This window comes from Hylobates moloch, unplaced genomic scaffold (genome assembly GCF_009828535.3).
Source record: "Hylobates moloch isolate HMO894 unplaced genomic scaffold, HMol_V3 SCAFFOLD_15, whole genome shotgun sequence".
NCBI lineage: Eukaryota > Metazoa > Chordata > Mammalia > Primates > Hylobatidae > Hylobates > Hylobates moloch.
In genome coordinates, this window is record NW_026652290.1 from 14,465,828 (window position 1) to 14,529,813 (window position 63,986).

Below are 63,986 nucleotides of genomic sequence, written 5' to 3' on the forward strand. Positions count from 1 at the left end.
AGGAACTGGAGGAACAAACCAGTGTCAATGGTTAACCCAGGTTCTTGGTGTCTGGAGCTTTTCTTTCCTTTATTATTAACTAAAGAGCATTCTCTACCATTGCCCAGCTGAGAGCACCTAGCTCATAGATTCTGTGTGGGGAGAGTGAATAAAGGTAAGTGCTGTTATTGCTGTGGATACGATGTCATTCAGCCTATGTTTTGCTCTTGCTGGCATCTGTGTTTGGGGAGTAGCAACACTCTGTTTCCAGCAAATGTAAATATTAATGATCAATGAAATGCAATTAAGATAATTTAATTTTTTATCCAAGTGCTTTAAGTAGGAATACAACAGTGTGTCATATTCCTTAAGTTATTTTGAAGCTTTGGTCAAAAGTAGTCTCACATTGGTGTTTACAGAGTCTGTTAAACAGCCGTTGCCTGCTATTATATTTGTAAATGTCTAAAAGTGGCTTTATTATATTCATACCATATGGAGTATTCTGTAAGGTCTTTCAAAACCAGATTTTTGCATCCTGTATGCACTTACGAACATATAATTGCAAATATTGAAAAATATGTATTTTATACCCCCTCCCTTAAAAAGCTCAGAGAAAATACACGTTAACTTTTTTTAGAGTTGTGCATAATCATTGAAAGGAAATAAAATATCTATTTTTTCTAGATTTATTTTAACATAAATTGAAAGTGAAGAATTTTCTCCTTTTGTTTTCACCTTAATCCCTCTAAAGCTCTTTTTTTCTTATCATTTAAAATCTTAAAATTTTGCTTTGAATATTTATTCAGAAAAGTGTGAGCTTGTAAAACTTTGCTCTCTGGATGCCATGAATTCTCTAACATATATAATTGAACAGTTTTCCTTGTTGATATATTTAGGTAGTAAATAATAACATTTCTATAAGCCAGATGAATTATGATCACGCGTATTACATGGACTGAATGGTCTTTAGAAAAAGAGTACTGGAGTATTTCTGCTAAATATTACTCTTACGGCTAGTAAGAGCCAGATCCTTAAGAAGAAAAAAATGTATGAATGCACCTTTGTTACTTTAGGATGGGAAATGTAGACTAGCCACTCTTTATGTCAGATTTTAACCCATAAAGGAACATGAAGTACCCAAACCACAGCTGTTTTGCAGAATACATTTAAGGAATTCCTGAAATTCAGCCAAAAAGAATTTAAAAGTGAACAAGGTCCAGAGTTCAATTCAAATCAAAAGAGAAAGAGAGCCTGAGTAACTAAGAGAGGTAATCCTGCTTGTTTATTTTTAGAACATGATAATTGTGATAAATCTAAGATTATTAGTCTCATACACAACAAGACTGACAACCTTTGAAACTGGAAGAAAAGACTGCATTGGGAGGGGAATTCAATATTCTATTTTAATGCATTTTTCTCAACAAGAATTTCAACATGGGAGAGAACAAGGGTCTTCAAGGATATTGAAAAATACATGTTTCTTCTACTACACAGGTTAGTGGTGAGTACAAGTTTAAGACCTGGATATAAATTAATTGAAAATTAGAAATGGAAAAAAAGTATAGTTTGAGGCAAAATATATAAAGGGCATTGAAAGTAAATACTTGGCACCGAAACAATACAGGTATTTTCTTTGTTAAATTAGTAAAACCTACCACTTGTCCTTATGCAAGAACTTGAGTTCCAGCAGAAGATCACTGGGAGCCATCTTCAAAGCTACCTCCCACCATTTTCCATTTATAAATGGAACTGTCAAAGAAGTCTTCACTAAGGGGGTGATATTTAGCCAAAGACCTGGAGGTGGCAAGGAAGTGAGCAATGTAGAATCCTTGGAGAAGAGCAGTTCAGGCAGATGGAACAGCCCTAAGGCTGAGTTGTGCCTGGTGAGTTAACAAAACAGCAAAGAGGCCAGTGTGGCTGAGGCAAAATTGCAGGAGTGAGACTGGCAAGGAATACATGAGGTCCTGTAGATGTGCCATAATGTTTACCAAGACAGATACGGTTCTGCAAGCTACAAGTGTCAGAGAAGGTTTTTGAGATGTCAGAAAAGACCATGGGAAGTGTAGATTTAGGTAAGTGGAGAGATAGTGAGGAGTATTGTGGATGACAAGCTGATGATACAAGTGAACAAAATGTAGATGTGAGAATGAGCAGAATTAGCATAAGCATGAGAGCAAATGAACTTAGGCTCCTCCAGTGTACCCAGTGGAGTAAATAAAAAGGTTTCTGAACATCAAGGCTGTGCTGAGGTTAAGAGCATGCTCACCAACATGAAACTTGTAAGGGAAACACAAATCTCAACACAGAAGCCAGGCCCTCTGTAGCTCAAACCAGACGTTGTCAAGAGACAGGCAACTAAGAAATCTAAGTAAAAGTAGATTTCATGGACAGTAAACAGAATTAGAAGTCTTTCTCCAAATGCCTCTTTCCTGATTAGGTTGTTTTTTTTCTTGTTTTGGTTTTTTTTTTTTTCCTTGCATTTTAGTGAGTCCATCCTTCAGCTTTGGCATCTCCAAATAGTCCCTTTGCAGGAAACCATGGTAATAAGGGCTCATCTTCTGAGATGTCTATGGGAAATGAAAGTAAACTCAAATAGCTGGTTCTTGGTTAAATTTTTTAGGCCCAAAGGCCCAGATTCAGAAAAAAATAAAAAATGATGGCTTATCTGAAATGCATTGCATGAACAATGCTTTCCTATACAAAGACCGTTACATTTTGCTTTCTTAGCTGGTTAGCCTCTGCAGACTGGGAGGAGAATTCTTTTTATCATCATGCTTTAGGCCCTATGGACCCTAGGCTTTGTAGTTATTTCACTCTTAAACATGAGGGGTGGATGACATTTTTTTTTGTATAGCTGCTTTTAAATGAAAAAGATAGGATCAGATTTTTTTCCTCACCTTGCTCCAGAAAGTTCTACTCTGAAATCAAGGATTTGGATGCAAAACCTAACATTCTAATAGAGGCTTCTCACTATTAAATGCAACTTTTCCCAGTTGCCATGGCTCCACATTCTCCCCCTCCTAAAACTAGATCTGAAACTGCTGACAAGTGTATAAGAAAATTTTAAAAAGTCAATCATCTGGGGAAGAAACAGTCCCAAATTAGATTTATCCAACAACTCCGCATAAAAAAGGTGATTTTTACCTTAACATGTTCCAGAAAGATCACCTCCATTCCTAATTTTATTTTCCTTATATGAAAATAGATTTAAAGACTCCAAATGGTTACATGGCTTCAGATTGCATTTTGTAAGATTTGCTCTCCTTTTAACTGAGAAACAAATATTCAGTTATCTTTTTTTTTTTGAAGAAAAATGTGTGTTCTAGCAAACATGACCAAAAACACTCTTATTTTGGTAAATTTTAATTTTTTGTTGTATCCCATTTTAAATCAGAGCCATGTTCTCATGTAATCAATAAACATTTATTAAGTACCACTGTACTGGACAGTCTGGGGACTAAGATAACAAAGACCTGGTCCCTGCCCCCAGCCTGGCAGAAAAAGGCACGTCTGTAAATAATTAAGAGCCATGCAATGGTCCAGCACCATCATAACATAAGGTACAATTAGCACACCAACCTATTGAACTTTTTTCCAGGAAGGCAAGAGGGATGACAGCCAAGTTTGAGGCAGGTTAATACTGTCCTGGGTGTGCTTGTGGAATTCAGAACTTTTAGACACTGAAATATCATTTTCACTATGAACTCTATTACAAGATTTTCCACTGTCAGAAACTCACTCTTAAGAGGACTCAGACAGTTCTCTTAAAATGGTCTTTTTTTCTACTAACGTTTGGTTATTAGTCAAGGATCTCTAGAGAAGCAGAAGAAACAGGATATAGCAGAGTGAGAGGGAGAAAAACACAGACAGATCTTAAGCAACTGGCTCAAGCGATTATGGTGGCTGGCAAGTATGAAATCTGTAGGGCAGGCTGGTAGAAATTCTAGTAAGAGTTGACATTGTAGTATTGAGTTCAAATCTGCAGAGTATGCCAGAATAGGAAACTTGGACAGAATTTGTATGTTACACTTTTGAAGCAGAACTCCTTTCCCAGGAAATCTTGGTTTTTGCTCTTAAGGGTTGCAACTGATTAGATAAGGCCCATCTACATTATGGAGGACAATAATCTGCTTTTCTCAAAGTCTACAGATGAGAAATGTTCCTCACATCTAATGTGTATCTTCCTAGCAATATCCAGACAGGTGTTTGATCAAACAACTGGGTACCATAGCCTAGCCAAGTTGACATATAAAATTAGACATCACAATAACAGAATCCAACTTCATCTTGATTGTCTTTTGCCATCCAGTTATTAGACATTATATGTTTCAAGCTTCCATGTCTATAAAAGAAATTAAGAATCATACTTTAGTAATCACATAAATATTAACTTTCATAAAATGGATCTGCCTACAAATACCATCATTTGCATATAGAAGCATCCATTAATTTAGTACAGCATTTTTATTTTATTATTTATTTTTATTTTTTTAGATGGAGTCTCACTCTATTGCCTAGGCTAGAGGGCAGTGGCATGATCTCGGCTTACTGCAACCTCCGCCTCCCAGGTTCAAGCAATTGTCTTGCCTCAGCTTCCCAAGTAGCTGGGATTACAGGCACCCACCACCACGCCTGGCTATTTTTGGTATTTTTAGTAGAGATGGGGTTTCACCATGTTGGCCAGGCTGGTCTCAAACTCCTAGCCTCAAGTAATCCACCCACTTCGGCCTCCCAAAGTGCTGGGATTACAGGCATGAGCGACCACATCTGGCAATACAGCATTTTTAATGCTATAGCTTTTTTGTAATGCAACTTGGTTGAAGAGAAAATGATTTTTTTAAATCGAGGTAAAGAGTAAGTTATTTTTGAGACACTGACGGTGACAGTCCAACCTTCTAATGACATTGCTTCCTCTTTCATTAAAATCACTATCCATATCATATATTTTGGCTGTTATATAATTTCCTCCATGTTTTCATGTAGTTCATATGTATGAGTCCTACCTCTGAATAACTGTGTTTACAGCAACATACCAAGATCTCAGAGAAACCATGAAATTAACATCATATACCTTTTAGAAGTGTTAATTTCACCCAACAATTTGGATGGGGAGTAAAAGAACTGAGTAATTTTACTGATAAACACTTTAAAATTATTTTCATAAGGCAGGTATGAATAGATACCCAACAATAAATATATATATTTATATTTAAGACCAAAAGAAAAACTATCATAAGACTGTGGAATATTTTGAGCTCGGGCCCAGTCCTTTGTCTTATATCCTCAAATACCCCCGGATTTGGGGTAGTAATAGGGGTAACGTACTCATTTCTCTTCTGCTTTGTAAGGCTTATTTTTTTTTAATGGAAAATTTTGAGAAGTACTATTAAAGGATGAATTTTGTGAGGGAAAATTCCTGGGTTTGGTTACTACTTGATTAGTTAGTTGGCTCTGCCCCAGAAAAATATCTACTAACCCACAAACTTGGCCAGTCTTTTCACAACTATGTGCTCTCCTCATCTCATGTGAGGCTGAGCCAAACAATGGGTAATTCAGGACATTCTGTCTCTACTTTGGGAAAATAATCTAAAGTAAGCTCACAAAAGGTGAGCTTAAATAAAAGGTACCTACCTGGCCTAATGGCTGGACCTCAAAATTGTTTGCTAGATCTCTGATTCAAAGTTTTCCTGTACTGAAGACAGCACAGGGGGTCTGCTAAACTAGGGCTTAATAGCTCTCACCAGTCAGCAAGTGCGAGACACACTTAGCCATATCTGATGAATGAATTCGGTTCTTAGCTGACCTGTTAGTGTTCTTGTAATATGTTATTGAGTTCTATTTATTTATTTTATTGAGAAAATGAAATCCTTCCCAGACTTGCAACCAAAATTTGGGAAGTTTCCAGAATATTAGAGATGATGAGTTATGCACCAGGATTGTCATATCAAGAACCCTCTTTATTTTGTAACTTGCCTTTCATTTGGGTCACGATTGAGCCAATTTGTGGGTGGTTCAATCTCACGCCCAAGGAGAACATGGTGTGGCTAATTTGAACAAAGTGTCTAAGACTTATGATTTACAAGCATTTAAATTTAGGCTTTATGGGAATAGGAGGTGGTTTCATTTCCTCATGACTAAAATTTTATTTAACCGTATTAGATAACAATATTGAGCTGAAGATAAGATTAGGCCATTTGCACTTGGAGGTTAAAAGCTAAAGAAACATTCAGAGAGAAAAAAACTGAACAAAGCAAATCACAAACAGACCCAAACAAAACCAAACAGAAGCAAAATGCACTTTCCACATGCAGGAATTAAGTACAATAAAAATCAGGGCAATGTTTTTACGCATTATATTTCTGTAGGCAGAATATTGTTTGTATGTCTCTGCACGATTGTGTTAGCTCATCCCTGTTTTTGCTGTTGTAAACAATGGGCACTGTTTCTCGAGTTGTGTATGGAATTTGGTTGTGCTCTTTCAGGGCAGCTTGTGCAACAGAAGCACAGGGGTACAGAGTGAGCAGAGTTAACAGGTGAGAAGGAGAAGTCCAAAATTGTGTCCTTCAGACGTTAGTTGTTCCGAGTCACCATGCTCTGTGTGTGTGTGTGTGTGTGTGTGTGTGTGTGTGTGTGTAAAATAAGTGTCTGTATTAATTATTCACAAAGTAATACCATGATAATTGCTATGCCATTAATACAACATTGTGGACCTGGTTATTTTAGACATCAAAATAATAGCATTCAGTGACCATGCTGCCACTCAGTAAACAGAAGGTTGTTGTCTTTTACACTTTGGCTTCATGAATTGAACAAATGTTCTTTCCTTTCTTCTAGGTAGGTGTGCAGTGACTCGTTCTATTGGTCACTAGGCATGTAAAGATTAGTCCATCAGCTCCCAGATATTGGGAAAGTCAAAGTCTAGCAAAGGAGGACACTGACAGAAAAAAACAACTGTGCCTGGGAAATCAAGGGAAGTTTTATTGTGGAAGTAATACAGTACTTAGGTTTTAACCAGAAGGAAGAAAAGTTGTCTGCCTAATTATAAAGAGCCTAACAGATTTGGGGAAATGTGAGAAGTTCAGTGTTCAGAGTGTAGGGTTTTTGGTGTGAAGATAAAAGCAGAGTGGCGGGGGGGGGGGGGGAATGGAATACAGAAGTGAATATGACCTAGAGAGTAACTTAGATGGGAGAATGTTTTTAGTGTCCATTTCTAGACCCCCAAATCACTTGAAACTATAGTTCTAATACTGAACTCTTTCCCAGTTACCTGGGACTGGTTCTAGAGAGAGGAGAATTTAATTGAACATGTGGAGAGCAGAGGAGATAGAAGAAGCTAATTAGTGTTTTCCTACTTATCAAAGACCCTTGGTTCAGAGGTAAGGTAGGTATTTCCAAGAAATGGAACTACAACTAACACCAAAAACATGATAATTGCTTGTCGAGGCGCTCCCCTCTTTTGAATTGCCCATTCCCTGTGCTTTATACATTGGTATTAACTTGCTGCCACTATCTTTATGGAGTAGGTGGCCAGAACATCTTTTCATGCCTGGATGGAGTGCTTAAGATTGTAGTAGAAATTCACCTACAAAGATTCAGTTCTTCTACATACTAGGAGATAAGTAAGGTAGACTAAAAGAGGCATTTGTGGATCAGTAGAAAGAACACTGGGCCCAAAGTCAGGAGCTGCTATCTTCCTATTATTATACATTTATTATTATTTGAAAGTGAGTAATTCTCCACCATCAGTTTCTTCATCTACAAAATAAAAATATTTCCCTCATTCATTTACACGTTCCCTCAACAAACAGTTAATAGGTTTGAACAGTCAAGGTTTGATCAGAGAAGCAGAACTACTTGGAGAATATATTTATCTATTATTGAGATGGAATCTTGCTCTGTTGTCCAGGCTAGAGTGCAGTGGCATGATCTCATCTCACTGCAACCTCCACCTCCCAGGTTCAAGCAATTCTCTTGCTTCAGCTTCTCGAGTAGCTGGTATTATATATATTATATATATAAAATATTTAAAGAGATATATATTATAATATATGTAGCAGGTGAGAAGGAGAAGTCCAAACTTGTGTGTATATATAATACATATCTATATGATAGATATGTATTAGATCTATACTATATAGACAGAGAGTTATGATCAACCTGTATTGTGTGTATGTGTGTATATACGTACATATACACATATGGATGTGTATAGTCATGTGCGGCACAATGACAATTTGTTCAACAATGGGGTGCATATATGATGGTGGTCTCAAGAGATTTTAAAGCCATATTTTTACTGTACCTTTTCTATGTTTAGATAACACAAATAGTTACCATTGTGTTACAACTGTGTACAGCATTCAGTACAGTCACATGCTCTACAGGCTTGTAGCTTAGGAGTAATAGGCTATACCATGCAGCCTAGGTGGGCAGTAGATTATACCATCTAGGTTTGTGTATATACACTCTATGATGTTCAAACAACATCAGAATTGCCTAATGATGCATTTGACAGAATATATCCTCATTGCTAAGTGACACGTGACTGTATATAGATCATAAAAATTTGACTTTACACAGTTGGTCACATAGTCTACGTGAAGCTGTCATCCCTGTATCTGGCACTGGAGTCTAAAGTTGTAGGGCAGGCAACTGGAAGGACATAGTGATGTGAAGTGGAGGAAGACAGAATATTGAAACCAGTCAGGATTAGCTAGAAGCCACCAGGATGAAATGAAGCCCACGTTGGTGTCCCATGGCTTTTGAGCCTCCAACTTGATAATGGGGGTGGCCAACAGCACAGTACCCTCCCTCTGTAACACAGGAGCCATAGAAACTGAAAGAGGAGACCAGCAGGATGTGTAAGCACAGTGGGCTCACCTGCCAATCCATAATGTGTGCCAGTATATCAGTGACAATCTGCGTGGGTCGCCTGAGCACCTCGTGCCCTACAGTGACTTGCTGTGAAAAGAATATGGCTACTGGTTCACTTCCACCTTACATAAGTCATGCAAAATGACTCCCATGGCCTGAAACTATGAAAGGGATGGAATTCTGAGACATGTCGTCTCAGTTAGTTAAATTGGTACAATACAAATATACCACATCTGACACATTCATTTAGAACAAAAAACAAGTGATAGAGACATAGTCCCTGCCATCGAAGAGTCCACTAAGTGGTAGGAGACAGTCATAATCCACCTGATGCGTGTTAGGATAGAATGGCTTGCGTCTTTAACACACATAAAATGAGATTAATACACATAAACGAGCTTTGGAAGTGTTAAACTTTTAATAATTTTTCAGAGTCCCGTGTTGACTATCTGATGTTTGATTACCTCTATTTTTAAAAGCAAAACACAAAGGAATCCATTCACGGTAGACATTTTAATAAGTTTGGATTCTGTAAGATTCCCTGGTCTTTGCTTCATTTCCTCCGGTAGAGTGGTGGTGCTGAATGGATAGCAACCACATCCCCTACACTAACCCCAGTCCTTTTGCTCATGGAATTATGCTGATTTTGTTAATCCACCAACCACTTGCCACAGGTATTTGCCCCGCTTTCATATAGCTTATCTCTCCTTTAAGCTGAGGAAAATGACAAGAGATACGTTAAGAAACACTAGTAAAATTCCTTGATCACTAATAATAATAATAAAATTAGACCCTCAAATGTTTGTACCAAACCTGTATTGTGAAAACTACTTGCTTATCAGCACCATCTTCTATAAATTTTTGTTCTATTTCATTCTTAGATTGTGTTTGGCCAACGCTTTCATCTTAATTTTCTGCCTCAGTTTATCTTCCTTCAAGGCTACTTAGTTGGGTAGATTTTGTATATTTCAAAGACTCCATGTTTTCTCTGTATCATGAAGAGAGTGTCACAAAGACAGGTGAGCTCATCATCTTGTTAAAGTGTTTATTTCCACATCTCAATTGTTCTGTCATCAAAGTCACAAAAAGAAAGTATTTCTGAATCTTTCGTGGACCCTATGCAACTACATGGAGACACACAATTTTCACCTGCCAATAACAAAGGAACATGTGTCATTTTACAGCAGACATTACATTTTCCATTTATTTTTCTATTTCACAACACAGGGTTCTAAACCTGTGCCATGCACCATTCTAAATACTTTAAAAATATTGATTCAGTCTTCATAAGAGACTTTATTTTTATGATAAGGAAACAGAGGCACTGAAAGGTCGTGATGTTCTGAAGTCACACAGCCCGTAAATGACATAGCTAGATATGAACTAGGTGGTCATTACAGTAAAGGCATGGGCTTTTAACCAGTAGTGTATGTCCTCTGAAGAGCCTCAATTCCCCATAAATTCATATCTGTGTTATTACTGGGGATGCTGAGTTATATTAAGACATTCTTTGGATTACATACCCACTAGTCAAGACACCTTTGTATATAACTCCAAGTGAAATCCTGAGAAATGCTCAGGCATTGAAATAATAAAGGAGAATGAAACCCTACCACCTCGATTCTGCTCTATGCCTCTGAAGATTGATTTTATTGAAGTATTCTATTTCATACATCAACCACTAGCTTATTCTTTCTCTATCAAAGCATTTAAGGAATAAAAAAAGCAAACCACAGAGAAGATCTTCACTTTACTCAATGGGCAGAACACTAGATGTTCCAGCATAAGAATTTGTTATTTCCCTCAAAATCAATAAACACAAACAGAATTTTATCAACAAAAATCAATAAAGATTTCACTCCATTGAGCAAGGATGATACCAAATCTAAGGAAAGTCATGTTTTATTGATGGGGAAAAATGCAACCATTCTTTATGGTCCTAATGACAGATGAGAGTTTTGTTGCCTTTTATACCAAATATTGAACTGTGAACTGTGACATCATTTATTTGATGGGGAAAATGTCAATAAAATTAGAGCCCAATAGGCCTTGACAGGTTTCTTTAGCTTAAAAAGTCTTTACTTAATTAATTCAAGATAATATAAATATTATACAAATATTGATTTGTTAGAAATACTGCTCTTGATATGGAAATACTTACAATGAGAATTTTTGTGAGAAAGTGAAGCAATCTTAACTTTTATTTTTTATTACAATTAGTTAATGAAGAGTAACAATGATCTGAAGTCATCCACTAAAATATTTTGTTTGCCATTTATTGCATAGTAAATTCTGTATTTCCTTGGTTCAGAACACATATTACTAATGAAGTCAAATGTATATTTTCAGAAAGAGTATCAAACAAAACCAGAGGTGAGCACAAGAAGATTGTATTTTTAAAGGTAAAATATTTTCAGTGTTCTGTGACTAAAAGAAAACTGCACTGCTTAAGTCAAAAAGCTGTTAAGATTGTTTACAGATCAAGAAATTATTTTATAAAAATGGTTATTTATTCATCATTTTTTTCAACATCCATGGAAGAATGCCTCTTGAAGAAATAGGATGTTTACTATTTAAGTTGGGAAAAAAATTTGGCAGTTTTCCTATCCTAGAAACGATTAGTGCATTCACATTGAGGATGACTGGGCTTCTGAAGGTCCTTATAAACTTCGTTTTAGGGTTTGGCATTTCCTTTTACGTAATTGTAGCCTTTAAAGATCAGATCATACACTGACATATTTTTGTTATTCTTGTTTTGTGCATTGTTGGTACAATTTCTGATTTGATTCCTGATGAAAATAACAAACAACATTTGTGGTAGCACTTTGGAAGTTAAACGAGCCTTTTACATCAATTGTCACATTTTATTATTTGTTTATTTATTTCGAGACAGAGTCTCACTCTGTCACCCAGGCTGGAGTGCAGTGGTGCAATCTCGGCTCAATGCAAGCTCTGCCTCCCGGGTTCGAGCTATTCTCCTGCCTCAGCCTCCCGAGTAGCTGGGATTACAGGCACCCTCCACCACACCTGGCTACTTTTTTTTATTTTTATTTTTTTATTTTTAGTAGAGACAGGGTTTCTCCAAGTTGGTCAGGCTGGTCTTGAACTCCCAACCTCAGGTGATCCACCTGCCTCGGCCTCCCAAAGAGCTGGGATTACAGATATTATCTTTAAAACAACTCTCTGAGAGTAGTGAGAGGAAGTAGTAGTAGAATTCTTATTATGGCAATAGAAATACTAAGTCTCAGGTAAATTAAGTGATATGTTAGTATATGACAGATAGGGAAGCTCAAATTCCAGGCTTTCAATTCCAGCATCTGTTTTTCTTTCATTTACCATCCAACCACTACGGTGTCCTCTTTCCTCTTTTACTTCTGTCATAGAAAAATCTTAAGGAGGCCAGGCGCGGTAGCTCACAGCTATAATCCCAGCACTTTGGGAGGCCAGGGTGGGCGGATCATTTGAGGTCAAGAATTCGAGGTCAGCCTGGCCAACATGGTGAAACCCGTTCTCTACTAAAAATACAAAAATAAAATTAGCCGGTTGTGGTGGCAGGCGCCTGTAATCCCAGGTACTCGGGAGGTTGAGACAGGAGAATCGCTTGAACCCGGGAGGCAGAGGGTGTGGTGAGCCGAGATGGCACCACTGCACTCCAGCCTGGATGACAGACTGAGACTCTGTCTCAAAATAAATAAATAAATAAATAAATAAATAATAAAATGTGACAATTGATGTAAAAGGCTTAAGTTCCAAAGTGCTACCACAAATGTTAGTTATTTTCATGAGGAATCAAATCAGAAAAGTACCAACAATGAACAAAACAAGAATAAGAAAAATATGCCAGTGTATGATCTGATCTTTAGTTTAAAAGTCACGGTTACGTAAAAGGAAATGTCAAAACACTAGAACAGGTGAATCGCTTGAACCCGGGAGGTGGAGGTTGCAGTGAAGCTGAGATCACTCCACGCCACTGCACTCCAGCCTGGGCGACAGAGCAAGACTCTGTCTCAAAAAAAAAAAAAAAAAAAAGTAAAAGAAAAAGAAAAAAGTTTGAAAACCAGTGGTCTAGGCCAAGGCACCTTACCATTATAAAACTTCTGTTTTCTTTTCAAATTGAATCAATGATAGCTGTGATATAGAGCTTTTAGGGCAGCGGTTTCCCATCTTTTTGGCACCAGGGACTGGTTTTGTAGAAGACAATTTTTTCATGGATGGAGGAGACAGAGGGGATGAAACTGTTCCATCTCAGATCATCAGGCATTAGTTAGATTCTCTTAAGGAGCGCACAACCTAGATCCCTCGGATGTGCAGTTCACAATAGGGTTCGTGCTTCTATGAGAATCTAATGCTGCCGCTGATCTGACAGGAGGAGGAGCTCAGATGTTAATGCTGATGCCTGCTGCGCTGTTCACCTCCTGCTGTGTGGCCCAGTTCCTAACAGGCCATGGACTGGTACCGGTCCCTGGCCTGGGGGTTGAGGACCCCTGTCTTAGGGATATTGGGGCAATGAAATTGAAACAACCAACTCATAACAGGCACTTTAGAAATGGTAACATTCCCAGGGGATTAAAGCTTGTCACCAGGGTTAATTCCAAATTATTCATTAAATTTTGTCCTCTATGGAAAGAAAAGTTACCTCTTTTGGGTAACTTATGGTACCCTTTGGCTATATTCAAAATGGCTAGTGGCTGCCATTGAAAAGAAATCAAATAAGGCCAAGTGATTTTTTTTTTTTCCTAACTAGGAAACTTAGGGAAAAAATTAAGGAGGTGGCATGACCTGTTTATTTATGTGATTCTGACCATTGTACCACAATAGCTTTACCCAGTGGCCAATTTTAGTCCTATGGCTTGAATGACTTAAAACATGTAGATCTAATATGCCTTGGTAATATAAAAGTCCTCAGTTTAAAAAGTCAATTCAGTTTTAAAATTGAACTGAATTTAAAGTTGACTTTTAAAAAGTCAAATTCGATTTTAAAACTTGAAAAGGTTTTTAGTCTCGTTTCCACCAGAATGTATGAAAGTTTTCTTTCCTCATTTTGTAACCGGCTACTTCAGTCCTATGTTGCTATATGGAACACAGGAATACGAACAGGCAAATCAAGCCAATTTCTTCTTCTGATCCCTATATGTCCTCTTCCTGAACCTACAAATGGTTTCAATTCATACAGTAGTTGTTACATATCAACTCTGTGCCAGGTAACATGCCACATGCTTGGGGCCACGCTATCCTCATTTATTTCACTCTTTTTCTCGGGACTGTTCTACAGCAGGCATTTTGGGGTCTAAGCCACTTCAGTTGGCCCTGTAAGTTTTTATTTTTAAATTAAGAGTCTTGAGTAATTTGCATATGAGTTTTAACTACTAGAAAATAGGGAAGCAGTATGTTTACTTTTATTTAACTCAGCATTTCCAGATTCCTGAAGTCGAAAAATATCACCCAAAGCCATTTAAAATTTTTGTTTGTTTGTATGTTTTAATACTTCCCAAAGGTGGAATTTGTGACTTGAGGGAGGCAGTGAAAAAAACATAATGCCTGCAGTTACTGAAGCATAAAACTACAGGGTTTCCATAGTTGCTGTAGTCTATAACCCGAGGGCACTCTATTAAATAATCTTAACTTTCTGGGAAGGAGGGAAAATATTTAGCTATAAACTAGACTTACAACCACATGTGACATTTTTTCAAAAGGTTACCACATCTCTGTTTATCAAATTTATATGTACATAAAAAGATTAAAAGTTAGTTACTCCAGTATTTACAGAGAACACACAGCTCTGACTAACTCTGTTTAGAATCTCTAATTATATCACACTCAAGATAAAGGCCGATCCTGCTAACACTTTGTAACTGTGGTAATAACTGCTTCCACCACTGCAGGTCTAAGCTTAAATTATGCACTGCTGCTTTAAAAGAGGGGATCTTGACGGGGAAACTGGTGTAGCCCAATTCCATCCAGCCTCAGCTGTCTCACTGCACCTCAAGGACACTGTTAAATCATTTGCCCGAGCATTAGTTTTTTTAGCCTCCGCCCCAGATTTAATCACTTACTTATCTTCCTGCCAAAGTAATTGTGCTGGTAAAACAGGGCAACTGGGATCTAGGCAGAACCGGCTGTTTCTGCTTCTGTCCAAACGGACAGGGATGGAAAGGCTGATGGCGGTGATTTTGTAATTGAATGGGGGTAATTGTTCTGGGTTTTTTGTTTTTCCCTTTAAAGAAAATTCTACAGGCTTGAAAACTCTAAGATAAGGAGAAAAGCTGACCTAAAAACACTGTCATCTCACAAACCTTTAGCTAGTAGAAAACAGGTCACCTTTGTTACATTTTGGCTGGATAACATTGCACACATTATTTGGGTAATTGAGGTCAATGGAAACACTTGGACTTTATTTTCCCAGGTAATTTTCTTTTCTAGCCTGAATTATGAGCCTCATTCTGGCACAGAGTCCTACTTACAGAATGTGTTGCCAATTCATTGGGTGCATTGAGTAAGTTCATATGATAGACATTTAAAAACCCAAGAGTATCATTTTGAATGATCAGGCTCTATAGTTTCTCTTCAGTAATTTTTGATTTATCTACCCCAGGTTAGCAGAGATGTATGAAATAGTGCACAATACCGTTAAACCACTTAGATCACCTGAAAAATTAAAGTGTCAACCATTTTGCTTAGCTCAGTCGCCAGAAATGCAACAAAAACGTTGTTCAGAAGTATTCTTTAGGACATGTGTGGCTATGAAACAAAGATTCAAAATCCTTAGCCTAACTGGTGAGTGTTTTCCCAGTTTTGATCCAACTTGATACTTCGGCCTTCTCTGCCTCTTCTTCTCTTATATGACTCCAGCCTTCCCACTTCACAAAAATGCCTTGTTTCTTTCTCCCATCTGGAGAACGTAAGTTCTCCCCTACCTGACTTTTATCCATCTAAGCATAGCTTTCAAAGTGATAGCCCAATCTACCCTTTAACACATCACCTTTTCAGGAGAATTACACCAATCATGAGTAGGTCCTCCTCAGAACTCACTCATGCTGTCTACTTCGTCTCCTACTCATTTGACCATCATCTGTCACCATTTCCCACTCATTTGACTCTTAACTAAAATAAAATTGAAGTCAAAACACAATTTAAGTGATAAGATAATTTCCTGTTTGTTATATCTTGCCTTCTAAATAGCTTACTAACTTCCTGTGGACTACAATCATGTCTTATACATTATAAATTTGCTAACAACCAGCTACCCTCCTCCAACACAGTGCAGGAGAGGCCTATGGAATCATACGCATTTACAGGGGTCAAAGAATCAAAATGTAGGCTTAGGAATGATAAATAATGGGATTTTCTCCTTGATAGGATTTGCTGCAAACAAGTAAACATGCAGTATTTGGGGTGCTCCTTCCACTCAGCACCCCACCTTGTCCTCTAGTACACATACACACACACACACACACACACACACCACTACTCTGATGTTTCCATGGCATCTATTCTACTGGTTGCAGAATATAGTTTTCTGCTGTTGTCCCAGATAAGCCTTTAATTTCTTGCTATTACCTAGGTAGGGCTTCATTAGACACTTAGGGGCTGCTTTGCTTGAACTGAACACATATCCTTGAATCATCCTGGTGTACTTTATCAAAAGTCACCTCTCCTTTGCTTATTTCCAGGGCAATATTTACATTTAATTGGGGAGCTTGGAGTTCATCAGTCTATGCAAGTGACTGTTAACATTCCATGTCCTGTGACAGCTTGGATGAGAGCTGTAATTTTTTGGGTTGGAGGGGGGTTGTGGTTATTTGCATTGTATAAGCTAAGCCTCATTCTTAAGGCAGAAAAACGAATGCTACACAACACCAAAAAGGCTAAAATTTGTTTTGCATTATAAATAACAGAATCCTAAAACATCTACCTAAAAGCACATTGGAATGAACCATAGCAAGTTCCTAATTTTGTTTTTCATTTTGTTTTTATTGTTTTATGAGTCTTAGTTTCCATATAGGATCAAAATGACTCAAATCACATCTTTTACATAAGTGTTTTCTACTTTTAGCCTGTATATTTACAATTATGGAATAAACCATATATGCAAGTTTAACTGCCTCCAAGAAAATATGCATGCAGTGGATCTGTAGATACCACGTGAAGTCAAAGAACAACATCTTAAGATTTTTATCACTTCCTGACCATGGGATGTTTTACAACCTAAGAATGGCATTTCTGAAAAACAAACTCAAAGCTATGAGTTATGTAAGAGGCAGTTGGTTTTACAGTTCGAAATAACTGAAATATGTACTAGTCCATTGTATTAGTCAAGGTTCTCTAGAGAAACAAAACCAATAGATGATAGATGGATGGATAGATAGATAGATCGATGGATGGATAGATAGATGATAGATAGATGAGATTCATAATGAAAATTGACTTATTCAATTATGCAGGCTAAGAAGTCCCAAAACATGCCATCTGCAGCTGGAGAACTAGAAAAACTGTGCTGAAATTCAGTCTGATTAAGCAGGTCTGAGAATTATGGGAGCCAATGGTATAAATTTTATTTAAAGTCCAAAGGTCCAAAAACCTGAAGCTCTGATGGCTGAGGGCAGAAGATGGATGCCCTATCTCCAGAAAAAGAAAAAGGCGTTTGTCCCTCCTCCACCATTTTGTTCCATCCAGACCCTCAACAGATTGCATGATGCCCCCCACATTAGCGAGGGCATTCTTCTTTACCCAGTCTACTGACTCAAATGCCAATCTCAAATGCCAGACATCCTCACAGACACACCCAGAAGTAATGTTTTACCAGCTATCTGGCCAACCCTTCGCCAGTCAAGCTGACACATAAAATTAACCAACACATCCATCAATTTGCAAAGGTTGAAAGTTAGTAAAAGATTCCTCACAAAGGAAGAAATGGAAGAAAATCTAAAAAAGGTGAAATAACCTTTTGGACGCAAGTGTCGATGCTCTATAGTATTATTTGTCTAAGGCTGCTGTGACAAAGCATTGCAAACTGGGTGGCATAAAACAACAGAAATGTATTTTCTCACAGTTCAAGAGGCTAGAGGTCTGAGCCAAGGTGTAGTGTTGGGAGGGCCTTGCTCCCTCTGAAGCCTCTAAGGGAGAATGTCCCCTTTCCACTTCTAGCTTCTGCTAGCCCCAGGTGTTCCTTCCTTGTAGCAGTGCAATTCATCTTCACATGAATTCTTCTCTGTGTATGTGTCTGTGTCCAGATCTCCTATAAGGACACCAGTCATACTGGATTCAGGCCCACTCTAATGACTTCACCATAACTTGATTACATCTGCAAAGACCCTATTTCCAAATCAGGTCTCATTTGCAGGTACTAAGAGTTAGAACTTCAAAATTTCTTTTTCTGGGACACAATTTAACCCATAATAGATAGTGATGATAAGAAAATGAGAGACTCCAGGAGATTCCATGCTTTCCTTATAAAAGGGTAAAGAAACATAGTGAAATGAAGGATGGCTTTGTTTTCATTTCCTTACTAATAATTCTTTCTTTTACTGTGCTTTTAGTTTTTTATGGCCATTATGGGGAGGTAAGATAATACCACATGGAAGCACTTATTTTTCTACTTATTATTTAAATCTTTCGTTCTTTTCAAGAGGCTTGGCCAATTGTTCTGTAATTTGCCATAACTATTGGAATATGCTTAGGTGTCAGCAAGCAGGCAATCTTAGTACAGATAACAAAAAACAGAACATGTTTCACAAGGAGTAAGGGAAAAAAACAAATAAAAAGGGCAAATAAGGGGAAGAATTAACCATGGATTAGGGAAAGGTGAAAGACATGAAGCATTGTCAAAAATATTTATCCTACAAACTTGGTTTAAATTGCAATTTGGTATTGACTCAATGGCTCATGACTCAGGATTCCTTCCATAATATCTCTTGCACCCCAGACAGCCCTGTGTTCTGAAGCTACCTTTATATTTTCCAGAATTCACAGCCTAAAGAGAAATAACAATTGTGACATTTGCATTTACTTAAGGCTTTGGAAAAACTCAAAGTGAAAATAAAAGTAACCTTCAAGAATTGTCTCCATGGAATAACGGTCTCAACTATTTTGGCCAAGACTGTCTTTAGGTCTTTATTTTCATTGGCAGGAACAGCGATAGTTTCAAGCTTTGGAGGGTAAGGGAAGTTGGAAAGGTGGGAATATCAATTGAATCTTTCTACAAGAGAAAACATCTACATGAAGAAATCAGTAGTTAGTGTTGCAATTAGAAATTTGAGAAATTGTAAAAGTTGAAAGAACTTGAACTGCTAACAATTAGTAAAAGTATGTATTTTATCTACAGATATCATCTAGAATGAAAGGATGGGAAGGTGAGGTATTTAAATTATTATAACCATCCATTGCAATTATTTATTAGTCAATGAGGTGAAAGGTGGGGGGAATGATAAAATATATTTTCTTAATTTTTTTGTGATTAAACAAATTTGAGGTGGTAGATTTGATAGGGCTGAAATTTATTATACCACTATCCCCCACAGGTTTAAAACAATTTAGGACACTACATAGAATTACACTTGAAAGTAAATGCACTGTAGGCAAACCATGTTTCCAAGAACATGACACAAGTTACTGGCTAGAGTTAACCAGTCCTGAGAAATGGCAGGAACTCTTGCTCTCCAAATCCTATATTGCAAGGCCGTAGAATTTGTCCACAGAAAATCATCACCAGTCATCACTGAGCATTTGTCACAGTAGGTTTTATTAAGATCAGACAGATTCAATTATAATTAAATCAATCAACCTGTAATATATTGACTAATAGACTTCTAAGAAAACCAAGCTTCTCTAAAAAAAAAAGCAATTAGATATTACTTTCTTGATTCAACTTATGTGAGCATCTGAGTAATTTACTTTTGTTTGTTTAATTCACAAATAGCTCAATTTATAAGTATTGGTGTGGGCTATAGGCTTAAGAAATGTATTTGTGTAAAGCTGCTATCCCACATAGCATTTACCACCATACTATGTTTTTTATCTAGAGAGGCTGAATATACAAATAAATACTGGCCAGACCATATAAGACAAAACAACTCTGACCATAATCTCTGCAGGAACCAGCCCAGGAAGCCCAATCATAACCTTTGTAGCCATTTGGCCCAAAATGGTCAGAACTTGGTCAATGACTCCCAGCTTTTCTTATGCTTGCCTTCACTTCTGACCTAGAACCAACCAGAGAAAGAAAATGTGCTCCCCAAACCATTCATAGCAGAAGCCTGGCTTCCACATAGCCTACCTCCAGCTTCCCCAGGCCAACAGCTTTTGATCAGGGCAAACTTGAAGCTTTTCTATTTCTTCTACTATAAAGATTTTCCACTCCTCCGCCTGCCTGTGAGTCTCTGGCAAACAAAAGTGATAGTACCTGACTTCCTTGCAAGCGCTGGATAAATAACTTCTGCTTGTTCTGGTTCAGATGATCATTGTTTATTTCCACAATCTTTATTAGGATCTCTATACAGAATCTTTTAAATGGCAAGATTAGCCCTGCCCAGATTTAGGAAATCATTTAGGGCCACTGGATATCAAATGTGGTACCAAAAAAAGTGTTGAAACTGATTCAAACTTGGGTCGAGATCCCTTTGATCTAGCTCAAATCTGTGATAATTTGGCATTTTATATTACTCAATCCTCTTTTTCTTTTTTTTTAGACGGAGTCTTGCTCTGTTGCCCAGGCTGGAGTGCAGTGGCGCGATCCCGGCTCACTGCAAGCTCTGTCTCCCGGGTTCACGCCATTCTCCTGCCTCAGCCTCCTGAGTAGCTGGGACTACAGGTGCCCACCACCACGCCTGGCTAATTTTTTGTATTTTTTAGTAGAGACAGGGTTTCACCATGTTAGCCAGGATGGTCTCGATCTCCTGACCTCATGATCTGCCCTCCTGGGCTTCCCAAAGTGCTGGGATTACAGGCATGAGCCACTGCGCCCGGCCTACTCAATCCTTTTTCCAGTTCATTTCAGCAAAAGCCTCACTGCTTGTGAGTGTCCTGCATACAGTCTGATTTGGGTGGTTGTTTTCTTTGTGGAACTACTTAGAGGTCATATGACATTTACCTGTGGATAGTTCAAATTGGCTCTATTTTCTTAGGTCCATTTTGCCCTTATTCACTGAGAAATGTGTGGTCTCTGATATAAGATTGTTTCCATTGAAATTCTGCCAATACCTTTTATTCATCTTGTAAGCATGGAAAAGTATTATGAACTTATTCCAATTTATTTAAAAATTTTTATAGTGACATTAGCACCTACCTTCTAAAGTTGTTTGAGAATTAAAGCATAATTTCTGTAAGACAATTACCAAAGTTCCAATATGTAATGCTTATTCAATAAATAATAACTATCATCATTATTATTACATCATAATAGGTGCCTATATTTCTAAATTAACAATCTTTTGTACTATTGATGTGACAATATGTACATTAAGTGGGGTGAAGAATTAAGGCATTGTCTTTATAATCAGGTGATAGCAACCTTCTCCTTTATTGGGAATCAAGCATCTCAGAACGAGCATGAATGGATATTAGAGTTTTTGCCTCAGTGTTCTCAACAGCTTCTACCGGTAGAGCAAGTTACAGCTAGTAACTTGGTCAGGGTTTTTGGATATAAACTTTATTGTTTAGAGTGTAGACCAAACTACATTTAAAATGTGATACTTCAGAAGTGCAGAAAGGTATGTGACACAGCCAACTGAAGAGGTAACATGTCCTAACATATTACATTTTCTCTATTCTCTTTTGAACCCTATTACAATCAAAGAAATCTCCATGGTGAAATGCTCATTTTGTAGACATGATATTGTGTAAGTTTAATTTCATAATCACACAAAGGAAAAATTCCTGGGCATTTTATGTGCACTTTTGTTAATGTGATCACAGATACAGAGTTAGCCCTTCAACCCCAAATGAGACATGACCTCACTGGGAAGTTTGTTCGTTGACTACATTAAGGGGATCCACACAAAGGACATGTCAATGGCACGACCCATGCGCTCCTGTCTCCCCACTCATGTCAGGATTTGTCCTGGGAAGTTTCTAGCAAACATTTTTGGAGCAAATATTTTGTGAGAATGTCACTGTTTTTGTTAGAAAGGCCATTTAGGGGTCTAACTAGGAGCCAAGAATGGAAAGAGTTACCTTATTAAAAATTTTAAATCAAAAAGTGTTTATATTGTTTGGTGGGTTTCAGTAGAAATTACAGGAGCAGGAGGATGGAGAAATAGGAGCTCTATCAGGAGCACCAGGAATGCTTTTTAAAAACATACATATTCTATTAGATTCTCAAGGAAATGTGACTAAGACCAGGCCCTCATCACAGCCCCACATAGCATAGTTTTCAATTTTTTTACAGTGACTATTTCAAATATTTTCCATTCTCTTCAAATCTCTACTCCTGTCTCCTTTACCCACTACCCCTATTTAACAGGGAAAATAAAATCACAAACTTCTTGTCTACCATCCATAGACCTGATTGCATCTGTATCCATTCTTTCCTTGGAAAGAACCTTGACTCTTTCCCATCCTTCTACTCTGCTCCTTCACCTCCGTTTTCTTCTCTTTCCTTCATTATGGATTTCTAATTATTGTTGATTCTGACTTCCAAGTCCCTCTTGAATCTGTTCCCTAGGTTATGACCTCCTCATCACTTGTCTGGCCAATCTGTTCTCCACACTAGAGCCAGAATCTTAAATACAGACCTTCAGTGTTTTATCTTTATGCTAATCAGATTGTGTTAGTCTCCTGATCAAAGCTCTTTAACGCTTTCCTAGAATAATACAAATTCTTTAACATGAATTACCAGATGCTGCTTACCACTCCAGCTCTATCTCATACTTCTCCCCATTTTAGATCCCAGGATCCAGCCAAGTAATAATTTAAGAAAATCTTTCCTGCTAACTCTCATTCAGTGTGAACACAGTTTGTCTCAACGAGTTTGGTTCAGTATGAATAGAGTAAGGGTGTAAATTGCACCCTTCGGGAAATGTGACTCAACAAGTAACTACTGCAGAATGGATTCACTGGAGAATAAAAGCAAACATATTCATGCTTTGAAGAATTTAGGAGTCAATCAACTGTGGAAAAGGCTAAACATAAAAGTAATTTTATTCATGAGTACAGTTCTAACTTGAATATTCATAACATTTTGTTAATTTATCATAAAGACTTAAATGCTTACTGAGTTATAGGAAAACAATTTAAAAATTTAAGACAAATCATTTTTGCCATATGCCTCTTAACAAGACAGCAGTTGAAATCTTCTTTCTTTTCCCTTTGATTAAAAAAAAAACCTTTATGGCCTAGTGGTATATAATAATGGTATTACTTGTGTGTGTGTGTGTGTGTGTGTGTGTGTGTGTGTGTATAGATATTATTAAGTTATAATGTACACTGATATACAGGCTTTCCCCAATTTTATTTCTAGCACTGTCATCAAAGATTATTTTTTTTCTGACTCAAATATTAGAAGCCAGAGGCTTTTTCTATGACTTTATGTATTTCCTCCACTCATAGTAGCTTTGAAGTTGAATTATGGAACCTTTGAAGTGGAATTTTGAACAGAATCTGGACTGATATGGGGCTGGTCAAACAGCACCTCAATAATTATGAATTAAAATATATAACATTTTTTAAAGACATTCAAAGAATAACCAGGTGTTGAGCAAATTCTAAGTGCCTGAGCCAGCTACTACTAGCTCACAAGAGCTAACTGTTTACACCTCTTATGAAATCCACATTCTGAAGCCTCATATCAGTGACTTGACATCAGCCATGCGTGGAGTGTTTACACCACAGAAATGGGAAACTCTACAAATCAATCCTTTTATTTCCTCCAGAGAGGCAGTTAAAATGCACCAGCACTCCACTTCTTACGTTTAAGCTGACCGTATATCACAGCAGTATTGATTGATGCCAGTTGTAGTTCTGATCCATGATTTTCACTTTTGTCCCCACCCTTTTCTCTGTCAAAAGTGACAGATTCAATAATCACTATAGATATCAAGGAAAATAATATAATTGGAGATTTTACACTGCAAGAAATGAAGCCTGGGTTAGAAGGTAAAGAAGCAACTACAAAATGTTTATCTTTATGTGAATGAAGAACAGGCTCCTGGAAGTAGTACAAGACTTGTTTTGCAGAGCTTCAGGGGACAGCATGAGGACAGGAAGATCTTGCGAAAGCTATAGGGAGACACATTTTTATCTGAGTTTAAGGAAGGACTTCCTCATGGGTAATGTCGAGTCATCATAAAATAGGAACAGAATGCGTTTGGGGGTGAATGAGGTCTTAGTCTATGAAAACAGTCAAGTAGAGACGGACAGCCCTCTTGAGGGTGTTGTGGAGGAGCTGGGGCAATAAATGCTTGGGTGTTAATGCCTTTCTCAGGATTCGTATTGTGGATTGAATCTTTCTCACGGCATTTCTTCACTCAGTCATTTTGGCAGTCCTCAGAGGGTCTTTGCCTGGTGCTATGTGTGTTTGGAAGTAGATACAAGGAGAAGAAAAAAATAATTCACTCAAATTCACATAAAAAAGTGACCCAAACCAAAATCCTTATTAAGCCTCACTGTTAAGTTTTAAAATTACATGATAATCACTAATTTGAGAGGAACTACATGTTAGCCAACCCATCACTGATTTATTTGTGATTTCAGATTTTGAAATCTATTAGGATAATCAATTCCACTTCAGCACGGTTTGGTCAAAGAAAGGAAAATACATCAGAGGGATTCAAATAACTTTAGAATCATAAGTAGTGTGAGAGATCTACAGGAGGAAAGTCCGTTTAGCAGTGAGAACTTCAGACACTTCCTCTATATCCTATGGTAGCCAGGCAGTTAGAATAACAGGAAGCCCTCGGGCCGGCAAAAATGGCACCTGTGAAGTTTGTTTGGGTCTATCTGAAGGCAGGATTTCAGCAGGGGCTGAGGCTGTACGGAACAACTTAAAAATTTCAGTTGGATAAGAAAACTCGGTAAAAATTAAAAATTGTATTCATTTCCTAGGGCCTATGTGGTATTACATATAAGTCAGACAATTGTTTTCTCTATTTCAAATTACTGAATTAGTTTGATTATTACATGGACTATCAGAAGAATAGTGGTACAGTTTTTCTCCAAGATCAATGCCTTTCATTTGCAGATCTTTCATCTTACCTGATACTTCTCTGCCCATGTCTTCAATACTGGAATTTACTCCAGTACTTTTTATTTGCTGTTTGTCTTTTCACCACCCGGAAAACATTACTCTCACTCACCAAACTATGTACATCTCTCTTTATATTCTCCCAATCAGACTTAACAAACACTTAGATGACATTTATTTTTGCCTGGTACTATTTTAAGTGCTTTACAAATATGAATTCATTTACTTCTGCTAAGAGCTAATATATTTTTATTATCTTCCTTTTACAGAATAGGGGATTGAGGCACAGAGTGTTAAAGAAATGAGACACAGGATTGTAATTGGCAGACTGGCACTTTATCTCAATTCTTAACCACTGTGTTGCCTCTCACTTTAAAGATAAGAAATTAAACCAATTTTAACATGATTCTCTGAAAAACCAATACTTGCACTCCTTCCTCCATGAAAATGTGGTTTATCCCTACGCATTTTTCCAGAAGTCCAGCTTTCTACTTATACGTTTATATTTTCATAAACTTTGCTACAGAGCAAATTCGGTGTTACAAACATTGCTTCCTTTTGTTCACTTTTTACATGTTTACTGCCTCCTTAAATAATTCACGTTTACTGTATTTTAGGAAAGAAATGCTATTTATATATTTTGTGAATCCATAGTCTATAATACATTCTGCTAACTAAGAATAAAACTTGTCTACTTGGTTATTTGAGTCTAGACAATGATTTTCAACCTGGGGTGATTTTGCTCACCAAGGGACATCTGGCAATGTCTGGTCACATTTTTGGATGTCTCTACTGGGGTTTGGGGTCATACTGGCATCTAGTGGGAAGAGTTTAGGGATGCTCTTAAACTAAATGCCATAACCACAGGTCATCTTCCCACAACAAAGAATTTTCTGGCCCTAAATTTTGAGGTTCAGAAACCCAGGTCTAGGATATTCTGTGCATTTAAAATGATTCCGTTGAGAAGAATTTAGGTACTTTCTCAATAGTACTGCAAAAGCTATATAAAAACTATATGTATATAAAAACTATATCTATCTATCTCTAGCTATCATTAATATATCAATCTGCTAGGTTAAGTAGACTCAATTTAACCATCTGGTGTTTCATGTTTGCTTTTGATTTGTAAAAGACTCAGACCTATAACAAAGCCTTAATGCTAATATCATTCTTGAGATAAATGATTATAATTGCAGATTTCTTTTTTTTGAGACAGAGTCTCACTCTGTTACCCAGGCTGGAGTGCAGTGGCACCATCTTGGCTCACTGCAAACTCCGCCTCCCAGGTTCAAACAATTCTCCTGCCTCAGCTTCCCGAGTAGCTGGGATTACAGGTGCCCACTACCAATACTTGAAGATTTCTTTAGTGCTATGTTATTCAGCCACTCATTCATTTTTTTAAAGAATTAAGTATTAAGCATTCACTGTACACCAAGCAATGTTCTTAGTGAACAACTAATTTAGAATTAGATTACAATTAAATTGTAGATTTTAGGACATTTTAGTTAATGTTTACTGAAAAGTATTATCACAGAATTTATATTTTCTATAGTTTATGTTGCTTTATATGATTATAAAAGCAATGTTTTACTTAAGAATAAATTAAGTGAAGTATTTTACATGATGTGGAAAAAATAAGAGAGAAAAAGATGGAAAAGAGTTGATTGAATTATTCATTTTCACCCGATTAGTTGAAGCCAGTGGTTAGTAACATCACATGCACAAAGGACCCAGTGGCTGATTCAAAATAGCAATCCATTCTCTCCCTATGATTTTACAATGAAACTACGAAACCAATCAGGACACCTTCTTTTCATGTTCACCAAAAGTAATTTTGTTTTTTTTTGTTTGTTTTTGTTTGTTTGTTTGTTTTTGAGATGGAGTCTCTCTCTGTTGCCCAGGCTGGAGTGTAGTGGCACAATCTCAGTTCACTGCAACCTCTGCCTCCCTGGTTCAAGCAATTCTTCTGCCTCAGCCTCCCGAGTAGCTGGGACTACAGGCATGGGCCACCAGGCCCGGCTAATTTTTGTATTTTTAGTAGAGACAGGGTTTCACCATATTGGCCAGGCTGGTCTCAAACTCCTGACCTCGTGATCTGCCCGCCTCAGCCTCCCAAAGCGCTAGGATTACAGGCATGAGCCACCGCTACCTGCAAAAGTAGTTATTTTTAATAGCAATGACACACAAGAGTAATTGCAGGACATTTACTTAACTAAAAAAATTAATCAGTTGGCAAAATCTTAAGTGAAAAATTAAAACAAAACAAATAACCATTTCCCTGAAAAATTAACCCCTCTTGGACCTCCACATCCCTTCCCATCCATCACCACATTTTTCTACTCCTTCTGACAGCGGAACTCTCTGTAGGCTTTCTGCATGCTTTCAACACTTCCTGTCACCTTGTTTTTACTCGTCCCTAGTCAAATCAGGCATTTATCTCCAAAACTCTGTTGTGACATCTTTCATCAAGGTCACCAGTGACACCACACTGCTAAATCCAATGGTCAATTCTTGTCCTTATCTTGACTTATTGTTATTATCTAACACAGATCATCACTGACTTTTTCTTTTTCCTTTCCTTTTTTTTTTTTTTTTTTGAGACAGGGTCTCAGTCTGCCGCTCTGGCTGGAGGGCAGTGCCACGATCAGGGCTCACTGCAGCCTTGACCTCCTGGGCTCAAGTGATCCTGCCGCCTCAGCTACTCAAGTAGCTGGGACTACGTGTGTGCCACCATCCAGCTTATATATATTATATATATGTATTTAATATATATATTTATATGTGTATATATTATATATATTATATATGTATATATTTATATGTGTATATATTATATATATTATATATGTATATATTTAATTATATATGTATATATTATATGTATATATTATATATATTATATATGTATATATTTATATGTGTATATATTATATATTATATATATTTTAATATATGTATATATTATATGTGTATATAATATATATGTGTATATAATATATGTGTATATATTATGTGTATATATTATATGCGTATATAATATATATGTGTATATATTATATGCGTATATTATATATGTGTATATATTATATGCGTATATGTGTGTATATATATGCGTATATAATATGTGTGTATATATTATATGCGTATATATGTGTGTATATATTGTATGCGTATATAATGTGTGTATATATTATATGCGTATATATGTGTATATATTATATGCATATATAACATATATGTGTATATATTATATGCATATATAACATATATGTGTATATATTATATGCGTATATATGTGTATATATTATATATTTAATATATATTTATGTGTATATATTTTATATATATATATATATATATATATTTTTTTTTTTTGTCAAGACAGCATCTCACTATTTTGTCCGGGCTGGTCGCGAACTCCTGGGCTCAAGCAATCCTCTCACCTCAGTCTCCCAAAGTGCTGGGATTACAGGGGTGAGACACCATGCCCGACCACACTGCCTTTTGCTTGTAACACTTTCTTTACTTCATATCACATGTCACAATTTTTCCTCCTACTTCAAGCAATTCTTTTTCTCAGTCTTCTTAGTTAGAGCCTCCTCATTTTCGCAGACTTGAATTAGGCTGTCCCAGGCCTTCGTCATTGGAATCCTTCTCCTTTCTAACTACTCTGACTCTTGTATTGTTTCATCCATGTTCATGGTTGCAATTACTCTATGTACATTGATAACTTCCAATCTTATATTTCCATTCTGAAATTCTCCCCTGAGCTCCAGATTAATATATTGTCTCCTTGACATGTTCATTTGGTTGTCAGAAAGCATATCAAATTTTGCACAATAAAACACCAATTATTGATTCCCTCACTCCAAAACTCCTTTTCTATCAGCTCCATTATCTGAGTAAACAGCACAAGTATTTACTGTGCTATTTATTAATGGTTCATTTTTATTTTATTAGCTTTTATTTTTTTTTTTTTGAGACAGGATCTCACTCTGTCACCCAGGCTAGAGTTCAGTGGTGTCATCCTAGCAAACTTGCAGCCTCGATCTCCTGGGTTCAAGCAATCCTCCTACCTCAGCATCCCAGATAGCTGGGACTACAAACACATGCTACTATGCCCAGCTAATTTATTATTTTTAGTAGACATGAGGTTTCACTATATTGCCCAGGTTGGTCTTAAACTTCTGAGCTGAAACCATCCTCCCGCCTCAGCCTCCCAAAGTGCTGGGATTACAGGCATGAGCCACTGCGCCTGGCCAGTAATGCTTCTTAACAAGAAACTTGCTCCCTCTCTTATCTGAAATTTAGAGGAAACAAACAAACAAACTGCAAAACAAGACCAGCATGTTGAAAGAACATCTAAACTTTATCCTTGGAGTCACTACTGAGGTTGTTGATAGTCTTTCTGGGGGCACACGCTTCCTTGAAACCCAAATGAAATATGTTGGGCAAGATGCTGTTTGCCATAGGCATAGGGTTACATAGTCAGACAAAGTGTGCATTTGCATAGAAAAATCTTTGCTGTCACAATCACAGAGCACCCACACTTAAGAAGAACACACTTGGAAGAGGTTGTACAAGACCTGGAGGTGTCAGTAAGAGAAAATCCAGCCTTCCAGGACAGTAAGAAATTTAGGGGTAATGTGTGGCCACTTTTGTGATATGGAAAGATTTTTATTATTATATAAGCTTCCAGAGGTTTGATCAGAAAACAAAGATGTAAATGGGCATGGAAGAAGGCTATTCTTGATTCTTGTTTTCTGTCCGCCACCATTGGCAAGGCTATCTACTATGCGTAGGCATGGGAACCAGTTAAAGAAAGTGTCGATTCACTAGAGCGAAGCTGAGAACTCAGTGGCCTTTGTCTGTGGTGAATGTATCCGGAAAGGCAAAGAAGAGAGGGATTCTCCTGTGGGGTTTCTCATCTCCATGGCGGTAGGTGCTGACAGCTTCAGAAGGGTACTAACAGGGCCAAGAGAAAAGCGCCCTGAGATGCTCAGCTACGGTGCTCTTACGAGATGAAAAGGACATGGGGTTCAGATCTGCACTTCATCATCTTTCACTAAGGTAAGATCGTGTCGTGGATTAAAAGTGTTCCAAGCCTGAACTAATTGCTTGTCTGCTCTCTTAAGCTCATCCTTTTTGCATGTATCCCCGCTAATATGCACCTTTATGATGCTTTTTTTGGCTCAGTAGTCATGCTTTATGGAGGCATGGTCTACGGCTGGGAATAGGTTTTCTTTCTCTCATATATCTCTGGGGAATGCTGAGCCAAACAGATTAAAAATGTCAGTGCCATTTGCAGATCCATTAAGGGAAGTAACATTCAGAGACAGAGAGAGACTAAGAGGATGATGACTTAGCCAGCTGACATAACTTACTGACGTGCAGCAACGTGGAAGAGGTGAATCTTTCATTTCCTGTGGAAAACAGTCATTCATAAAACCATCTTTTTTGTATGTCTTTGTCATTCTTCCACTGTTGCAAAGTGACGGCAAAGTAGCATCGCGAATTTGAAACTGTGTAATAAAATACGTTGACATCAATTTGGGATTAATTACATCTTCACAACTAAAAATATAGACAGAAGTGATGTAAAGACTCTTTAGAAAAACAACTGCTAAAAGGTAATTTCAATAAATAATAAGCCCTTCAAGCATTGAAATCTGACTAAGTATAAAAGCATGGGGCTTTTGAACTTTTAATGTTTTTCTTCTGCTCACTGCTTTCTTTCAATTTGTAATCTGGACTGTTGCTATGGAGTAAATAACACCTACTATATTCCATGCCTTCAGGTTTCCGTTTCACTAGAAGAAGTGGCACAAGTTGAAGGAAGGCAGCTTATCCATGTGAAAATTCTAAGACAGTATAGATGCCTGGCCATGGGTTTAGCCATAAATGACTTACTTATGAAACATGTTAAGCTATTCTTTTTAAAATCCCTCCCCTGCCTTTTAAAAAATTTCCCATGAATCTTGAAATAATCCTGAGAATTCAGATGGAGTGCGGGTATTTTTTTTTATTGTTGCTCAGAAAATCCTTGATCCAGTCTGAGTGTTTTGTTATCATTGAGCCATATGCAGAATTACAAAATGAAAATGAAAACAGGTCAGCTAAAATTAAGAAGTCAATGCAAGGAGTAAAGGCACAGATAGTACCAAAACATGGGTCAGGATGATCTGTCCTGTTGGCCTGACAAATATGACTCACAATTATATTTTTTTAAAAAGATTAGAAGTTCTGAAAGTCTACAATCTGCAAGGTAGAGACCAAATTGGCTACGCATTGGCAGTGTGACCTTCCCCCAAATTACTAAGCTTCTCTCTGCCTCCTTTTCGAAAGCCTTTACTAGTATCTATATCTTAGATATTATTTAATTTCATTTGATGATAATTGTGTACCTGACACACAAGGAGCACAAGGTAAATGGAGACAATTATTGTTAGCTCCATTTTAGAGAGGAGAGAAACTGATAGAGAGTGATAGGGGATTAATAGCTAAGCGCTCAGTAATATACCAAGTGGTACAATTCCAAAGAATACATGTTTTGCTCTCCAGAAAATACAAGCCAATTGCAATTTTGTAATGAGGAAGGTGGAATACAGTTGCAATATCAAAGGTGCCTCTGGCAATTAATACCAGCCCTGACCTGCTTCTGCCATGGTTTTCTGACCTGCAATATTTAATCTTCAGCTTTCAGACATCCACATTCCACTCCGGACCTTGCCTGTCTGGTGAGCCCAATCTCTGCAGGTCAGCCATGCAGCTGAGGTGAGGGAAGGTATGTTGCGATGGGCTGGCATGAGGAGTCATGGGGGTCGAACAGAAAGTTATGGCAAGAGACATTATTTTATGTGTGCATAGTTTAACAGAGACAAATAATGTTCATTTTGATCTTTATTAAGAGGCCACATCAGAATATCTGCTTTAAAGTGGTTTCTCCTGATGGTTTCTTCTACCATTGTCACAGTAGCTGCCTCAAATCAGCCAAAGTAGAAGTTGCTATTTTGCTTGAGAGCTTAAGCTTCAGGCAAAAACTACTGACATTTATGAGATACCTAGTATTTTACAATGCTATCTGATTTAATTCTTAGAATTGTCCCTTTTAAAAAGACAGGGAACACAGAGGTAAAACAACTGCTCTGAGTTCACATAGGTAAATGTTGGAGATGAGATTCAAACAGAAACTAGACTGACTCAAAAATCAAATCTAAGTGATGAAAGTAAAGGCACTGTTTTGTTTGCATCACTTAATAATCCATCTGGAATCACAAGTCATGATAAGAACCTAATAAGCCATATCATCAAAACCTGAGCTTGGGTCACCTTCAAGATGCAACACACCCAACATCACAGTGAGATTCAGGGGCACCCTGAAACACAAGAGTGAGAAACAGAAACATCTATCCTTAGAGACTTCCCTTGTAGCCATTCTGCTGAGTCGTATTGTTTTAATTGTTGCTCAGAAAATCCTTGATCCAGTCTGAGTGTTTTGTTATCATTGAGCCATATGCAGAATTACAAAATGAAAATGAAAACAGGTCAGCTAAAATTAAGAAGTCAATGCAATGAGCAAAGGCACAGATAGTACCAAAACATGGGTCAGGATGATCTGTCCTGTTGGCATGACAAATATGGCTCACAATTTAAAAAAAAAATTTAGAAGACTCAAGTCTTTTGACTTTATTGAGAAGCCGAAGTCTGACACTGTTTATTTCCAATCTTCTTGGAAAGACTTTCACCACTGCTTATCTCATAAAATTGGAGTGCTATTTACCAGTTAATAAGAAAATGGCATAACATAAAACCTTTAAATACTAATGTTAAAAGAGAACTTCAGAGTTTTCTAGTTCAGCCATCTAGCAAACTCAGGAAGCTCCTCTTTAAATTCTTCAAGTTGATTATCCAAATTCACAGTTAATACTCAGTAGATTGTTTCTGTTGTAAGGTACTAACAATAAAAACATTCACGATACAGACATTAAATCTACATCCCTGTAAAATTCATAAGCAGATTCTAGCCCCGTCCTTTGTAGCACCGTAGAGCAGGGCCCCTGTCTCTACTGCATGAATACAGAGTATTCGTAACTGCATTCAAGGGTGTGACCCAATTGCAGCCAGGGCCATGTTTTGACTATCTCAGCATACCTAGATCACAGTACAGGGAACATAGCTGATGTTCAATAAAAGCTTTGAATATGCGAGTATATATCATCTTTAATAGTTTCTTCTCTGTTTTTTCTTTTTCCTGATTTCAGATATCCACATTCCACCCTGGGCCTTGCCCGTCTGGTGAGCCCAGTCTCTGCGGGTCAGTCACGCAGTTGAGGTCAGGGAAGGTATGTTGGGATGGGCTGACACGAGGGGTAATGAGGGTCAAGATGAAAGTTAGGGCTAGGGACATTCTTTTGTGTGCGCATAGTTTAATAGAGACGAATCGGTCATTTTGCATTTTGATCTCTATAAATGACCACATCAACATATCTGCTTTAAAGTGGCCGTGTCCCAGTGGCTTCTTCTACCATTGTCACTTTTGAAGGAGGGTCCTGTTCCACTCCTTCATCACTATAGTGACCTCTATTAAACAAAAGAGGTACCAGGAATCAAACATTACATTTCAGATGTTAAGTATCTCCCAATAAACCAGCATTCACTACTTCCACTGGGAATTCTCTGTGGCTAGAAAACTATTTTTGTTGAATCTTTGCCTTGATTTTCTGGGAAAGACATATTTTTAACCCTATTCACCTTCCTCCCTCCCTTTCTCCTTGCCCGTTTTTGCTAGCCCACTGAGCTTGACACTGATAACTGTTTAGTATCATCAGTTGCCTAAATTTCCCTGCTTCTGAGTTTCTCCAGTCCCTAGAGCTGAGGGCATTTGATTCCACACGCAGGCCCCTCTGCTCTAGGCCGTGGGACGGGTCATTCCTAGAACTCCTAAGTGAGTGGCTACAAAACTCATCTCAGGGGACTCAGTGAGCATTTCTTGCAGTGAGTTCTGCTCTGAACCTGTGCTCCAGTCCTAGTGACTAAGGGTTGTTTTTTCCTGAGTTCAGGTCCAAATAGCCACCATCACTCTGATTCCATGTCCAACAGTTCCTTTTATTAGTAAGGCTTAAAACTTTAGTAATAAAATGAGATAAATTTCTCATTTTTTTTTCCCAACATGTATTATCCTATGACCCTGAATAAATATCCCAAACTAGTTAAGCTTCAATTCTTTATCTTTAAAATGAGGATAATATTGATCCCTTGTTCTCAGGGTAACTGGGAGAATTAAACATATTTCATGGGCATAAAATGCCTGGCACATAAGAAGTGTTTCTCTCTGGCTGATAATTGCTATCTGATTATCCTCTCTCAGTTTGGAGGTCCTAAACCCCAACTCCATATCTGGATCCCACTTACTGTTTTTGCCATACCTATTTGATGCAGACTTCTTACCTACACAAATATCTACATACTGCCTATTATCCCTTTTCCTAACTTCCCCAACACTGGGTTTTCCCCCCTTTCTCTTCCCCTGTTCTCTCACTGGGCACCTGTTAAGCTGATTAACTAAAGCCCTGCCCCTCTTTACTCCCTGTTCCAGCAGCTCAACTGAATTTCCATCCTTTCACAATCATAGCTGGATGTGTACCAAGAACAGAAAATGCCACACTCCAGTGGGCAATCCTAAACTCTTGGCTTTCGACCTTAGAAGTCTGGCCATTACATTGCCTTTTAATCCACGTGTCAGATCTAATAATACTTAGTTGAAGATTTACTATCTTCTCCCTAAATAACTGCTCCCAGCCGCTGGGATGATCCTCGCAGCTCCCCAGCCCCACAATCTGCTAGCATGGAGCTGTGAAAGCTGTATTCCATCAGCAAGGATCTCCCAAGGCTAAAAGACCCAGAAACCTGGCTGTCCGCACCTACAATGTTAGGAAATACACCCTCTTCAAAGGGGAAGGCACTGCTACTACTTAAACAGTTCTCAATTGTGATGACAATACATACTTCAATCCTGTAAAGTTTCTCCAGACAGGAAGATGGAAATGTGCTTTTCTGCTTCCCAGTCTCAGGCATTCTTTTCTAATTTGACATGACTAACAGACTCTCCATCGTCACCTGTTATGGTGTGAATGTCTCATTTCATTTCATTAATGCAGGGCTGCTGCTGACATAAAGTGCTTTTTTGTTTTGGGTCACTCTTCTGTACCCCTGTCCTTCCCATATCTAATAATCACCATTATTATATTAAAAGGCAAATTTCTGATCACAGCTTGACAGTGTCCTTAAGACAAACAGGACGATTTTCTGTCTACCTAGTGAAAACAGACTTTGGTCCTTCACAGCGATTTCACAGACAACCTAGAGCCTACAAGGAGACTGGAATGTTGATCTCTAACTCTCAGATCAGGAACCAGACTTACACACCTACACACTTCGTGCACACACACACACACACACACACACTCATTTCCAGCATCGAGTCTTTATGATGAGAGCTAGTTCTTCACTAAGAGTCCAGCTTCTTGCTGCAGAAGGAATTAATGCCAAGATAATTCTGTATACTTTGGATCCACGTAGTGAGAAGCTTTATGCTTGCTGCTTTCCTCAGGATGCCCTGTGACATCACCCACACTGGACTGTTTTTCCTTTTGTGTTAAAACACTTTGGCTTCATTCCAAAGGGTGTCTGAAGACAACAAGCCTTCCCTCCAGTCTACCCACTGGCCACGTAATCCCACAACTGGAAACATTCCTCCGCATGAAAAGGCATCACTCAATTAGCTCTCACTCAGAGCACCCCTCCCACGTCTCAGCTTCCTTTGACCTCTTTCCTTGCTGATGTTTTAGATTCTTAATGGTTTGGTCTGGTGGAGGTCTGATACAGTCACTTGCTACTTGTACTTTTGTCCCCCAGTGTGTATATCAAGGGCTGATATTATAAGGAGAGTGAGTAGCTGTATCTCAGAAAAAATTAAAAATCACATCAGACGCTGAAATAGTTCACTACAATCCTGGTGTCTGGAGTTGCAAGGAATAGGATATAATCTCCTTAATTCTAGAAAACATGGTTCAAGCTGTGTATACAGAAGATATGCACATCTGAGGGCATGAGTGTGACATTAACCATTATGCGCCACTCACACCAGTTATAGAGATCTGGGTTGCAATGTTAGTTTTTTTGCTTAGCTTGTTAATTTGCAAAACACAAAAGATATAGTTTGCAAAACACAAAAGATATAATACAACCTGCTTCTTAAGATGGCCATTAGGATTATGGGAGAGTGACACAGCACTGAGCCCCAAAAAGAGGAGATGGAGCTGGGCTAAGGGGAAGGTCTCACTAAAAGCAGAAGCGGGGAGCACACAGAAAAACCTTGATTAGCATCATAGGCTGTCTGCAGGCTGGACCTTCAAAGTTGTACCACACTGAATACTTGGCTGTACTATTAGACCTCCTGGCCATTACTGCTTAGATAGCTGAGATTTTGATTAGTGCTGTTCTATTAAACTGGTAGTAAAATATCTTTGGGGAAACGAACAGGGTACATATGCCTGCAGACAGGCAGGGTCACTGATATGGTTTTGCTGTGTCCCCACCCAAATCTCATCTTCAGTTGTAGCTCCCATAATTCCCATGTGTGTGGGAGGGACCAGATGGGAGACTGAATCATGGGGTAGTTTTCCCCATACTGTTCTCGTGGTAGTAAGTCTCACGAGATCTGATGGTTTTATAAGGGGAAACCCCTTTTGCTTAGCTCTCATTCTCTCTCTTGCTGCTGCCAAGAAAGAAGTGCCTTTTGCCTTCCACCACGATTATGAGACCTCCCCAGCCACGTGGAACTGTGAGCCCATTAAACCTCTTTTTCTGTATATGAATTACCCAGTCTCAGGTATGTCTTTATCAGCAGTGTGAAAACTAACTAATACGGTCACCAATCCCAATGTGTTGCTTTCATACAAAGAACATTCTTTGATTCAAATGAGAAGAATATACATCAGAGTGGTCCTGCTCAGGAGAGGAAGTGGAGACCTGCTTTGCTTGATGGCACAGCATAGATGATGTGTTGCCACACTCAGGTGCCCCTGGGACCAAGAACCCAAGAACCAAGTATGAGTCCTTGAGGGCTAGGGGTTGATGGGCAGGGCCTTGCACTTCTTTTGGTTTTCACAAGGTTTTAGTGACATTTAGCCAAATATGAATAACAGGACACATATCCCTTCAGACTATTATGTCTTCTCTCGTAAATGTTTCTGGATAAGGGAGCTGGCATGGGCACATTCACAAGTTGTCAACAATCTGTCTTTGAGGACTGGTTTCTAATTTTTTTTTTTTTTAATGAGGGCATCCAGTCTATGTTTCTAGGGGAAAATTACATGAGATTTGGGAGTTCAAATGCCAATGATGTTTATAATTCTCAGCTAAAAGGCCAGTATTTCTTCCTCTCGTCTTGAACTCCATGAATGAAAAAAAAATAGTGTCAGTTTATAGGATAATCCTTCCAGTTATGTTTTAAAGTTCTGCAGTACTCCCAAACCCATCAGTTGACTGTTCTTTTCATAAATATTATCTATCATTTATGGGTACAAAATGGCATTTTGATTAAGTTAAAGCAAAAGGTAATTTTATTACCAGAGAAAATATTCATCTCATCCCTGTCCACTTCTCTAATCAACCTCAAATAAAACAAGGCCATGTGGTCTACAGTTAAAATTATTACAAATAATATTCAATTAAATCAGTATCTAAAATTACTGATTTTTAAATACATATTGGAAATCTTTCTCCATGTAGCTATACCGTACACATTCTTGGCTAAGAAATAATTTTGTTTTGGATGCAGTAAACCTATTTGTTCAAGGCAAGCACCACTCAAATTTTCATAGGTAGATTATCTGCCGGATGAATTAGCCCAAGGAATTAAAATTAAAATTCCTAAACTTCCTTCTGCTCAACAACCCGAATGTTCTCCTTGGTTACATCTTTCTCATCTGATAGCTTGATTTCAAGGGAACAAAAAATCAGTTTTAATGGGGCATTTTTTTCAAAGCATATAATTTATTCCAAGTCAAATGCAAATTGATTTCTCACTACTTTCCTTTTATGGCTTGTCTATGGCACCAACTTCCTTCATTTGCCTAGAAAATCAAGAAGCAACCACCCAAGCCAAATACCAGGGAAGCATCTTTGCTCCTTAAATGGTGGGAAAAGTCTTAACCCTAGTCACCTTTCTTTTGGATCTAGCAGCATCTTTCTCACTTTGATATTATTCCACCATAGAAGTCTATATTCTCAAAGAGCTGTATTGACAGCAGGGCTGTGGTTTTCTTGGCAAGACTGAACTTCTCAACAGCAGTAATATTCCTCATAATTCTTAATCGTAGTCTTCACAATACTTCAGATATAGTTGAATGTTGATTGAATTTAAAAGTACACAAAGATGTGTCCATAATTTTTTCCAGTCCATTACTGTCATTGGTATATTTGGCTAAATGGTATAGAAACTCTTCCCGTGAAGGTTTAAACACCTTACCATCATGGTTTAAGGGAAAAGTGCTCCCATATTCCCCAAACTCAGTTCTTTGTTGCCCATCAACATGAATATTCCAGGCTGAGAAATGCTGGGAACAGTATCACTTTTCTTTTTAAGGAAAATATTACTAACTTGGGTTGCTGCTGTGTGCATAGGTATTCACAGATAATAAAATTCCAACCTTCCAAATCAGTACAGGATGATTCATTCTTCTTCTATAGCACTATCATGGAGACAAAAAGTGTGATTGGAAGAGAAAGTATTAAAAAAATACATGGAAATTCAAGATTCTATCAAATACACTAAATCCTGTCAGCTCTCTAAATCTTCTATTATCTGTAGTAAGTGGTAATGCTTCCCTGCTAAGAGGCCTTGAGAAGGCACACACTAATAGAAAATTAATCTCATGTGACAAGCAACATATAGCTTAAGGTATTGTCTCAAGACGCAATCTATCTGGATCTTCCTAGGAAGATCTTTTGTCTTGTATTTTTAAGGTCTTCTTAATTTATCTATATCCACAGGGAAAATGGGAATTGAGCCATCAGCTAATAACACTTACTTTATTTTCCTTTCCAATAAAGATGTCCTGAGTTTTCATTGCAACAGCTTAAAACAGAAACCCAATCACTTAAAGGTCAAAGAAGTTGTAGACACTATCCAGGGAGTTTCTGGTCTACGAGTAAATCACATCTGTGAGTTCAATGATTCCCAGCAGATTGAATAGACTAATAAATAGACTCTCTGTAAATTGCCAAAGAGGACAGTTTGCAGGCAGTTCTCACAAATGGGAAAATAGCAACAGAGAGATAGGAGTTGGATTTCTGTTGGCATACCATAAATACCAAATTTTGAGAGGGTCAAAAGTCATGACACATATGCCTTCCATAAATTACATTTGTTTTGAAACGAACAGTTAGGTTCAACCAAAGCAGCTCCCATACAAAACTATATGGGAGCTATTAAAGATTAGTCATAGGTAACCTGGCATTTAGAAACACCATGGAGAGTGTTGTCATTCTTTTGAAAAACACAAAGCAGGTAAACTAGTACAAAATGACTTCTATTCTTAGCAATACTTGTAGTTCTTCTGGGCAGTTCTGTCATGTCTCCCTGAAGGTAATGAAGGTCAAGGCAATTAGATGCTAAAACAGAATTCTGAAACAAGTCTGGGAAATTGCCAATTTTATAATTAATGGTGGGGGAAAAATGCCAGTTAACTCTCTCCCCATTTGGATCTACACTTGAATGATGATATTAATCTGCATAAGATAATTCCACTTTCCATTCGTTATTTGGTTTGGCTAAGACTGTAGTCATAGCTACATGCACTGTGATTAAAAACTAAACAATACCACCTAGTATGAAAGGAGGTTTAGAAGCACAGCTTCTTTTTATCCTCATAGCAATCCACTGATCTGCATTTTCAGATGGGCAAACCGAGGCTCAAAGAGGTTGATTAGTCGGTGCAAACGTGCACCGTCTTATTAGCAATCAAGCAGGTATTTAAACTCAAATTCTTATGTATCAGAATCTAGGTCTCGATTTTTGAAACTAAAGGTCTCAATCTCCAAAACGCGTAAGAATCAATTGAGGACCAACCAAATCAGGATTGGGGTGAAACTCGAGAATCTACAAGTGTAAGATGCTCCCCTAGAATCTGAAAGCAAATAGTTGACTACACTTTAAAAAACACCACTACACTATACTGCTTGTAAGGATATCTACACGAGGTGTTGGAGGTTATGAATATGTAGCTTGAGGTTATGAATATCTAGCTAGGGACAGCTATTTAGGCAAACCTGCATCATGAATACATAATTGCCCTCCTCAGAACTCATTAATTTAAAGGACCATTTACTTGAGTTTTGTACATCTAGCTAGCAATAGAGACCTCAAAGTAGGAAAGTTGCAAAATAGCACAATTTTTAACATTTTCTTTCCAAAGTTATTGAAAATATTAAGATAAAAGAAAGATTCTTAAAACAGACATTGTTATACAAGCCAAGAAATACAGATATTAACAGTTTAATATGGTTTGGAATGGGAAAGAGACAAAAGGAGACACCAAAAAGGGGAAATGCATTTGGTGCCCATTTAATGCTAACTCTGCTTCATCCCTGATTTGTTACCCACTGTTTTCATGATTTCTCCAATTGCTCTCCAGTGGCCAAATGTGATCTGACTCCCTCTTCCTCCCACCTCCTTGTTTTAAATGAGATCTGGTTTTACTTAGATGAATTAAACGTCACTATATTTGTTTCTGTAAACTGTTCCAGCAAAAATTACAGCATCAATGTCTGACTTTAAATGTCTGTACGATTGTCTGCCTTGCTGGGCTATTTATAGCTGCCTTTTAAAAAGTCTAATAAATGCTTTTAGATTGCTATTGATTTGTTTCCCCTTTACAAAGCCTCAGAATTAATATTCTTCAAAGTATTAACTGAAAATACCTTTTTTCTTTCTGCAAAAGTCATGCATGTTTACTATTAAATTTTAGAAAATATAAGTATGTGAATAGAAGAAAAAAGAGAAAACTAATCACATCAAAATTAACATTTTGTTGTATATCATTCTGTTTTTCTCCATTTTTAAATATATTTAAACTTAAAAAAATTTATTGTATGAGAGTTTTTATAGCCCTGTTTTTATTTTCATTTAAAAAGCCCAATTTTTTTCCTGTCACTCTTCTACTCCATTACTTTTCATGGCTATAGAGTAATCATATGATTGTACCATTACCTATGAAATCAACCTCTCATTTATAAAATAGCTAAATCACATCCAGATTTTGTCACTACAAATATCCCTCCAATGTAGTCATGTCTTTGTATTCATCCATAATAATTTCTTTAGAAAAAAATTGCTGAGAATGGAATTGCTGCATTGGAGGTTGTACCAGATTCATAGACTATTGTCACACATAGCTAGCTTACCTCCAGAAATAGTTCAAATTAAATGTATACATTTGAATATATCTTAAAAGTTACAATATAACACACATTAATATTGGAGGAGTCACATTTCTAGTAATTCAATTACAGAATTAACAAATTTAATTAAACACTTTTACATGAACAGACACTTTTCAAAAGAAGACATACAAGCAGTCAACAATATGAAAAAAGTGCTATCACTAAGCATCAGAGAAATGCAAATCTAAACCACAATGAGGTATCATCTCACACCAGTGAGAATAGCCATTATTAATAACTTTAAAAACAACAGATGTTAGCGACGCTGTGGAGAAAAGGGAATGCTTATACAGTGTTGGTGGGAATGTAAATTAGTTCAGCCACTGTGGAAAGCAGTTTGGAGATTTCTCAAAGAACTTAAAACAGAACTACTATTCAAACCAACAATCCTGTTACTGGGTATATATTCAAAAGAAAACAAATCATTCACCAAAAGTTTCATGCACTCACATGTTGATAAAGGCACCATTCACAATAGCAAAGGCATAGAATCAACCTAAGTGCCCATCAATGGTGGACTGGATAAAGAAAATGTGGTCAATATATGCTATGGAATACTACACAGCCATAAAAAAGAACAAAATAATGTCCTTGGCAGCAACATTTACGTAGCTGAAGGCCATTATCCTAAGTGAATTAACACAGGAGCAGAAAACCAAATACTGCATGTTCTCACTTATAAGTGGAAGCTAAACATTGGATACTCATGAACATAAACATGGCAACAACACACACAGAGGACTACTAGAGGGGAGAGCGGGGAGGGCTTCAAGGTTTGGAAAACTAATTGTTGGGCACTATATTCAGTACCTGGGTGCAAGGGTCATTCATACCCCAAACCTCAGCATCACACAATATACCTGAATAACAAACTTCCACATGTACCCCAAAATTTAAAAGTTGAAAAAATAATAATAATATAAAATTTCATACTGAGCTCTATTACCAGTCCTGAGGAAGATGATACGTAAAAACAAATAGTATCACTTTTGTGTTTTCTGTTTATAAGCTGGTATCTGCCATGGGGAGATGTAGGATAAATGGGTGTTTGGAGAACTGTCTGCACTGATGTTTTTATAGTCTTAGGAGTACTAACTCTCTTATGAGGGATGAAATTTCCTTGAGGATAAATATCATCTTTGTATTATTCAATTATTCATTCATTTATTTCTTCAAAATATAATTAGTAAGTGCCTATACATCACATATTGCTTTAGCTGTTAGGGATATAGTGGTAAATAAGACAAGTAAGGCCCTCGTGGAGCTTACAATTTATTTCACAGAACAATCTAACCAACAAAAAAGTTAATCAGCAGCAGAAACATCCTTGGGCTTTAGAGCAGCGTATGGCAAACTCTTCTGTAAAGACTCAAAGAAACTAGGATAATATTTAAGGTAGTAAATATTTTAAGCTTTGTGGACCACATGGCCTCTGATGCAGCTACTCAACTTTGTAAGTTTGTGTGATGTAGGGGAGGGAAGACTTTCCCTCTAGCCTCAAGTTCAGTAATTCAGTAGAACTTATGATTGTTCAGAACTTGAGTCTATAAAATAAGCTGACAAGAGGCAGATTGTATCAGTCCATTCTTACATTGCTATAAATATCTGAGACTGGGTAATTTAAAACCTAGGTAATTTAAACCTGTTTTAAAGAAAACAGTAAGAACACATGGACACAGGGAGGGGAACATCACACACTGGGGCCTGTCGGGGGTTCGGGGGCTAGGGGAGGGATAGCATTAGGAGAAATACCTAATGTAGGTTATGGGTTCATGGGCGCAGCAAACCACCATGGCACATATATACCTATGTAACAAACCTGCACGTTCTGCACCTGTATCCAAGAACTTAATGTACAATTTAAAAAAAGAAAAAAGAAAAATAGATAAATAAACAAATGCTGGAAAAAAAAAATGTTTAATTGGGTCATAGTTCCGCAGGTTCTCCAGGAAGCATAATGCCAGCACCTGCTTCTGGGGAGGCCTCAGGAAGCTTACAAAATGGTGGAAAGTGAAGGGGGAGCAGGCACATCACATGGTGAAAGCAGGAGTAAGTGAGAGACAGAGTTGAGGAAGGAGGTGCCACCACTTTTAAATGACCAGATCTCATGAAAACTCACTATCATAAAGACTATATGGGAGCTATTCAAGATTAGTCATAAGTAACCTGTTATTTAGAAACACCATGGAGAGTGTTGTCATTCTGTTGAAAAACACAAAGCAGGTAACTAGTACAAAATGACTTCTATTCTTAGCAATACTTGTAGTTCTTCTGGGCAGTTCTGTCATGTCTCCTTGAAGGTAATGAAGCACCAAGCCATCAGAGATTCGCCCCCATGATCAAAACACAAAACACCTCCCACCAGGTCCCCCCTCCAGCACTGGAGAATACATTTCAACATGAGATTTGGGTGGGGACAAATACCCAAACTATATTCTGCCCTGGCCCACCCCAAATTTTATTTCCTTCTCCCATTGCAAAATACAATCATTCCTTCCCCCAAATTCCCCAAAGTCTTAACTTATTCTAGCATTAACTCAAAAGTCTAAAGTCTTATCTGGGACAAGGCAAATCCCTTCCACCTATGACAAGTTAGTTACTTCTGAGATACAGTAGGGGCATTGTACAAACAGGCATTAGATAAACATTCCCATTCCAAAAGGAAGAAATTAGTCAAAATAAAAGCTCTACAGGCCCCACACAAGTTTAAAACTTAGCAGGGCACTCATAAAATCTTAATGCTCCAAAATAATCTCCTTTGACTCCATGGCCCACATCCAGAGCACACTGGTGCAAGGGGTAGGTTCACAAGGCCTTGGGCAGCTCCACATCTGTGGCTTTGCAGGGTTTAGTCCCTGAGACTGCTGTCACAGCTTTTCCATGCACAAGGTGGAAGTTGCTGGTGGATCTACTCTTCTGGTGTCTGGAGGATGGTGACCCTTTCTCACATCTCCACTAGGCAGTGCCCCAGTGGGGACTGTGTATGTGAGCTCCAACCCACATTTCCCCTCTGTCCTTCCCTAGTAGAGATTCTCTGCGGAGGCTCCACCCCTGCAGCAGGCTTCTGTCTGGGCACCCAAGCTTTCCCATACATCCTCTGAAATCAACTAAGAGGCTACCAAGCCTCATAACTCTTGCATTCCATGGACCTGAAGGCTTAACACCACATAGAAGCCACCAAGGCTTATGGCTTGCAGTCTCTGAAGCAGCAACTCAAGCAAGCTATGTCTGGGGCCCTTCGAGCTAAGGCCAGAGCTGGAGTGACCTGGATGCAGGGAGCAGTGTCCCAAGTCTGCACAAAGCAACAGGGCCCTAGGCCCTACCCACAAAACCATTATTTTCTCCTAGTCTTGTGGGCCTGTGATGGGAGGGGTTTTTTAGAAGATTTCTAAAATTCCTTTGAGGCATTTTTCCCATTGTGTTGGATATTAGCACTTGGCTCCCTTTTAGTTATGCACATATCTCTAGCAAGTGGTTGCTTCACAGCCTGCTTGAATTTGTTTCCCCAAAAAGCCTTTTCTTTTCTGCCATGTGGCCAGGCTGCAAATTTTCTAAACTTTTACACTCTTCTTCCCTTTTAAATATAAGTTCCAAATTTAGGTCATTTCTTTGCTCTTACATCTGAACGTAGGCAGTTAGTTAGAAGAAGCCATGGTACATCTTGAACAATTTGCTGCTTAGAAATTTCTTCTACCAGATACCTAAATTATCACTATGAAGCTGACACTTCCATAGATCCCTAGAGCAGAGGCACAATGCAGCCAAGTTCATGCATGAGTCACCTTTGCTCCAGTTCCCAATAAGTTCCTCATTTCCATCTGAGACCATGTCAGCCTGGACTTCATTTTCCATATCACTGTTGGCATTTTAGTTACAACCATGTAACGCTAAGCAATTCCAAACTTTCCCTCATCTTTCTGTCCTCTTCTGAGTCCTCCAAACTCTTCCAACCTCTGCCTGTCACTCAGTTTCAAAGCCACTTTCACATTTTCAGGTGTCTTTGTAGCAATGCCCCACTCTCAGTACCAATTTTCTATATTAGGCTGTTCTTGCATTGCTATAAATACCTGAGACTGGGTAATTTATAAAGAAAAGAAGCTTAATCGGCTCATGGTTATGCAGACTGGACAGTAAGCATAGTGCCCACATCTGCTTCTGGGGTTGCCTTAGAAAGTTTACAATCGTGGAGGAAGGTGAAGGGAGAGCAAGCACTCCACATGGTGAAAGCAGAAGTAAGCAAGAGAGAGATACAAGTGTCTGGGGGGAAGAGAGATGCCACACACTTTTATATGACCAGACCTTGCAAGAACTCACTCATGGTCATGAAGACAGCACCAAGCCATGAGAGATCTGCCTGCATGATCCAAACCACCTGGCCCCACGGCAACCCCACCCTCAGCATTAGGGATTACAACTCAACATGAGATATGGGCAGGGATAGATATCCAAACTATAATACAGATTAACAGGAGAAAGTGTATATGCATTTATCAAGTGAATTTTCTTTTATAGGAAAGAAAAGTGAATACTCAAGAAACCAGTTAGACTTAAAAGCTTATTATACCCTCTTTATAAGGGAGAAGAGAGAGGGGATGCAGACAAGTTAGGGGGTATAAATGATTTGGGGGAAAGATGATGGGGTCCATAGAAGAAGAGGTGACACAGTTTGTCTGGGTGTGGCATGAACTTCCAGTTACCCCTTCTGGGATATGAGTTAATCTCTGATTGATAAAACTGGGGGACAGCAGGGGTATTGATGACAATTAAGAAGTTCTTTTTGGAGGATCTGTCCCTAGGCAGATAAGGGGATCCCAGAGAAAGACTCTGCCTGCATCTGTTGTCCCACAGAAACTCCAGTTTAATGTAATCAGCTACCATAGTGGCATATTTTGGGGTGGCATTTCCTGAACATTTTCAGGAACAATATGTAGCCACAGACCTTAAACAATGGTCTGGCTGTATTCCAACAAAACTTCATTTACAGAAACAACTCAATACTCAGATTTGGCCCTCAGGCTGCAGTTTTCTGACCCCAGTGTTTGTTAGTGAAAAAGGAAGATACAGTGAAGATCTCTACCTATCACAGAACGGTGAGAAGAGTAGTAGGAAATACTTTAGAGAGAGGGGCAGATGTTAGATGTATCAATCTGCTTACCATACAGATTATGCAAATTACTCTAATTGCAATGGAAAGAAACTGGAGAGTTTTAAGCAAAGAGTGACATGTTTTGGCTTTGTTTTAAAAGAGGGCTGGGTGTAGTGGGTCACACCTGTAATCCGAGCACTTCGGGAGGCTGAGGCTGGCAGATCACTTGAGACCACGAGTTCAAGACCAGCTTGGCCAACATAGTGAAACCCCTAGTGAACATTTTGCTGTAGAGACATTTCTCTACTGAAAAAAAAAAATACAAAAAATTAGCTGAGTGTGGTGGCACATGCCTGTTGTCCCAGCTACGAGGCTGAGGTAGGAGAATTCCTTGAATCTGTTAGGCAGAGGTTGCAGTGTGCCAAAATTATGTCACTGCACTCCAGCCTGGGCAACAGAGCAAGACTCTGTCTCAAAAGAAAAGAATAGAAAATAGATTGATGTGTAGGAAGGGCAAAAATAGGAGACCTCTTAGGAAGTTGTTGCCATGGCCTACTGAAGACAGTGGTTTTGACAACAATGAGAATTGAGTAGATCTAATATCCACTTAGAAGTGAACTAAAGGGCTTGCTGGTAGTTGGCATGATGATTTAAGGGAGAGTCATGAGACCATATGCTTGCATATCAGATACTTTTTTTTTTTTTTTGAGAAGGAGTCTTGCTGTGTCACCCGGGCTGGAGTGCAGTGGCACTATCTCGGCTCACTGCAAGCTCCACCTCCCAGGTTCACACCACTCTCCTGCCTCAGTCTCCCAAGTAGCTGGGATTACAGGCACCCGCCACCACGCCCGGCTAATTTTTTTTTTTTTTTAGTAGAGACGGGGTTTCACCATGTTGGCCAGGCTGGTCTCGTACTCCTGACCTCAGATGATCCACCCACCTTGGCCTCCCAAAGTGCTGGAATTACAGGCGTGAGTCACCGCGCCTGGCCAGAATACTTTTTAAAAAGGTACATGTAACTAAATTTTAACTGATTTTTGTTGTTGATATTGTTCAAACAACAAAAATTATCCCTGGTTAACACCAGCAGAAGAAAACATTATTGAAAAGATAACCGTTTGGCTTATAGCATCAAATATAAGAAGACAGAATCTGATTTGAGCAGAAACAAGAGGAAAGGCAAAGTAACAATCTTGTCTCAGAGACTGCCTCGTAGGGAGCTGTGACTTGCCTCTCTCTTTTAACACTTAGATGTGCACCACCTCACCACTGGCCTCTTGACTGCCTGCCATTCCCTTAAATAACAGGAGTCAGCAACTCTGTGTCACTTCCTCAAGATTCAGCCTGGTTTGTGAAGTTCTGATTGGCCACTCCTAGGACATGTGGCCCTGCTGCACATGAACAGTGAGAAAGCACTGTAGTGAGAGGTGGCTTCTGATACCTTCTCTGGCCCCATCCTAATCCCAGTCATGATCATCTCTTACCTCATTGTTGAAATAGCTTTCTGGTTTACCTCCCTCCTTCTGCTCTTAAATTTCCTCAACTGATTTTTCAATGGACAGCCGGCACGATCTTTTTCAAATGCAAAAGTTATCATGCAATGCCCTTGGTTCAAACATTTCAACAGCTTTCACTGTACTTGGGAGAAAGACCCAAATCTTTACCTATGAGATATTTTATGCTCTGGCCCTCTCTAGCCTCAGTTCTCCTTCATTTCAACCCATGTCCACATTCAGGTCTTTGGAAAGCATGGCCTACGCCCCTTTGAAAAGATATTGAAAAGATAACAGTTTAGGTTATAGCATCAAATATAAGAAGACAGAATCTGATTTGAGCAGAAACAAGAGGCAAGAAGCCTTTGCATGAGTCAGGCAGCCTTTGCAAATATTGTTTTCTCTGCCTGGGAAACATTTTTGCTTCCTCTTCTTATTAATTCCTCTTCCTCTTTCAGATTATAGCTTGGACATGCATCTCTCCCAGACTAGATAAGGCCCCATATCATAAGCTATCAGAGGAGAGAGATTTATTGAAGTTAAGGCATAAGGATGACTGTAAATAAAAGAGAGCTTCCCAGGTGCTAACTATTACGCGCTTTCATTTTATGTCATTTATTCCTCACAAAAACATTTTGAGATAAATCGACTATTGTCCCCATGATTTCAATAAATACAATGAGGCTTACAGATGCTGATTCCATGCAGCTAAGATGTGGCAAAAAAAAAATAATGAGAATCCAAGTCTTTGACCTTCACATTCCTGCCCTTTTGACTATTCTGCTGTTAGACCCCATTCTGCAGCTTGTACTGTACCCATGGTAGCAGGAGGAGAGATACTTACATTTCAGGTTTAGAAATGATCGCTCTGGATGAAAGAGGCAGTAAATGAGTTGAAAGGCTGTTCCGTAAACCAGGTGAAGCCAGGTGAGAGATCAGGAAAGCCTGCCTTCAATGATAAAATGCAGGTGCGTCCCTGTAATGATAACTTCGTATGAGAACCAGGTCTTAAAATTAGCTTAGAAAGAGGGAGGCTGCAGCCAAATTACACCTATAAATAGTGAGAGCCTTAACAACTAGATAGTAAACTGTACCTCAAACAAACAAAATAAGAAAGGGAGCAAGGTATGAGTTGAGAGCATTTTAACCTAAGGCTAGGAATGAAGAGCTCACTCTGAACTTGAATGTCAGGCCCTGGGCCAAACCTCCCTGGATGGCCCTGGTTCAATAGTAACCTCCCTCCTTGCTCCGGGCACTTCTCCATAGTATCACTTTATTTTGTGTCCTCCATGATAGTTATTACTGTCAGAGATTGCTCCTTTGTATGGTTTTCATGTTTGTTGATACCCGCCTCTCCAATGTAAACTGCAATTCTGTTTTCCGGTGCCTAAAAGTGGATGGGTCTGTCACACAGTAGGAACTGATTTTTTTAAAAAAACTTAATGAAAAGAAAACAAGAATGAAAACAATTAGTAGCAAATACTCCCACGGGGAATGTAGAGGCTGTTGGGGGAAGTGCTTTCCTTATACAATGAAAAGAGACTGAGCTGTGGTCTTTTAAAGGAACATCAGATCTCATGTTCTCTGACTTCTTTGCCAACTCAGATCCAGCTCAAGGTAAAAAATCTAAGCAACTTGGGCTAACATCCAACCAAGACAGGGATGGGCAGGCTGATTTTCAAGATAAGAATAAGAGAAAGTTTCAGAACCGTCTTAGTAAAACACGTACACACAATTTAAGACAAATAATAAGCATGATAATCACCTTGTGGATTTCTTTAACCTGTTAACTTTGCTAATCTTGCCAATCCTGTCTCCTTTAGGCTCGTTCCTAAAGTAATACACAGCAAAGCAGTAAACAGTAATAAAATTTTTAAACTGAGTTGAATAGATGGGGGTGTGTGTGTGTTCAGATATGAGTGCTGATAATAAGGAGCAGGGGATCTCCCATGTAGTGATGGTTGCAAAAAGAAAGAAAAGGTGGCTGGGCACAGTGGCTCACATCTGTAATCCAATACTGTGGGAGGCCGAGGCTGGAGGATTGCTTGAGGTCAGGAGTTCAAGACTAGCCTGGGCAACACAGCGGGACCCTGTCTCTAAAAATAAATAAAAAATTAGCCAGGCATAGTGGCACACATCTACAGTCCCAGCTACTTACTTGAGAGGCTGAGGTGGGAAGATGGCTTCAGCCCAGTGAGATCGAGGCTGCAGTGAGCTCTGATCATGCCACTGCACTCCAGCTTACTGACAGAGCAAGATCCGGTTTCAAAAAAAAAAAAAAAAAATGGAGAGGAAAGAAATAAAAGTCACCTTGTCCCTGGGGCTTTGAGGAACTAATGAAAGGACAGAAAAGTGGCCCAGGTTGCTTTGTGGTAGGAAACAGTGCTATATTCCTGAGCTTAGATAGAAACATATACTGGGAACCACAGGCTCTCTGCCAGTGTCCTGCCAGTGGAGCACCCTTTGAGAGAGTGAAAGCCAGTGTTCTGATATTCTACAGAGGATGAAACTCAGTTCTCATGGTGTTACTGGAAAAGGCTCCTGATCCAGGCCCCAAGTGAGGGTTCTTGGATCTTGCGCAAGAAAGAATTCGGGGCCAATCCACAGAGTAAAGTGAAAAAAAGTTAATTAAGAAAACACAGGAATGGGCCAGGTGCGGTGGCTCATGCCTGTAATCCCAGCACTTTGGGAGGCCAAGGAGGGTGGATCACGAGGTCAAGAGATTGAGACCATCTGGCCAACATGGTGAAACCCCGTCTCTACTAAAAATACAAAAGAATTAGCTGGGCGTGCTGGCGGGCACCTGTAGTCCCAGCTACTCGGGAGGCTGAGGCAGGAGAATTGCTTGAACCTGGGAGGTAAAGGTTGCAGTGAGCCAAGATCGCACCACTGCACTCCAGCCTGGAGGCAGAGCAAGTCTCCGTCTCAAAAACAAGAAAAATAGAAAACAGAGGAATGAAAGAACAAAGAATAGCTACTGTATAGACAGGGCAGAACATGCTCACCTTGGGTGCAATGCTTTTATATATATAAGATAACAAAGCAAAAAAATCATGGGGGAGATGTGCTTTACTACAAGAGCTTTTGACAAAGGATTGCTAATTTTTGTGTAACTACAGTCTTCTGAAAGAATTTATATTATTATCTTTAAAGTGAAACTGACTCTTAGTTTAAGAATGCTTTTGTTCTTAAGATATCAGAACATCAGGACATTTCCTGGATCTGTTAGGTTGTAGGTCTGTTCAGTAAACATGATTAACTTATTCTCCTAACTGTAAATATCCTGTTAACTAAGAATGCTTAACCTCCTGGGGAATACAACCCAGTGGGTCTGAGCTTCATTTTACCCAGCTCCTACTCCAAGATGGAGTCCCCCTGGTTTGAATGCCTTTGACAATGGGGTTCAAACAATAATTATTGAATGACTCTTGTGTGCCTGGCACATTAAAAGGTGGCTTCCCATTCATTATCTCATTCAAACGTCACAGTAATTTGGTGACATAGGTATCATAACCTTATTTCATGAATGAGTACCATGAGGCTCACAGAAAAGTTATTTCCACAAGATGCCCAGGAAGTTGAGGGCAGACCTGGAACTGGGGTCTGCCTCCTAGTTCAGGCCCTCTCTGCAATACCGAAAACCATTTTATTTTAGACTATTTATTAGATTGGTGCAAAATAATTGTGGTTTTAAGTTTTGCACCAACCTAATATTAAGGGAATTTGATTTCTAAACTCGGTAACTTAAAATTATAATTTATATTGTTTTGGTGCAATCTTGAAATTCAGAACCATGAAGAAACGTAATCCCAGATTCGACATTTCTTCTACTTCTTTATAAAACAGCATTTGGGGAGAGGTAGGATTTATAATCAGGATGTAGATACTACTTAAGGAAAAACTGGGCTAGAAACAGGATCTCCAGATAACATTACTAGTGATGCTGTTACACTGGATTTCTTCCCAGCTCCAGCTTTCATTTAGCTGTTTGCTCATAATATATTATAACCCCTTTCTATAGTAAACTGGCACAAGGTTTTCTTAAATTGATTCAGGAGGAGAAACCGTAAAGTTATATCAGGAGAGGGGTAAAATCCACATTCACCAAAATGGTGGATTAGGGTTAGAGCTGAGAGGGAGAAGAGAACAGAAAGGGAAGAAAAGGTGTAGGACACCCTGCTCTGGGGATGAGAAGGGAACCTAAGAATGCCATTGACTTGTCACCAAAGGAGAAACTGAAGTTAGAGAGTCAGAGGGTTATTTGGAGAAGCGTGGACAGTTATCCAGTAGGTTCTGGGTAAAGCAAGAGTTCAGTGGCCGAATGAAGAGCTCCACCTAAGCGGGTCTGAATGTCTCAGGAGGATTCCAGGCCTCAGGCTCCTGCATAATTCTACCGCAAGGGCAAGAAGTTGTAAAACTGGTTTTGAGCAAAATAGCCACATAGCCTAATTTGGCCCGGCATTGTCCTAACTCTTAATACCTCTCTCTGTCTTTGCTCCTCAGCACCCAAAGCCCACCCAAATGTACCATCCAACTGCACCTGCCTCCGCTGGCGTACTCTTCACCTACCCTGGGTCCCATCCTCCCGTCTCCTTCTCCTCCTCCCTCAGAGCTCCACCTAGGCCTGTCTTCAAAGGCAGTGACCTGCATACAGAATTATGCCATCTCTTCTACCTCCACCCCATCAGCTCTCAAATTTCCACCAAAACTTATCTCATCTTATAGTTGTCAGGAAAGTAACTTGAATACTGATGACTTCACGTGTTAACTACCTCAGGTCCTTTAGATGGTAAAGGAGGCACTCGTTACCTCAAACACCACAGACATTCAGAATTGAATTTTTTAAAGAAATTTTAGACCTTTTTTGTGGTGCATCTCAAAGTACACAAAGCACACACTTCCTATTAATATATTATGTTAAGTAGATGCTAGAGGAAATATCCAGTTTTATCACCAGTGTCTTAACCACTGTGTTGTACCCTCGGTATGAGCTTACCTTTGAAGAGCAATCTACAAGAGGAGTTTACCTGGTAAGTCGCTGAATTTGAGAGGAGGTGGCAAAACGGCAGAGGAATTGCTTCAAAATTGATGAGTCTGATTGAGACGCTTTTGTGTATCGGAAACGGGGACAAATAAGCAGGATGCGCAGGATGTGCATTTGTTATGTTGAGAATGTTCCTTGCTGTGTTTATAGCTTATTTGAAATGTACTAAATTATTAAAAGTTTCTCCTTAAATACATACAAAGATTTAGAAAGCTGAGGCCTAAAAGTAGATCCTACTAGTCACAGTAGATTTAGAAATGTTTCTGTATCTGAGTTTAAGACAATGAGTAAGATACGAGAAAAGTGGTTATCAGGATTGGGGTTACTGACCCTTCTACCTTCCCCTCTCTCAGACCTCCTCGTGGGATGAAGTAAATCAGGGAGTCTCTCGCTGCTATCCTCAATGTCTGTGGGTATTTAATAAACGCTTCACCATCCTGAGTGCATTGCCTCTTCTCTAGCCTCATCTATAAAAGAACTCACATGGATACATATGTAACAAGCGTGCACATTGTGCACATGTACCCTAAAGCCTAAAGTATAAAAAAAAAAAAAAAAAGAACTCTAAGTCATTTCTAAGCCAAGAAATGGCTGTGTTTTTACTACCTTTGTCATTATTATATGGCAGAATAGACCTTACCTGATTCAGCGTTTTCCTTCGAACTTCATATTCTACAGCTTTGTAGTGATAGTTGATAGTAATTTTCATTGGCAATAAAAAAAAAAATAAACGTTTAAACCAACGAAATAGCTGCAAGGCTGTTGTATTGGTTCGAACCCCGAGAGCACGCCAACAAACACCACAAGGCGATGTGGAGCAACACGCTGTTCTAACGAGCGCCTGGGCGCAGACTGCCCGAGGCCTACAACGGCGTCAGCACCAAATGAGTATGGGGCAGGGGTTTATATAGTCTCCTGTAAACAGGAAGTGTCTCAGTCTGATGTAACTGCTACGCGGTACCCGGACGGCCTCTCTCTCGGTCTTCAGCGTGTACGTGTCTTCCGGGCAGCTGTCTTCCTGCTTCCGCTGTCTTGCTGACGCAGGCTGCTGGCTCAAGTGGTCTTGAGCCTTGGGACTGGGCCTGAGAAGGGAGGAGTTATTCACTCCCCACCCTGCAGCTTTCAGGCCCAGGGGAAAGTCTTTCCATAGCCACCATCAGTTTCTACGGAGCAACATGAAAAAAAATTACAGAAGTAGGAACATTGCAAGTGCTTTCTCATGGCGGAATTGATGGCGACAAGAAAATTACGAAAGCATCGAAGCACTTTTAAGGCTGAGTTTTAATGCTAAGAAGCGCAAATGCTAAATATAAAATTCCAGTCAATCAACAAGTGCTAGCCTCGATTATTTAATGGTAAACAGCTGGAAAAAAGCTCAGATTAACACGAAATACTAAATAAGAGACTAATAAATATTTCATCTAGTCAGTGTGACAAAAAGGCCTTCATAAACTTCTTTGTTCATTGCGTAGGCCGAGAAATGGGTCAGATTGTATATGATTTATTTGCTTACGATTGATCATTTGGTCTAAAGACAACTGTCTTTTAAAAAATGCGTTGTTTATGTGGTTGGAGATTCAAGAAAAGGGTAAGTGTATAGACCTAAACAGAATCTGAATGCTTGTCTTTGGCTAAGTTGAAGTTAATGATCACAATAATGAAACACATCAGGAGACATGGTGAGCTTGGAGCCGAATTTTCAGTTGTAACTTGTACCTCTCAAATTGTTACATTATTCAACAGTACATTTTCCACACACTCAAATTTGTTCACTTGTAACTTGTATTAATTGAAAATTCATTCACTTTGGAAGGTGTTTTGAAAGAGGCTTGTTTACAGCAGTTGCTGGTGCCCCGGAATTCAAAATGATGCCAACTGAATGCCATTTCAAATAAAACCTTTTATTTATTTATTTATTTTTTGGCAGCAGAAAAGAGCAGAGTCACGCAGTAGCTCTTGATTTATGAACAGTGTTTTCTAACTCTCAGACTCCCACCATGTGTGTAGTTCCCTTGAAGGAACTAGGTTGGACACATTTAACAAGAAAATAATTCTATCTCCATATCTGCTTTTTAATTTGAAATCATACGGGCCTTTGATTATACTTCATCCCATTCTCATGCCTCCTATGACCAGCTGAGAGGGTGGACACTGAGAATCCTACAGCAGCTTCTTCTGTTTGTAAAATATTGTTCAATGACAAGTCAGATAGATAGAAACCTACAAAGCATGGTGGCTATTGTGGACAAAATTTGTGAAAATATTTTACACTGGACCTTCCAGTAAGCACTTTCGCAGCCCTAGGTCACATCCTGAAATTATACACTTGGATCCCCCCAAATCAGGTTGAAGTGCTAACAAAGGAGAGGATGTAACAGATCAAAACTGATCTGGATGATGGGTGAGTGAAGTGGCCGACAGGCAGGTAGAGGACAGAGATAAACCCATACGTGTCTTACAGGAGTTTCTAGCTTTAAGTGGAGTCCATCCTTGTAAGTGGTGCCTTAAACAAAGAGTTTATTGTAAAGTGGGCCTGATCCCTGGAGGAAAAGAAAATTGATTCTTTTTCACTGGAGGGAAGTTAACTCTTTCTGTCCTTTTGCAGCAAAGAAGGTGCTGAACACGTATTTAGTGATGAATTTCCCTGGTTCGTTCCAAGGGGTCTTTATGTCAGGGAGAGTATTTATTCATACTGCATTTTCTATGTAGTAGAGAGGCAGGATTCCCTAAAGTCCCCCCGTTATAATCCCTTCATCCCGTCTAGCACAGGTGGACTGTGTAAAACACATATTCTAATAGTTACTAATATTCTAAAACACATATTCTAATAGCTATTAAAATTGGCTACAATACTTCTATTTTTGTTTGTTTTGCACAGGAGTCACTCAAGATGATTTTGATGTTGCAGTTTTAAATTTCACTTTGACTTGAGCTGGGAAATCCATTGGCCTATTATACCATGGATGCTAAAAATGATAAGCGCTGCATGTTCTGCCTTGATGTTTTCAAGACTGAATTTGGAGGGAGAAAAATTATTTTGCCTAAGGATGTCTGTGAAAGTATCAGGAAAACACTGAAAAGCCGGAGAGAAGGGTTCAGTTGTGGCGTGCTCCCTTTAAGAGGGAAACGAGATTAGCAACTTTGGCAAATTTTTGGGACTCTATTCAGAGAGAAAGAGAAGAGCTGCCAGTGTCAAAAAAAAAAAGAAAAAGAAAAAAAAAAAAAGGATGAATGTTATGAGACAAAGGCAGAGGCAATTTTACACCTTTCTGAAAGCTTACCTGGGAGTAGTTTTAGCTCCACTGAGGTTAAGAAAGATGCATTTTTTTTTTCTTTTCTTTCAAGACTAAAGGTGGAGCTAGGGGGAAACGAGTTTAATGTGAAGTAGTGCCCCTGTCAGTTCTGTTTGTCCTGGGAAGTATACAAGGAAGAAAAGCCTCCGTGGGAGAGCAAGCACCAGGTGCTGAAGGTGAGGGATAACCTATTACATTAACAATTATGAAAGTTACATTATGATATGAAAGTAGAAACTCTTTATTGCATCCTTCTTTTAAGGAAAAACCTGATTTAAACAGTTAGGAAGCTCATGACTGCTAGACATATATCTGAATTGTATTTTGCCTTTTCATATTAGCAATTACTTTGTTTTCTAAATGCCCTCATGCAAGAAGAGTTTACAAAAATAAAGCAGTTTTTTTTTTATATCGGGTCAGAAAAGTTAGTGAGGCATCATTTGGGATAATCACAGTGTTTACCCAAGCCTTATTCATATATAAAAATGTTATTTTCTCTAATTGCATATTTTGCCTCTATAATGACTGGTTAAATTCTAAACTGAAATGAGTAATCAATACTGTGCATCTAATGTTCAGATGAAGTCGTAGCTATTTTAGATGGTATGACACTGCTCCAAATTTGGCAAATTGCTATAAAGACGGACATTGAAAGCTAAAAAGTGTTTTTGTTGTCTTTTAGGTTCTAACTGGAAACCCAAACCAAGAAATAGCAACACATCTAGAATTCTTACTACTCCAAAACTCACCTAGATCCCTAAGGGCACAGCAAAGAATGAGCTATTACGGCAGCAGCTATCATATTGTCAATGTGGACGCAAAATACCCAGGCTACCCACCAGAGCACATTATAGCTGAGAAGAGAAGAGCAAGAAGACGATTACTTCACAAAGATGGCAGCTGTAATGTCTACTTCAAGCACATTTTTGGAGAATGGGGAAGCTATGTGGTTGACATCTTCACCACGCTTGTGGACACCAAGTGGCGCCATATGTTTGTGATATTTTCTTTATCTTATATTCTCTCGTGGTTGATATTTGGCTCTGTCTTTTGGCTCATAGCCTTTCATCATGGCGATCTAGTAAATGATCCAGACATCACACCTTGTGTTGACAACGTCCATTCTTTCACAGGGGCCTTTTTGTTCTCCCTTGAGACTCAAACCACCATAGGATATGGTTATCGCTGTGTTACTGAAGAATGTCCTGTGGCCGTGCTCATGGTGATCCTCCAGTCCATCTTAAGTTGCATCATAAATACCTTTATCATTGGAGCTGCCTTGGCCAAAATGGCAACTGCTCGAAAGAGAGCCCAAACCATCCGTTTCAGCTACTTTGCACTTATAGGCATGAGAGATGGGAAGCTCTGCCTCATGTGGCGCATTGGTGATTTTCGGCCAAACCACGTGGTAGAAGGAACAGTTAGAGCCCAACTTCTCCGCTACACAGAAGACAGTGAAGGGAGGATGACGATGGCATTTAAAGACCTCAAATTAGTCAATGACCAAATCATCCTGGTCACCCCGGTAACTATTGTCCATGAAATTGACCATGAGAGCCCTCTGTATGCCCTTGACCGCAAAGCAGTAGCCAAAGATAACTTTGAGATTTTGGTGACATTTATCTATACTGGTGATTCCACTGGAACATCTCACCAATCTAGAAGCTCCTACGTTCCCCGAGAAATTCTCTGGGGCCATAGGTTTAATGATGTCTTGGAAGTTAAGAGGAAGTATTACAAAGTGAACTGCTTACAGTTTGAAGGAAGTGTGGAAGTATATGCCCCCTTTTGCAGTGCCAAGCAATTGGACTGGAAAGACCAGCAGCTCCACATAGAAAAAGCACCACCAGTTCGAGAATCCTACACATCAGACACCAATGCGAGACGAAGGTCATTTAGTGCAGTTGCCATTGTCAGCAGCTGTGAGAACCCTGAGGAGACCACCACTTCTGCCACACATGAATACAGGGAAACACCTTATCACAAAGCTCTCCTGACTTTAAACAGAATCTCTGTAGAATCCCAAATGTAGTCCTAAATTGCGATTATGAGGGCTACCACTCAATCATTTTATCTTCCAGCCCATCAAGTCATTGTAAACACGGCTTTTTTGAAAGTGTTATAGCTATGTTTTATGATGAGGCTGGGTAAGTAGAGTAAGTTAAACTTGGTAAAAGATAATCTAAAAATTCCATAGTTCTCAGTTATTAAAATTTTTCTTGCTAGCCAATTTTGTATTAAGAATGCTATTAAGAAGCCTAATTGATTAAAATTTATCTTTTTTATTATCTTATATACTTGTATCTTCAGTTGGAGGTGTAGTATTCGAAAATGGGGAATGAAGGCAGGAAGGAGGCTGGAATAAAGAAAAATAAAAAGACAAGTAAGGCAGCATAAATAATACATTTTTAAATATGTCAACATTGATAATACAATGAAGATTTACTATAAAAAGTATCATATCTAACCAAGATATGCAAAAGATGCATTCAGTAAGCTGTAATGTTGAGAAATGTAACTGTGAAATCAGCTCACCAGTTCAAGTCACTAGGTTCGCCACTTGGACTGTTTTGGTTTCAGCGAGCATAGCGAGTGGCTGTAAGAAATTGTCCATGCCACCAGTTCCACTGCAATTTGCCCAGGTAGTGATCAATGAGAGCTAGAAGCGATTTTTCTCTAACCAATGAGGCAGAAGAAAAGTTGACAGTATTTAGAGCAGGATTTCTCTCTTAAAGTCCCTGGTTGACTCCAACAAATGCAGACAAGAAACAAGGCAATCACGACCTTGCTAGTTTCTCTGAGAAGAGGACTTTCTATGTTCATGTCCCACGTTCTTCCAGGACATGACCAAGGGACAGGATCACACAGATGAGGTGAGGGGATGGTTAGCAGCGATAAACATTCTCAGACCCTTGGAGAGAAACCGTTGCTAGCTTGCTGGTCCCAAAAGATTGCAACTTTGGCTGCTACATAAAGGATAGAACCTTTTTGGGGGGAGGGTGGGGAGGGAGATATTTATTTGTGCCCAGAAGCAGTTATGTATGCTTCTTGTCTTGGTTACCGTACAAGACACAAATGACTCGAGTTGTGGATTGCAAGAAACTCTTTTATTAAACTTGGAACAACCATTTAAGTGAAGGATTTTGTGAGATAGAATTCAATTAAAGTGATTTTAATGCACAGTAAGTGGATAATCTGAGTACAATGAAATTTCTTAAGTTTTAGAACATGAGATAAAGTTGTATACTCTACTTTCATGTTAAAATATGTTAATCATGATTACTTTAAGCCCACATCCACTGAGTAAAGAGTCACTTTAAACTTTATAAATCAAAGAGATATTACGAACATTCGGAATTATTTGTGTTTTGTTTTTGTTTTACATTTTTGCTGCACTGGCAGTAAGTATGTGGCACAGTTTTTATTTGTTCATTCTATTTAAATACACACCCAGACACACACACACACAGTTTTTGCTTTTTCTGGAAAATCTTTCTTTCTCTCTCCATGTAAATTAAAACACACAAGTGAATGAAGTAATTACATAGTCCAAGATTATAAATACAAGTAAAATATATAGGTATAGGTAGATAGAGTGCCTTTCTGTTTCTTTTCTTTTTTCTTTTTTTGTTTTTCCTTCCTTTCTTCTCTCCTCCCCCTCATCCTTCCCTTTCTCCTTCTTTCCCCCCCTCTTTTTTTTTTTGACCTGGGAGTAATAAAGTTACTTTTTAAATGCACATGTGCAATCTTTTATTCCTATTGTTTTATGGATAAGAGATTTGTTCAGGTCAAAAGTTGCAAAACTGTTCTGAAGCTTAATATTAGAGACCCAAGTAAGATTGTTTTTAGTATTGCTTAAGGAATGCACACTCCATTTAAAAAATTATGCACCCTGTAGATTTGGATTTTACAGCAGCAATTACTTGGCTAAATTAGAGTACTGAAATCTTGTAAGTAGAAAACAGCCACCATGACAATAAACAAACACTTAAAAATATTTTTAGCTTGTTTTACCTACATCTAGTTTCATTTCACCTTGCTTTGCTTTGTTGACTCTGCTACTGCTGATGTTTGCCTTGTCAATATCAGAATAGGGGCATCAATGTCCCGTAAAATACATTTTGTTGTGCTATGAGCCTCTATAATCAAATGCTTCTACTCAGAACAGAGTGTAAAATCAGCATTTCTATGTAATATATATCTCTAATTATCTGTGTAATTTTATAACATACTTTGACAACCCTAATGAGTTGCTTAATAATAAAGATCTTAAAATAATGCAAAGAGTGTGTGCATATACCTATATTTTCAGTGGTATAAGTTCTCTTTGCTGATGTGGTCAGCATTGGGTACAGTGCACCAAAAATAAGAATGCTGCTTCATAGAAATAGAACATAGGCAGCATTGTAAAGCATTTTTATGGGTTTTTTAACAGTTGTAGAACAGGTATATCTGAAGTAAAAATTAGTTGCTTCTGTAAGTATCACAAGCAGGTTCTATGTAAAATGGCAATTCTAGTTTGAAATGCCCTGCCAATAACAAGAAGTTGGTTGAATATTTTTTCTTATGCCATCCACTTTTTCCCCCAAAATGAAATTATTCAATGAAGTTAAATAGATTTAAAATGAATTGTGGCATCAAGGTATTGCTCCACCATATGTTATAATTTCTGAAGGGGGCCCTGGAGAAGTGAGTAAGACTAAGGAGAGAGAAGAAAATATTCTTTTCTTTTTTTTTATTTTATTTTATTATTATACTTTGGGTTTTAGGGTACATGTGCACAATGTGCAGGTTTGTTACATATGTATCCACGTGCCATGTTGGTTTGCTGCACCCATTAACTTGTCATTTAGCATTAGGTATATCTCCTAATGCTGTCCCTCCCCCCTCCCCGCACCCCACAACAGTCCCTGGAGTGTGATGTTCCCTTCCTGTGTCCATGATTTTCCTGTGCCATCAGATTAGTGAGTATTGTCAAGTGATTGATGCATGGATTTAATCCCCACACTAACATAGTAAGGTGGATATTTTAAGTTTCCATTTCATCGACTCTCCAATCATCTTCTTTTCCCTAACAAATTCCTAATTGGAAAACAATGTGTTCAGGTTTAAAAAAAAAATTACAGCTGTATTTCCAGTCCCGATGCAGGTTGCTGGAGGGTAGGGTTAACTGGCATAGTTCTGGCACATGAGATGTTAGCAGGAATCTATGGGTGCGGCTTTTATGGAAGCTTTTAAGCTGACTTGGCTGGCACATGTCCTGTTCCTCTCCCTGCTCACCTTTCTCTCCATTTGGACCTCTGACTTGGTAGCTTATGCTCTTGAAGCCACCTTGTAAGAATGAAAATCAAGGACACCCCCTACAAGGGAAAATAGAAAGGTAGGAAAGACTGCAGCCCTAGATTGCATATCTCCAGATGTCTTTTTCATGAGTGAAAATAAATATGATTTCTAATTGACACAGTGAGCAATATATGTAAGGGAAATTATCCAGGAAACAAGGCTGGTAAGAAAAAAAAAATGATGCACAACTTAGGTCCAACTTGTATTTGTCCATGACAGTTGATGGAGTTGATCACTGTGAAAACAGCTAGCTTGCTTTCTTTCTTTCTTTCTTTCTCTCTCTCTCTCTCTTTCTTTCTTTCTTTTTTTTTTTTTTTGAGACAGTCTTGCTCTGTTGCCCAGGCTGGAGTGCAGTGGCTTGATCTTGGCTCACTGCAACCTCTGCCTCCTAGGTTCAAGCCATTCTCCTGCCTCAGCCTCCCCAGTAGCTGGGATTACAGGCCTGCACCACACCCAGCTAATTTTTGTATTTTTAGTAGAGACGGGGTTTCACCATGTTGGCCAGGCCAGTCTCGAACTCCTGACCTCGTACTTTCAAAGGAGTTGAGGACGTGACACTACTGTAAGACACACACAAAGGATTGCTTTTGGCCTGGAAATCCCTCTGAGATGCTGGTGCTGGAGTGACCTCGATAAAAGGATTAACCAGGCCCGCTGCTTTTTTGCTTCTTTCTTCCACCCAACATAATTACATTCTGTGTTTTATTGGGGCTTTCACTAGGGTGAATGGTTTAAAATCCACAGAAACCTGGATAAAGCAGGCACTGTACAACTTGGGCAAAAAATAAAACTCTGCTAATATTGTCTCAGACCCTCTATCCCTCACCAAGACTAAACTGCATCCATTTAGAATATTTGAGAGGATTTTAAATACACACAAAGGAATCCAGATTTTTCTTTAAATATTTGTATTTCATCATTTCTGAGTTGGCCAGGACATGTGCTGAGTGGATTCTCTGGGCCACTTTTATGTAAATTTTTAGGCACCAGATTCTACTCAGTTTAATATATTCCATCTATTAGTCTCATTGGTTACAAGCCTTGATTCTTCTGTTCTGAATGTTCTGCAAGGCGTGTGCGAAGTCCTGTGTCTTTTAAGGTAAGACTTGCCTGTGGATATCTATAAACCACGCCTATTCACCCTGGGTACTCTATAAATCACAAAGCCCTGACTCAATTCTAAAATCAGCATGGCCTCTCTCTCTCTCTCTCTCTCACTTTCATTTTTAAAGGAGCAGTATGACCCAGGCTCCGAGAAGAGAGCTTTTGGCTCCACATGCAAAATGCAAGTTGGCGTTAACACAGGACACACAGATTATGCAGCAGGCAAGCACTTGGTAAATTCTTTTCAAATGTTCCCCTAGATAGGAGGTCTTTGAAAGCAAAAACTAGGAACCGAGATTCAGTCCAGATAAATCTGTGGGCAGACAGCAAGTAAGGTCCCCTAGAAGGGGCATTTTCCTAAAAAGACGTAATCATAATGCTGCCCAGAAACCATCATTGGTCTGCATTACTTTGTATCTTTTCTTCAATCAGAAAAACCTTATCTACCAGTAAATTCCCAAGTGTTTCCTTTCACTGCTCTTGGTTTCCTAAAGCAACTGAACGCACTCCTCTTATGACTATGCGGTTGGGTCATGAGATTTGGCTTGGAGTAAGCAGCCTCTTGCCTCATCCTGCCACCCTGTGCTTCTTTCCTTGGAAATGTCCAAGCTTGTGGTTTGGGATTCTCTGTGCAGAGTTTTGAGACTTACGTCGACACCTCTACATGTTTTGAAATTCGATAGACTGAGTTGCTGAGCACCTAGCAGGGACGGTAGAAAAAACAAAAATAAAATGAATAAAATAAACTATGGCCTTTTTCTGTTGGGTCTCATTGATTTATTCTACTTTATAAATACTGTAATGTAAAAGGATACCATGTCCAGGGTCTGTCTGCTGTCCCAAGAAAAAGCAGCTGGACTGAGCTGGAGAGTCTTCCAAATAAATAAGACAATCTGTGCTGGGTAATCACTCATCTCAGGCCTGGAATGGAAACTCTGGGGACGCTTCAGGCTGCAGAGAAACAGGTTAATTATTTAAAGTATTTCAGCAAGCCCGATGGATGAAAACTCAAACAAATAGATTAAGTCTTGCTAAATTACACAGCCAAAGAATGCTGTTTTTATTTATTTATTTTTTTCCTCTATGCTAT

At 38.7% G+C, this 63,986-nt stretch overlaps 1 protein-coding gene across 4 annotated transcripts; it reads left to right on the forward strand.

The window, feature by feature from the left end:
- The first annotated feature begins 30,029 nt into the window (after positions 1-30,029).
- On the forward strand, positions 30,030-59,431 carry KCNJ16 (potassium inwardly rectifying channel subfamily J member 16). 4 transcript variants are annotated; one of them, XM_032177814.2, is made up of 2 exons: positions 30,030-30,097; positions 57,132-59,431. In XM_032177814.2, exon 2 carries the CDS (start codon positions 57,225-57,227, stop codon positions 58,479-58,481), a length of 1,257 nt encoding a protein of 418 aa, XP_032033705.1. In that variant the 5' UTR covers positions 30,030-30,097; positions 57,132-57,224; the 3' UTR covers positions 58,482-59,431. The 4 variants fall into 4 exon arrangements, with proteins under 4 accessions (XP_032033705.1, XP_032033706.1, XP_058284647.1 ...); XM_032177815.2 differs by lacking the exon at positions 30,030-30,097 and adding an exon at positions 33,352-33,369; XM_058428664.1 differs by lacking the exon at positions 30,030-30,097 and adding an exon at positions 54,668-54,744.
- The last annotated feature ends 4,555 nt before the right edge of the window (positions 59,432-63,986 follow it).

Excerpts from the sequence above, each read along its gene's own strand:
- KCNJ16 (XM_058428664.1), top strand. The coding sequence starts at position 54,709 with ATGCGTTGTTTATGTGGTTGGAGATTCAAGAAAAGG. Across the intron at positions 54,745-57,131 it reads GTTGGAGATTCAAGAAAAGG|GTTCTAACTGGAAACCCAAA; the intron begins GTAAGTGTATAG and ends GTTGTCTTTTAG.